This window comes from Centroberyx affinis, unplaced genomic scaffold (assembly GCF_046629955.1).
Source record: "Centroberyx affinis isolate AG114_WGS23_722 - 3 ecotype Tasmania unplaced genomic scaffold, CSIRO-AGI_Caff_v1 ptg003268l_1, whole genome shotgun sequence".
NCBI lineage: Eukaryota > Metazoa > Chordata > Actinopteri > Beryciformes > Berycidae > Centroberyx > Centroberyx affinis.
Window position 1 is genome coordinate 35,279 of NW_027281290.1, and position 60,597 is coordinate 95,875.

The window sequence follows — 60,597 nt, forward strand, 5'->3', positions numbered from 1 at the left end:
CTGGTAATGTCCTGCCGCTGGGGTCAAATGTCTGGTCAGTTGACACTTGGCCACAGAAGATTACTGACAGTCATCATTGTAAACGCAGAATTCATTGATTGATCACCAGTGTTTGCTTGAAACAGGGCACTGATTGAGACAAAAGCAGTGTTTACCCAGCTGATCAACTAATTCTGATTCACAAGTCCTATCAGCCACGGCCAAAGCAGCTGTTTTGCAATAATTTACTTGACAACATCTAATCTCTGATGGGCAAAGAGATGTCTCGTTTCTTTGGGACAGCCAGTCAGGAGCTCTTAGACAAGATAGTGCTGTTTAGATAGCCTAGCTTAACAAAATGAACACTGAACACAGAAGATGGGTACGATATCACAGATGGAAGTGGTGAGTAATGTTTGAGTGTGAGGTCCACTCGTCCTGCCAGCCAGCCCTCCCTCATGGCCCGAGGCCTCTGGCTGTGTTCATTGGTGTCGGTGTAGCCTGGCAGCCCGCATTCCTCTGCCTCTCCCCACACAATGGTGAGTATCTCCAGCATTCCTCTGTCTGTGTCCACTGTCTGAGCTACAGCCTGGCCTTGGCAAACCAGCAGCACCACGTCCTGCACCAGTCCAATCCCCGGTTTTACCAAAAATCCACCTCATTTGTGGGGCTTTAACATTCAAGTGTTTTCACTGAAAAAGGAATATCACCTATTTTTCATAGGCGGTATTCATCTTGTAACAGTATATCACAATTAAGTCTAGAGTGACGATGTACTCTTACGAATCAGTGGGTAATGAAAAATGCCTCTGCAGTAGGGGTTTTGAAATGATTAAGGGGGGTGATGATGCTGCCTCTTTATCCTGCTTTGTTCTGAGCGTCGCTCTTTTCCCTGCAATCATTCCTGCTATCCATCTGGATTTCACTTTGGGTTTTTTTTTTTATGATTTTCCTCCTGCAAACGTGTCTATATTCAACCATTTTCACCACTCTTTATCTTTCTCTCGCTTTCTCTCTTGTTCTGATGGCACAGCCGTGCAGACACCTTTCCCTCCTGCTGACTCAGTAGCCAGCCTCAGGCGCTGTGGGCTCGGGGTGTTGGTGGCAGGGAGGAGGGGGAAGTGCGAGGCTCCCACATCAGGCCCGCCAGCCTATCACATGCGAGGGAAAAGAGCTGGCTAATCGTTTCTACAATGGCACCCTGCATGCTGTCATACAGGACCACAAACTGCTGTCTTCTCCAACATTCGTACTTTATAACGCCAGTGTTGCGTGCGAGTCCACACGTGATGTATGCATGTACACAAACACACAAACATGCACATAGATGTGCACTGTTGGAAGGACCGCACCCACTAAAATGTGCGCAAGTGTGTAAGTAAGTATACACACACACACACACACACACACACGCATAGACACCTTGCACAAACACTCGCAAATATACTCAAATATACACAGTATGTGCAAATAAGCACTTCCATGTTAAGGAGTTTAATCCAAAACACTATATATACATCTATTTGGGAAAATGTTATCTGATGTTCAGCACTCATTATTTAAAATTGCAGTAGTTAGTAGTATATCTAAAATGTTACTGTTTTGTAAGTAAATGTCTTTAATGAACAAATAACTTCAATAATAATTCATAGTGAGTCTTACTTTCCTGACAGCAATAATTTTGTTACAGTAGGGACATTTTTAATTAGGACATTTTACTAGCATATTTTTTTTAAATGGTGGATATCTCATTTTACAATTAAACTCTACCTGTAAATAGATTCTTATGCCATCTACGAGAGAAGATCCTTTACCAATGACACCACAGCATAGAGGAGCATTATTCACTGTCATAATCACCTGGTGTATTTTCTGCTACATCCTTGATGTTCACAAACGCAATCATCTACGTCATACAGTCCCAGGGCAGCGGGCCGACCCTCTGGGATTAGGCCTGTTTTCAGTAGGAAAGTGCTTTTGCACCTGTGGTGTGATTTTGGAGCTGCTTTCATTGAACAGAGGGTGAGGTCAACGCTGTCAGAGGTCACACATGAAAACACAACCTGGTTTCCAGGCTAAAGGATGGCGCCATTAGCGCGGCCACCTGCCCAGCTGAACCCATGCAAAGGGGGATCAGTGAGAAAGTCTTTGAGAAAAACATTTATGATACTCTCAGTACACGACTCTAACGGTTTCTTAACACGAGCCACCGCAGAGGTTATAAACTCAATTTACAATGTGGCCACTTATCGCATATTATCACACTGGCCCTTGGAACTATTACGGTCATCTAAATGTTATTGTAGTCCTGAACTGAGAATGATCTGTGTACAGGAAATTAGCTTGAGGATTTCAAAATGGTACCAGGGAGAAAAAAACATATCAAGTGAAAGAATTCCTCTGGAGCTGGCCGGCGGAGTGCGCAGCAATGTGCTGTGGTTGTTGTTTCTCTTTTCCTCTGTTAATGAATGCAGAGGTGACCTGTTTGTCTGAGGAAGAGAGCAGAGGGGAAGCCTGATTTCCACTCCATTTTATCTGTGGCCCACAGCCCCTGCCAGTCAGCCCTCTGTGCTTTCACATGCCGGGGTCCCTCAGGAAGCAGCACTCCACGAAGGGCAAAGGTCAGGGAAGAAGAGAAAGCCACTCGTCCTTTCATTTACCACCAAACAACAAATACACGGCATGTGCATGTTACTGTGCGTGTTCCCTTGGCCCTCTAATATTGAAATCGAGGTTTGATTGAGCGTTGTGCTCAGAAAGCAAGTTCAGCTCCATTATTTATCTTCAATTGAAGTCGCTTTGACAAAATACTAATACTAATATAGTAATGTTAAACCTTGAACCTCTTGAATCTGGTGTTGCTGGGTTTCTATTCTACAGGATGATTTCAGAATGACTATTTATAGTGATGACGATGCTTTTTTAAATACGTGTACGTTTACATCTAAACTGACAATTCACTTTGAAATTGTTACTATACTCTGTGTATGACATATTTCAAAACCTTAATTTAATGTATATACAGATATTGTGTCAGATGTAGCTTGCATTATGCATTTATGCACTTAAAAAACAATTTGGGATATTTACATATTCAGACTCAAAAGGCTCAAATAGCTTCTATAAGTGTAATGAATCACACTACCATGAAGCAAATTACAAAGAAAAGTGTGCATGTGCATTCAAAGGAAATACTTTACTGTAAGGATAGTTTCTGTTCGAGAGTATACGCCAACTGATGAGACACAATCTTAAAAAGTCACAATGGCTTTATTGATCCATAGTAGATGAAAAACAATTTAAATACAAAACAATGCCAGTCAATATTGAGAAAAAAAAAACTACATTTTTTTCTTACATAATTGTATATTATCTTAGAAAGAAAACAAAATAAGGAACAAATCTGTCCAGCAGAATCAGCTTCATAAAAATAATGGAAATTTAATCTCTAGTATATCATTCTTTTGGGTATGTTATCTATTTTCAGGAAGCGTGAACACAAAATATGGACAACATTTGAGCAAAGAAAACTGAGCAAAGCAAAATCACCATCAGCCATGTAAATTGAGTGGTAACTGAAACAGAAGAAGGCTAAAATCCAAATACATTAATAATAGGAAAGTGGATATTCTCTGATTTCAAGTATTTCCTTTCAGACAAAATACAGATAGGCCTATATAAAATAAAAAAAAAGATCTCACGCATGTCCTGCATGCATGTTTCAATGTAATTTTTCATTCATAACTTGTTGCCTAGTTGTATCAATTACATTTATTTGAGAGATAGACTCGGTATATCCCACATTGATTATGACCTGTAGGTATGATGAATCAATAGGATTATTTGTGAAACAGGTACAGGACCCACTGTCAACATATATGCCTCCCTATAGGGAAAATAACATCAGAGTTCTGCAGGAAATAAAAAAAATCACTCACATTAAATACTCAGGTGAGGAAGGGTTGTCACTGGTAGACCCAGTTTCATGGTAACAGTTTGCACTGGTCAGTTTCTCGCATTTAAGTTTATATGCGTCCCTCTCCCGGGCCAGTCTGTTGAGTTCGTGTTTCAGCTGCTCCACTTGAGAAACCAGGCTGGTCTTCTCGTGCTCCAAAACGTGTTTCTGCTGGACGCGCTTGTAGCGGCACGACTGTGCGTAACCTCTGTTTTTCAGGGTCCGGCGCTTCTGCTTGAGACGCATCACTTCGTCCTTGCCCAGGCCTCTCAGGTGCCGATTCAGCTCCCTGACGGACATGGAAACCAGCTGGTCGTCGGAGAAGTGGATGTCGGCGTTGTTTCGCCTGTCGTGGCGGCTGTGGTGCTGCTGCTGGAGATGGTGGTGCGCACCGAGGACCTGTTGGGCCTCCGGCGACTCTGGAGACCCCAGGTCGTCTTTGTGATACTGGTCTTGGCAGTGGCTGCTCGGGATGCCTTGCATGTCGGGGTGACCCGCGAGTCCCGCGTAGTGCTGGACGGGGTCGTTTAGGTGCCCGTACCCCTCAAATTCAGCTTGGAAAGGTGGCGCGTGGTGGCCGTGGGGCGCAGACGGGTGGCCCTGCTGCGCCGTGGTGCCGATGAGGGCCTCCACCGCGTCCTCGGGTGTCAGACCGAAAGCTTGCGGGTACATCTGCTGCGGGTAACCCCCGTTGTTGGCTATCCAGAACTGGTCGCCTCCGGGGTTATTTCTCTGCTCGTTTGGGTTGAGGTTTGGTGACGAGGGTACCGAGTTGCAGGGCGTGCTGCCCGGGGTGGACGAAACGGAGTCCGGTCTTTGAAGCTGGCTGCACGGCCCGATGAAGGAGCGGTCCATCCCCTGCATCGCCTCTTTCTTGACGCCGAACTTCATCAAGTCGAAGTCACTGACGAAATCCATGGGGGTTTTCTGCAGTCCCAAATGTAAATGCGCCTCGGCGGTCATATTCTTCGGCAAGCTGGTCTCCTCCAAGAGCTCCAAAACGCTCACAGCTTATTTCATACAGTCAGTGAAATGATCGCACTCACTTTGAAAATGACAGTAATTCCGAAATTTGACTAGGATTCAAGCCTAGAAGGAAAACCATGCGTGCGTTAAAAGGCTCCCACCTTATTATAACTGGAGGTGAACTAGTTGTGTACCGCGCAGGATGTAGGCTTCTGGGGCCACAAAACTAAGTCCGCTGAGATGCCAGAGGACTAGATCCACCTCTGCCTGTTCAGGAGAAGCGCACTTTCTTCATAAAGCTGCATTGGCATGATGTCACGCCTTGCAGACTACACCTCCATGCTCCTCTCCAATGAAAAGACGCTGAAGAGGGCAATTTGCATAAAAGCTGATGCGAGTGTGTCTTCAGAAGCTGCTCGTGATGATCATTTCGACCAAATCCTGGGCGAAATAAAGCACAGTGGCACATTCTTCTATTTTTTTCACGTTCGACTTATCCCGCTCGTACAAATGGCTCATTACTGTCTCCATGTTTTTGTTCCATTTATCCTCTAGGCTTGTTTTGGATTCATCACAATATTCATCTGGCCCGGCCAACTGACTACACACCCAGACTTGAGTAGACATTACTTGAATCATTTAAAGAAGATCCAATCTTCACTAAACTCGCAGGACTGACTTTGCTTACTTCAAATTATTGTTGAAGTTGTTTAACTACAATTTTAAATTTGTATTCAGCATTCAGTCAGTGAATAGTCTGTCTTTATAAACTGGTGTTTTAAACATATTGCCATGCCCGTATGATTCCCCTCTAACAACAACAAAAAGGGATATGGAGGTTGCAGGACAATTCATTGTCACTGTTGTGGTTGCTGTGTTCATTTTCTTAGTACACGGGTCAATACTGACACCTTGTGGCCGTTGGCCTTCACTACTGGTGTCAGCATAGAAAAGAAGCGGAGCTCTAACCTGAAGCGAGGAAATGGAAAGGGTTTTCCACCATTGCCAGTAATGTTAAGGGTTAGGTTCCATCACCTCTGACTTAGTCAGCACTTATGTTAACTCTGAATAAACACATACCATAATACAAGTGTTGTCACTGATATGTCTCTCAGGCTCTGCTGTCACACAACTCCACAACCATAGAAATGTAACTTGATTCAGGCGGGTCACCAAATGCTAAAAAGGCCAGGACAATATTTTGCTAGTTGTAGCATCCAAAATACACCCAGAATCATCCTGTGATGCTGCATATTTTGAAAATGACAAAGGGTTGCTGTGCATAGTTATGCACTACAAATAGGCTAACAAAACTCTCCAAAAAAGTGTCAGAAAACAGTTACACAACATGCTTCAGTTGGCCGTAATTAGCCAGGTAGCACTTTATGGTTTAAGACAAGCTTTTTAGAGATCACATTTGTTTCTGGCATTTGTTTTTCAAAAATAACAACAAAATATGTGACAGAAAACATGAATTTTAACATTGTTGTTAATGGACAGTCTTCTTATATGGTGGCTGCCTTCCCCCTCTGTCGCATCCTCAAATAAATGCAGCAGCTTTCATGGTATAGGATGGAATTTGGTCTCAATGACCACGTCTCTCTCTCTCTCACTCTCTCTCTCTGTATACACAACATCTATCCCACATGACAATAGGGTTCTGTTTGCTTCATTGGCTATTTGCTAAACAAAAAGGACCATAAACAGGAGTTAGCTTCGTTAACTTTTCAGCCCATTGCAGATAACAAACATGGAGCAAGTAAGTAGCATTAGGAGAAAAGCCATGGCCAGACAACATAAGGCTGAAGTTATGATTGCTGGAGAACAACTAAGGTATGGAGAGAGAGAGAGAGAGAGAGAGAGAGAGAGAGAGAGAGAGAGAGAGAGAGAGAGAGAGAGAGAAAATGTAAAACAAACTACTTTAAGGTTTAAGGTTAGGTTTATGGCTGATTTAAGCTTTAAGGTTACGCTTATGGCTGATTTCAGCTTTAAGGTTAGGCTTATGGCTGATTTAAGCTTTAAGGTTAGGCTTATGGCTGATTTCAGCTTTAAGGTTAGGCTTATGGCTGATTTCAGCTTTAAGGTTAGGCTTATGACTGATTTAAGCTTTAAGGTTAGGCTTATGGCTGATTTCAGCTTTAAGGTTAGGCTTATGACTGATTTAAGCTTTAAGGTTAGGCTTATGACTGATTTAAGCTTTACGGTTAGGCTTATGGCTGATTTTGACTTCACTCCAAGGTTGAGGCTTCATGATGGAAAGTTGATCAAGGAGCGACGGTACCACTTGCGCACGTACCCCAACTGCTTCGTGGCCCAAGAGCTTATCGACTGGCTTGTGGGCCACAAGGAAGCTCCGGATCGGCCCACAGCTGTCTGCCTCTTGCAGCACCTCATGGACCACGACATTGTTCACCACGGTAAGGAGGAAGCACTTTGCCAAGCCTCAGCTGATGGCAAAGGTCACCCTCTCAAGAGGTCTTTAAAGGGCCAATTGTACCATTGAAAAATGTATTATATCTTTAATAAGAGTCTCATCACTTTGAAGACTCGTTGGGATTATATCTCGCCTTTTCTTAGTCTGTGACAAGCGGCCTGTGTTCAAGGATGCAAAACTGCTGTACCGTTTCCGCAAGGACGATGGCACATTTCCTTTTAATACAGAGGTGAAAATCTTCATGCGAGGACAAAGGCTGTATGAACAGTAAGAGCTGCTTTGTTTGCCCTGAGATTCTCTTGGTCGAGTGGGAACAGTTGACCTTGAAGCATTCTATCATGGCTTTTGAGGGGAATCACAGTCATAGTGCATAACACATGTAGGTGAAAGAATATGATTAATAGGCTGGGCTTCCAATTTCCCACCCTGGAATTTGGTATGCTAAATCTCCTCTCAAATACATAATGGTACTTTTGCTTTCAGTCAATTTGCATGTTATGACACAGGCCCATGTTTGTGTATGTCTTTCTTCAGTCTCATAGCGGGCAAGGACTCTATTCTGCAGCTGAGAGAGGAGCATGGTGTTGCGTATCAGCGCTCCTTTCCCGGCTGCCAGCTGATTGACTGGCTCCTTCAGAATGGAGAGGCAGAGAGCCGGCGCCAGGGACTGGACCTGAGCCGTGCGCTGCAGGAGCATGGTATCATTCAACACGGTGAGGGGTATCATCATTTTCACCTGATTGATCTATGGTATTCGAAATGCGCTGGCTGTCAGTGACCTCTAGCAGTGGGTGGCCAGCTGGGACTTTTACAACCTCAACAAAATAAACTTATCCTCTCTTCACAAAAAAAGTCCCATTAATTCTAACATGTGTCCCAATTCTTCTGTGTGCGCTCTCACTCCTGTCACCAGTGTCAAAGAAGCACAACTTCTTTGACAGTGGGCTACTGTATCAGTTCTGCATCAATTTTCGCCGCCGGCGCCGCCTGTCTGAACTGATAAATGAAAGTGAGCGAGACAATGAGGAAGAAGTGGCAGTGCAGACACAAGAGGACAACCGTCCTGACAGTCCTTTCGTCCTGCGCAAGAACCCACCCCAGGAGGGCAACAATGGATTCCAGTCTGGTAAAAAGAAAAAGTTTCTCTGCACTCTTTACACTTGCGGAGATGTGAATGCCTATGTTTGCTTATTGCTGCATAATTGCATAATTCATTCATTCATTTTTATCACAGTGGGGTCGAGTAAAGACTTGAAACAGGTTGCCAATGGGCGGCGAGGCAGCTTGAATGCCCTTCAGCTTCACTCTGCAGGATTTCCACCCCTTGTACAGCTGTCTTCAACCCCACTGGTGAGATGCAATCCTAAATCAGGCAAGTGGGTAATCTATATTCATTTTACAAATGTTTCAAAATGTCACTAAAATTTAGGTCTTTGGGATTGAACCTTGCTTGACAATCTGTTATTTTTCAGTTTTTTCTGGGCATAGTGTTTTAATTTCCAAATCTTCAGACAAGATGAATAAATATTTTAATGATTTTGCAGTGCTTACAAGAAATTTTACATGTGAAGAGCTGCTGGCACCTGGTGCACCCTTCATCAAAAGAGTGCTGACGGTGAGCTGTAATGATTCAACCTGCTTTCTTTAAGATTATAAAAATCAGCAAGAACAGAATTAACATTTGCACATCATTGCTAGGATTTCAAAGCATTAGTTGGCATCATAAAGAAAGCCAATGCTCTCTTGTTTCTAGCTCTTGGAGAGACTTTTTCATGTTAACAAACCAAGACTAAACTGCCAGAAACCAAAGCAATAGAAATTCTGTTTTGGGGCGGATTTTCCCTTTCATCTCTACTGAGCGTGGAATAACAATTTATCAAACAGAGTTCTCACCCTCCTGTCTTCCATGACATATCCCAGGTGATGGGGGATGCATTAGGCTGGGGCTTCGTTGTCAGAGGCATGGCTCCCTGTTATGTCCAGGCTGTTGACCCTGGAAGCCCTGCAGCAGCTGCTGGAGTTAAGGTAACATACTATATCAGCCACATTAAAAATGTATACACATGGCACTAATATTCCCTGTGGTTGTTAGTAAATGAGCACCCATCCACCACAGGGAATATATATTATTAACTTCAAATGATTTTCATACATAAAATAATTTGACTTGCACCCTGAGACAAAAATAATATCTTCCTGGCACTCTCTTTTTTAAGGTTCGTCAGTTTGTGTGCCAGGTGAATGGACAGAGCGTTATGTACCTGGACTACCGGACTGTCTCAAGGCTGGTGATGACAGGATCTCGCACCGTTGTGTTGGAAGTGCTGGAACCACTGGAATGACCACATTATATCAAAGTGTCTTAACTTTTGATTTGAACACAACCATTTATCCATTTGCTGGAATAAAATGTTATATCATTAACTGTCTTTCTCTAATAGACAACAGGGGTGAAGGTCAGCTCTTACACATTAGGGTGCAACAAAATATAAATCACTGAAAATGTTTATCAATGTTGCAACAACAATATGGAAACTGTATAAACTCTGGGACTCTGTGATTCATGTGCCTGGATCCCAGGACAATTATTGTTGTTATCAAGTAATATATTCTATTATTATCATCAATCACAACAATGGATAAAAAACTTGAAACTTCAGCCACCCACCCCCTCCCCAGCTCCCTTGCATGACTTCCGTCTTTTTGTCGTCGCCATTTTGGATTGAGTGTTGACTTACTTGGAATAGATATCGTTAGCTAGTAGGCTGGCTTCATCGCTAGTACAAGTAGGAGAAACATCCAGAGGACAGAGGGTGGTGCTGCTAGTTATCTCATTCCATTATTGATGGACAATATGCTGTTTTCTTGAGATGTGCACTACTTTGTTCCACCTTTCGTTCCTCCAGTTAGCTAGCTGCAGCACAGCAAATGTGATAGCTAGCTAGTTTGCTAACTCTGGAGCTGAGCATCAGCACCGGCTTTGAGGAGAGCGAACATCATCATTCAACTGAGTTTGACCATCCCGATTGGCTAGCTAGCGCCTTTGTTAGCCATTTATCTAGCTAGGCAACCTATTTAATCTTCAAACGTGTCCTAAGGTGAGTAAAAATTGTGTATCAGTAAGTGATTTTTGTCAATGAGGGGGAGAATTGTATAACGTTACCCGGCTATGCAACGCTAGCTTCAATGCTAGGTTAGTGGCCAAGCCGACAAGAGCGGGCGACCCATCTAATGCTGGCTAACACGTTAGCCACTCCAGCTAACCGCATATCCTGCAATATACCGACTCCCCAATTTCAGAGCTAATTGAGCAGGCGGGGTCACATGATAGCAAGCCCCAGCAAGATAGCAAGATTCGGTTATTTTGATCCCAACCAAGAGTCCATCAATTAACGTTAGCTAACCTGAAGCATTGCCCCTGAAATCTTAGGATGTTGGGCCCCTGTGGAAATTGGAGCCTTGAACCTAGCAATAACGTTAACTTGTCAACATAAGTAAATATGCTGACAGTGATTTACTGCAAGGAAGCAAGTGTTGAAGTGGGCCTCTGGCCTATTGAGGAATTGCATTTCTGTGGATGTAGGTAATGATTATCTGCAGTATCAATTTAAAAACATCCAAGTTCGACAATTAGCCTGATGAAATGTGGCTTGAGACTAGGATCCACGTTGTAACAAGGTAAGTTAGATTAAGCCAACACCAAACTAATCAGCGGTTTTTCGTCTGTCTTATTTTTCAGGAGAGATGTATCAACTCCCAGTGAACAACCTTACAAGGATAAGGAGAGCCAGAAAGCAGGTGAAAAAAGCACTTGGAGACATTGGGCTGGAATACTGCAAGGAGGCAGCAGAGGTGAGTGTATAAAATTTCAGTTTAACCAAGGTCCATGACGTGAAAATAGGCCTAAGGAAGTTCAAGTTTGATTATTTATATAGGACTTTACAGAGAATGAGCCCAACTAGATCTAACTAATCAACCATAGAACAGAATGATACAGGGCAAACACAAGGAAGAGAACAAAGCACAAGACACACTATAGCAGATTTTAGCATAACATAACAGACATAACAGCCTACCTATTCTACATAACCTAGCCTACCTGGCACCACCAGCCTTAGACCCTCGAATCATACAAGGAAAAACTTCCAAGAAAACCTTATTTGGGGAAAAAAATGGAAGAAACTTTTAGCGGGCCAAGTCAAGAGGGATCCCCACCAGGACGACAGAGAATCCAATAGGAGCTGGGACAAACAGTTACAATAACATGCACAATGACATGAGAAAAACAGATGAGGCAGAGAGTGGCAAAAGGAAGATTATTATTATTTTTAAATGTAGCTGTAAGTGTAGTCTGTTGTTTATTCACTGTCGTTGTCTTTGCTCTTTAGAATTCAGCAGTGGATGGAAAGTCTTGCATTCATTTTCAATTAAAGCAGTTGGTAAATTCTGATAATGTTCACTGCAGGAAAAACTGAAATACTCACTATACTTTTTGCTGTCCTTACAAATTTCATGACATACAATTTGCAGGAATAGTTAAATATGATTGTCCTCTATCTTCCTAAGAAGCTTTAGGATCACAAATGCCCAAATTGAATTTAGAAAATACAATGTTTTTTTTGTTGTTGTTAGACAAGTCAGTGTAAATTATGTAAAAGTGTGGCTTAGCAAGGCTCACCATGCTGTTCAACTGATGATTATTAATGTTATACCTGTTATACCTGTTTTTTAAAGAAATTATCTAATGTAACTAATTTATTCCACGATTCATGCGAGTGATGCAGTTAATGAGGTAACAGGCTTTTGGGAAAGACAATGTGGCCAGTATTCATAAAGACATGTAGCCTGTCAAAAATGACAAATTGGATGTATGCTAAGATTTATTCAGAATAACATGTTTGCCTTCATTTTCTTTTCTTTACACAGGACTTCAAAGAGTTTTGCCCCAATGAGCAATATGTAAAGGGCACTCTTTGCCTTGAGATTTGCTCATGGGATCCATCATACTCTAAGACACAGGTAAACCACATTCCCATGTTCTAGGCTTTATTAAATTTCTATAACTCACAAATTACCATTTCTGTCTTCATGGTCTTGAGTTATTTATTTTTTCCTTTATGTCTTTTAGGACTATCGATCTAAGCCATTTTGCTGCACAGAGTGTCCATTTTCTTCCAAATACTACTCAGGCTACAAGAATCACTTCCGCAATGTTCACAGACAAAACTTTGAGAACAGCATTCTGCTCAACTGTCCATACTGTACATTCACTGCAAGCAAGAGAACTATGGAGACGCATGTTAAAATATTCCATATACCCAGTTCAGCACGGCAGAGTTATGGGACCTTCCAGGGAACTGCGGTGGGACAGAAGGACAAAACATTGCTTGACAGAGCCAGACAGGGAGATAATGTAGAAAGAGCAATGTACTTTTGCAAAAAATGCACATACCGAGACCCTCTCTACAATGTTGTGAGGAGGCACATCTACAGGGAACATTTTCAACATGTTGTCTCACCCTATCTGGGCATGGTTTCTGAATCATCAGTCAAAAATGGTGCTAATTCTGTCAATGGCAACAACATCCTCTGTAAGCGCTGCCAGTTTTCTACCCGAAGCTATGAGGCACTAGTACAGCATGTTGTTGAGTACCACGAGCGCATTGGTGCTCAAGTAACAACCATGATTGGACATGCCAACGTCATGGTGTCCAGGTCTCAGACCTTCCCGGGGGTGTCACAGAAAGCTTCTCTGATGATGGCTAGGGGCCGCAACCTTGCGTCCGAGCCACTAGGTCATGCAGTGGGTGGTCATTTAAAGCAAGGGGCCTCTGTTCTTAAAAATCAGTCCTCCATTGCTGGCCATCAGGTGCGTGTCGCAGTTCCTGGCAACAACGCTTTGGCCGAAAGTACTACTATTGGTGTAAACACAGCCCAAACACAGAAGTGGAAGATATGCACTGTTTGCAATGAGCTTTTTCCTGAAAACCTCTACAGTGCTCATTTTGAAAAGGCGCACAAGGCAAAGAAAGTATGGGCAATGGCCAAGTATATAATGAAGATCCACAACTTCACCAGCAAGTGTTTGCTTTGCAACCGCTATTTGCCCAGTGATACGTTGCTGAACCACATGTTAATCCACGGGCTTACCTGCCCACAGTGCCACTCCGCTTTCCACAATGTAGAGAAAATGATTGAGCATGTTGGACAGGCCCACCCAGACGACTTTGCCGGCCCACCTGGTGCATCCCCGCTAACCTTTGATCTCACCATCAAACAAGATAAGTCCAATAACATACAGCTTGTTGTTATCACCTTTAACATGAAGGAATCTGTCAATGGTCAAGATCAGTCTGCACCTGCTCAGAATAGCCTCCCACCTGCAGTCAAGTTAACAGCTCCCAAAATGATTGAGAAGAAGAGTGATGCACCTGCCAGAAGTTTGCCTTCAGCAACTCTGTCTGGCAAGAGTGAGGTGGGGAAAACTCTGTGTCCACTGTGTTTCACCATCCTCAAAGGTCCCATCTCCGATGCTCTGGCTCTGCACCTGAGGGAGCGACACCAAGTGCTCCAAACAATGCATCCTGTTGAAAAAAAGATGACATACAAGTGCATTCACTGCTTGGGAGTGTACACAAGTAACATGGTGGCCTCCACGATCACGCTGCATCTTGTGCAATGCAGGGCTGTGGGCAGGTCCCAGGCAGGCCAAGGCATCAAGTCTGCCTTGACTCTCAACTCTTCTGGGGCTGGGTTCCTCAAGCGGCAGCTACCCACTCAGACCATGTCCAACCCCAAGAGGATGAAACTGAACAAGGAGTCAAAGATTCCGTCTACCACAGTGGGGAATCGGGGAGAATCTGATGATCTTGTACTGGACCCTAGAAGCTATGAACACAAGACATATGAGGCCCGAAAAGCTTTCCTCACGGCGTACTTCAACAAGCGACCGTACCTTTCTTCTCCCGAAGAGGAGAAGCTGTCTGCGAGTCTGTGGCTGTGGAAATCGGACATTGCCAGCCACTTTGCAAACAAGCGTAGGGTTTGTGAGAGAGAATGCGAAACCAAGAAAGTGGCTGTGCTACTTGGCTTTGACATGCAGGCTCTCAAGAAACTTAAGCACGACATGACCTTTGAGGACACTAAGTTGGCTGGTACCTCAGCGGGGAGATCAGGTTCTGGAGGCCTCAAGTCTGGTACTCCATCCACAGACCAAAACAAACAATGTGAGACAATTAACTGTACCCTAAAACTCAGTACATACACAGAGACCATATCCATTGACTCTGATAGTGAACCAGAAAAAGAGGATGGCTTTACTGAGAATGGAAATGTTGACAGAAACCAACATGAAGATGTGAGATCTCAAGAGCCAGCAAACCTGACAGAAGAGATTCCCTCTATGGACACGGATGGGCCTTCTAGAGGGGAGAGGAGCACTTTGCAAGATGGGATGCAAGATGCTTGGGTGGCTTTCTGTTAGTGTCCCTGCTTAGCTGTGTGCCTTGGTTGAGTAACGGTTTAGTTGTAAAGGAGTACTGAAATCAGACACATGGAAGATCTTTATCATTGGCATATGAGATGGCCTCAGAGAGAGTGTTACGGGACTACAGGCAATTATAAATCACAAATATTTGGTCTAATGGCATGGTTCACTAAAAATACTGTAATTCCAAATATTGACCTCAACACCAGTGTTGAAAGGAAAAAAATAAATTAAGCTACATTATAGTGCAAAAGTGTATGGCTTCTGTAATTGACATCATTTGTGACATTGTATATACTTTAGCCATTGTACTTTGTTAGTTTACGCATACAATCTGTGTTACTTATTGGTTAACTGTCACAAAGATTTCTGAAATGAACATGACAATTTCCCCACTTTCATATTGACTTTTTTTCTCAACTGTGAGATGAAACTGTATTATATTGTCATTTCACATTTAGAAAGCGTAGGATATGCTAATTGCCTATGTACACGTTGTTTTAATAAATAAGTTTGTTTAATAAAAACTATTGAGGGGATATGTTTTGTAACACCACCAATCCATAGGCATTATCAATGACAATGTTGTCTTTTGTGCCAAATCACCCCTTTCCTACACAGATGTTCAATAATACACAGTTGAGTATGAACGTGTGTCTTACCTACTGTACCGTTAGAATATTAAAACTTTTAAGCATAGAGCTGAAATGGGATTTCAACTTTAAAATGAATTGGAGAGCAACAAAAATGTCTGTGTGGTTAATGAAATGCTCACTATCATCAGGCACGTAACAGAGGGTAGACCCACTGAAACTTTTCCCACCTTCATGGGCAGACACATGTCCTTATGAGGTAAATTTAGAGAGCACATCAATAGTAAGTAATATGAAAATGATATGGGTTATAATAATATGGGGATAATGCTTTTCTGAAAGTATATTTTTTTTATTTAGATAAGTTGTTTGCCTTATGAAGATCAGCGACTGGAGGCCACAGTTTACTCACCTTTCCATTTACCACCACATCACTATGATATTGTTTAAGTCAATATGTTAACTCATACATAGAACTGTAATGATTTTTCTCTTACTCTTCGGACGCCTTAACTTCCGTTATGCTAAATCGTCGATTGGCGCAGTAACAGAAGAAGGCGGGACTTCCGCTGGTACAGTAGCAAATTTGGCCAATCGCCAGCGTGCATCACTGTCCAGGCCACAGAGTCTGCAGCTGCAAAAATGTCCATATTGTGTGTAATTGTATGCACAACTACAGCTTTTAGTAATTCCATAGCTGTACTCTGAAAGGAAATACACTCTTTTAGCAGTTGTAAGTATAACTGTCAACAATGATTATATCAAAACATTCCCATGGATACAGTATCTAGTTTTTGTTGCGTTTCCAGTGTAATGTTTACATGAAAACAGCTAACGTTAGTTAGCATCTTTAGCTAGAATTAACAGGATGTTGGTGAATTGTAGCCAGAGCTGTCAATGGTAGTAGGTGGGCATCTAAAAAACACACGTTTTTGTTGATTTGCATCGTAATGATGATTTGATGGAATTGTGTTTCACAATGCTAATCTAGCAATGTAGCTACTAGGCTAACGTTACTTGATATGTGACGGTACTACTACTAGTCACGATAACGTTAATGAACCTAAGTTACACTAGACAGTAAAAGTGACGTTGTTGGTTTATGGCATGAGTAAACGTTGACCGAGCTGATATAGCTACAGCTCAAACCAGTGCGGTTTCCATCGAGTTGTGGATTTGTCTGCATTGGGTCTACTGTACTGCTGACCACCGTGGAAATGAACTGTACACATGGCTAGATGCGTTGTAATTATTAGGCTACATTTATACGAAAGCTACACTTCTGCTGGTCCACGTTGTAGTGCATGTCTTTTTTTAAAAGTCTGAACTTATCTAGTCCCCTCGATTGATTTCACAGACATCCTTCTGAGCCACAGCGACAGTTCAGCCTCCCCGCCCCTTTCCAAACACTGACCATTTGAAGTAGTATTGCCAAACTGATCCCAGCTCAGGGTATATAGGGAATTGTTTTTAAAGTACTTTTCAATTCAAAATACAAATAATGGTTAAATAGTGATTGGATTTCATGGGGAAAAAAACAGCAGCCAGTTCGTTTTTACATGGTGAATTGTGAACTCATCTTTGCTAAATGCTTAATTAGTTCAGGATTCTCCTTAACTGTTAGACAAGAATATGACTGTTCTCCCATCTTCATATGTTTCCAGGTTGCCATTGCCAGCTGCAGCGGAAGGTGAACAACCTCAAATGTGACATCTGACGCACTGTGAGGCACAGCAGGAGAAACCATGAGGTCTGTGTAGGCTGGCTGTGTGTTGGGGCTTTACAGTGTGGACATTATGTCAAACAGTAACAGAGAACTGGTGGCGTTCTTCATAAGCTATAAACTGTCTCAGAGGAACTACCCGGATTGCCAGCTGGGGCCGGAGGATGCCAGTGACAGGGCGGAGGGAGACAAGGCTAACGCAGCTATTACTAATGGCTTGTCGGCCAACAGCAGGAACGGCAGCGGCCGGTCGGGGACGCCGTCATCTCCGCGCGGCGGCATGGAGGCGGTGAAGGCCGCGCTTCGGGACTCGGCCGATGAGTTTGAACTGCGCTACACGCAAGCATTTAGTGACCTCTCCTCCCAGCTCCACATCACCCCCGCCACAGCCTACCACAGCTTCGAGAGTGTGATGGACGAGGTGTTCAGGGACGGAGTCAACTGGGGACGGGTGGTGGGCCTGTTCGCCTTTGGGGGCGCCCTTTGTGTGGAGTGCGTGGAGAAGGATATGAACCACCTGGTGTCCCGCATCGCAGACTGGATGACCACGTACCTGGATAACCACATCGAGCCGTGGATCCAGAGCCAAGGAGGCTGGGTGAGTATCCAGGGGGAACAAACAAAAGATTAATTTACAGTACCTTAGTCGAGGCCTGGGCATGCACAACTAACACAGTTCCTCAAATTGTACATCACAGGATCGCTTTGCTGAGATTTTTGGCAGAGACGCAGCCGCAGAAGCGAGGAGATCTCAGGAGAGTCTAAGAAGATGGCTGCTAGTGGGAGTGGTGCTGCTTACAGGAGTGCTGGTCGGCGCTCTCATCGCAAAGAAACATCAATGATGAAGTGGAGGGCTAGGAGTGGCATCCTGTTTACCCCTGCACATCTTGTATAACACTACGTCAACAAAAACACAGCTAAATAGTTAATGTTTACAAAAGCCCAGTCTGCTTGTGCACTGACAGGATCTCGATTGGCTATGGCAGTGTGTGGGAGTGTCCATATGTAGCTTGGTGAGCTGTTTGACTTCTCACCCTGCTTGTCCTGTGTCTTTTGTTGGGATTTTTTTGGTTGTTTATTTTTTTTATTTACACACAGCAAAGCTTTTCTGTTTGTGTAAAGGGTGTCACACCCAAGACTGGAAGTGCTTTAAATGGATCTGATAAGCTAAGAGCGAATGGGAAAGATTCAGCTGGTTTGATAAGAATTCTTACTTTTATTTTTTCCTTTGTGTATTATCCAATGACCAATTTTAATTGTTTCCAAACGGACAATAGACAGATAATATAAGTTATATTTCCTTTTAAACTTTGTAATGCTCAGTTCCCTTTGTTGGCTGTACTGGAGTTTTAGGCATGCTTCAAAAAATAAATATATTTATGTTTTTTCTTGTGTCTTTGTTTTGCTTTATGTAGTTTGTGAAGAAGTACAATACACAGAGGGCGTATATAGAATCTCCATTTTGTGAGATGCACCGTGTGAAATGACATTTAAGATCAGTATAAATCATTCAGAGGTTTATAAATACATAAACAATATACATGAATTCATTAATTTGAACTATTATGAAATGGATGCACATACATATATACATGTATCTCAACTGCAGTGGACAGGGTTTACATCCTGTGCACTGTGTCAGTTGGGAAAACACTTGTTGACTGGTGCTGCAGTCTTATGTTTTCCCATTGGGGGGTGCTTGTGTACCACACACGCCTGTTTCTAAAGAATATTTCAATACATCAAGCAATACTACCTACATACTGTTCTATTTTCATACCCACTGTAGATATTGACATGCTGTACTGTCAAGGCTACTCTAGTCATTAATGCTTCTCTTTCATCACTCCGGGAGGCTGTTCTTTGAAATAGAAAACATGCTACAGGGTAAAGCGTTAGTTTATCAAAGGGTGGGTATAGTCTACCTTCGATAGAGTGCCTCAAACTGTCATAGATGAAACAACTAATTATCAAATGGCATGTTTCTCATTTATTCTAGGTTATACGACAACCAAGGGCAGTATAAAACTCCTGAGAATAAAACAGGGTGAATGGGAAAAGATAAAACTGAATAGGAGAAATAAGGCCACCAACGGATGGCCTTGCGAGTGAGCTGGAGCAGGCCTGTGGTTGCTAATCTATCCCTGTCATTTGTTGCCATTTCCCCAGAGCATAGCTGGCGGCAGCAGCAGATAAAGCCAGTCGAGGAAAAGAGAATAAATTATGGACTCACTACTCAATCTTAACAAAATTACATCAAGGGTTTTTTTATATATATCTTTCTCTTTCTGGTTGTGCTCTTACTTTGCAGGGTGAAATGCATGACTTTTTTCTAGGGTTCTCTAGCTTTAGTGTGACTTAGGGTAAATATTAGATAGATATGGTAAATACATTCTGCTAGAAAGCCCCTAGTCTCACTCTGTGATTTCACACAGCATGAGTGCATTAAATTCCCATCATCAAGGGCCTGGGGGAATCACATGGTTGAACACTGACTGACTGCTAATTAAATAGTTGCACTAAGAAAGAAATTATAGAATATTTTCCTCGTTTTTTTTTGTGTATGTTTGATTAGATGATCATGTAATCAGCATTTGTGCTGAAGACTTGGTTTGTCACGATACACTCCGAGGTGTAAGAGTGTGTGTGCCATGTCATGAGTGGGTGGCGTGCCCAGATGTTCACACGGCTGTGCTCGCTAAGCTGAGACAAAATATTGCATAAATGAAAGTGCTGTTTCTCCTTGAACTCTTCACTCAAGCATATACACTTGGGCTATGAAAACACACACCGCAGTGCATGTGATTTATCTGCTCTAGTGAATCCATTTGTGTGTGTCAACAGGTTGTGAAGCTTGATAGCATGTGACCAAAACTACCAATTATTGGGTTTGAATACTAAGCTGAAAATCGTGTCTATAAAGATATTGATCTACTCAGTACTTTATTTGCCTTCAAATAAAGTATCAGTTTGACATAACACATGTAAGACTAAGTGCAGTGTCTAAAGGCTAAATACCTGAAGTGTATATGGTGCCCCTTCCCCTGAGTCAGTAACTGACAGGGAGTGTGAGAGTGGCGATGCCAGCAGCAGGTGGATGGTTTGGGGTCTGTGGCTTCAGTGATAACTTATCAGTCATCCCCCAGTCCCAAGTTTGCAACCCCAGCCCTACTCCTCAGCATTAACAAAAAAGACACACACTACTTCTGTACCCTACTGTTTGTAGCTTTACAATTAAATGAAATGCCGTTGCTCCTGAAATGCCATTTGGAGTAAGATGACAGGGCCTTTAATATATTTCTTTGCTTTTAAGCCTCATCAACTAACTGTCTTTTGCTGCAAGATTCTGTAAAGGAACTTTTCTTAAATAGTCCAGTCTGATTTAATTGATTATTAGTTACAAAGAGATGGCCAGAAGTTTGAGTTTGATTTAAAGATGCAAAACAATGTTCAATATAAACCAGTTATACCTGCTCACTGGAAGTGACAAGATGTGTGGGATGACCTGCATGTAAACGACCACAACAGCCCAGCGTGCCTTGATCTTAAATGTCTGATCTATACAACAAAAGTATTTCTGATATCGAACAGCTTAACTGATACATTGTGACAAATATTCTTAAAGTCAGTTTTTAGTATCAATATCATTATCTATTACAGTCTGATGAGGGTTGATCTAAACATTGACATAAATGTAGTCCTTATTGACTGTGTATTTGGCCTCATTGGGAAGGAATAAAAGGCCTGTGAAGTGTTGTGATCTCCTTCTGAAACACGCCATCATTCATCATTAGTAAACAAGTTTTGTGAAGCCTCTGACATTCAAGCATGATATGAGAGTGGGAACTTTTATGCATGAAAAATCCCCTTTATGGGCATACAACCAGTGATGAGTAATAACATTGTGTTTGTTGTCCCTACACAGAGGAATCAAATACAAACATTGCCTTGTGTGTGCGTGTGTGTGTGTGTGTGCACGTTTGAAGTCTAGTTTTTGTTCATCAACTGACAACGTCACTCTAAATATAGAACCAGGCACAAGTGCTGCACTTTAGTTGAATGTTTAGTCACCTCTGTGTGCGGGAGAATTTGCATACCCGGTGAAGCCAATACAATTACACTGTCAAGTCAAACGCTACCTTCACAAAGAGAGCATTATACCTGAGCATGAGAGGACAATGCCACTACAGAGGAACCCTCACCACGGTAGCTTCAAATGTACTGAGAATTCAAATCTCATTTGCACATCGAAAACAACAGCCTTCATGACTCAAACAGGATAAGTCATACATTTTATTCTTTTTCTCTGTGGAGTTTCAAAGTCGATACTAAATAGCAATTTTGCGAATACAAAACAGATCCTATTGTACAAAACCAAAACACGTTTTCACATTTTGAATAATAGAAGACAATTTAAGAGGCTGCTATCGCAATAGAAACACAATTTTGTTTGTATTTACAGCTGAAACATTTCTCATATCAGTGACAAGTGCCACAAACAATTTGACTTCAAACAAGTGCTTCATGAAGATAATATCTACAAAATTGGCTTTTTTTCCCTCAAATACAGTGAAAAGAAACAGAAAAGCAACACTTCTGTAAAAAAAAAATGCACCTCGTCCATATTACATCCAACGCAGAGATATGGGCAAATCCACACAAATAACTGGCAAGCAAGCGAGTATTGATTCCTAAATATACAAAGCGCTCATTAGACAAGGTTTGTGTCCCCCTGTGGTCTGGTGTATCCTATACTCTGTAGTGCAGAATAAGCTACGGTTTGTCGTTTCACACCAGCGTGGACACCATGCTGGCGTTGGGGTGGTGTGAGTAGGGTAAGGTGGCAGAGGGGTGCAGGGGGGACGGGGCAGGGATCAGATGCGGCGTGTGGCTATAGGTCAGAAGAGACCCGTGGCCGAGGGAGAAGGGTCCGCCGGTCTCGTCCAGGGGGGGCACCTGGGTCATGTCGGGGTACCCCTCCAACATGGCGTTCTTCTTGCTCTTCTTGTTCTTGCTGGACACTTTCCTGTTCCGCGTCTGAATGCCGTCCTTTTTCATGGTAAGAGGCCTGTTGACCTGTGAAAAGAAAGGGATCAGAACTAGGGCTGTTGAACACTTCAGTGTGGTTTTGTTTTTTCTGTAGTTGTGAACTATAAACTTGAGGACTCACATTGTGCAGCTTGAAGTAGAGTCCACAGGCGTTACACACAGGCTCTCCACTGGCATTGCGTCTCCACAGCGTTGTTGTGCTTGTGTGACAGTTGGCACATAGTGTACCGGCCCGCTTGCTGACGATCTGAAACACAAATATGAAACTGTCAGGATTTCTTTTCCCAATCAACTGAGTTGCTCTGGCAACGATAAAGCATAGTTCCAATTATTATATTATTGAATAGGTTACAAAGCTAAATATCTTCATAGTCCTCCAGTTCATATGCATGACACATATTACAACCTCAACACACCAACAAAGGGGCGTCTCACCAGTCTTTTCTTGGGCCGGATTAGAGGTCTGTTTTGGCCGTTCATCTTGTGGTACAGTCCACAGGCGTTACACAGGTAGTGGCCTGTACCATCCCGACGCCATAGAGGGGTAGCTGTGGCTCCACAGTTCACACACTCTCTGGCCTCTGTCCAAAATAAAAAACAGTCACTCATCAGTTTATGCATTAGTATATTTAGATTAGATTAGATTAGACTTAGATTTTGTTATTGATACCCATTATATAACTCAAATTATAAACCTGACAAAATATGATTACAGGATATGACACAGCTCAGTGTATTTTCACCTGGCGGGGATAGCCTCATCTTGTTGCGAAGTTTGGGGGAGTAGGAGGGGCTTATCCACGCCCCCGGGCTGGAGTAGAGGGTGGCCGTGCTGTAGTCCTGTGGAGAGGTCATGTACGAGCTGTAGGGGCTCAGCATGTGCGGGTGGGAGTGTGGCGACGGCGCGTAAACGCCCCCGGCGGCCGGGGTCAGATTCAGAAAGCTGCTTCCGCCCCCCGCCCCCCCCAGCGGACTCAAGCGCTCGGCCTTCAGGGCCTCCTGGAGCCGGGGGCTCTCCTTGCCCTCCCTGCCGGGCGAGGGGTATCCGTCTCTGGAGGTGGTGAAGGAGGATGTGGCGCTGGAGGTGTAGAGGGATGTCGGGGTGTGCGAGTGCAGGGGAGCCTTGGTGAGAGGGCTGCTGCCCCAGGTGGAGACCGGAGGGTTGTAGGGTGAATTCAGGGAGTGGCTGCCCGGCCCATCCAGCCACTGCAGGTTGCTCAGGAGAGAGGGCGAGCTGTACACCTGACGGACTATAGGAGAGAGGGACAGAACAGAGGCACCATTTTAGATTATATAAATAATTTTCGGAGGGTATTCTTGATGAGGTGCGTGGAGTGGATGGGTGATAGTGGATGGTAGCGCTGACCTGAGCTGTGTCTGTAGGCGGACGGGGCCCGGCTGTGGCTGGGGTTGGAGAAGAAGGAGGGCAGGCTGGTGTAGTCGGTGTCTGGGCCGGAGAAGAAGGCCTCTCCCTCTTCCCCTGGAGGCAGGAGGCTGGGCTCAGAGGAGAAGCTGCCCAGCGGATCAGAGCTGATCAGAGCTGGGGAAACCCAGTGGGACTGTTCTGAGGAATCCTCCATGTTGAAAACCACAACCTGTGGGAGGACAACAGCATGGATGTGGAGAAATCTACAGTCCGATTTCAGGCTCATATCAGAGATATCATAAGATAAAAAAGTGCTGAAGTCAGATGAAGTCATGTTGTGCAGTATATTTTTATATTATTGGTCAGTGGCAGTGCTGACCTGTGTCCAGTGATATTGTGCCATCTCAGCAGTGTGATTACTATAACTTTGATTGAGGCAGCTATGTTATCAAGCTATGCAGTTTAGAACAACCCATGTACCTTGAAGTTATCAGGGACAAGATCTCTCGACAGCAGGCTTCTTTAAACTTCCTTTTCTAGGATCCTCATTTGACTGTGGCTGAAAGTAACGACTAAAAATAAATGGGCCTATAAATGTAGTGGTGCAGCCAGTGGCCAAAAGGTTAGCAGTGGCCTTTATTCAATAGGTGTGCCAGTAAAGAAAATGCCTCTTGGGACACTCTGTTTAGGTGGACAGACACCACAGAACTCCAACTAAATAAACACCTGCATTTGCAGTCAAAAGTCACAGAGACAACCTCTGTGATACTGCTTAGAAAATCATATTGGATTTTTTGTAGTGTTTATCTAAAGACTTCAAACAAGTGCTTCATGAAGATAATATCACAAAACTATGGATAAAGTTGAAGTTGTAAAAAATTTTTTCAGCTCGGATAAATTAAATCATAAAGAGCACCTTCTTTATCCTTTTTTTATTTATTTATTTTAATAAATCAGTATAAAATCTCCACCTTATTGAAAAAGTAACTGAAACTAAATGCAACTGAAACAAAAAATGATGCCACAGAGCGTGTTAAAACAATACTCTGTGAATTACAAGCGCAGACAATGCTACTCTTGCTCCATATCTTTAGAGGAAAGAGAAGAGGAAAGAGAAGAGGCTGATAGCGTCTGATAAAGTCTGAGAAAATCAGATAGACAACATTATTATAATGCTAAATATATCCAGCTCGACTGATAGAACATAACCCTAATCTCATCTGATTAATAGAAATCTGTTAGACTAGAAACATAATAATAATAAAAACACTGCTGAGGGAGAAACAGCATGTTACAGGGAGCTACAAATGACAAAGCTCTCTGAAAATAAGAAATAGATATAGTCAGTAATAATCATTTTGTCTAGATTCAGTAATTTTAAACTAATTGCCTCTCAAATAAGCTTCAAGCCAGAGCATGGTTTACTTAACTTGGGACTTATTTTTTGTAGTTCTAATTGAAAGCTTCATATGGGGGAACATTTTGTGCAATTATTTGATACTTACTTACTGGAACATTCATTTATATACATACACATACATATATACATATAACACTATGAAATTGTGAAGAGTAATTGAGTAATTAATTCTAATGTATCTAAAAGCAAGATAGGCAATGATAATAAAAAATATTATAGCATAGTTACAGTTACAGTTACATAGATGCACACATGTACCAAAGGTTTGGAGCAAAAATGGAAATTAAGAAAAAAAATGATGCTAAATGAAGAGAAAATGTGTATTTGGTTCAGAAGACAGCAGAACCTCAGCCGTCCTAAAGCAGGTCCTCACCACTCATATCTCTACAAGTCACAGTCAATCTAGCAATAAATGGCCCGGGGTGATATAAACCCCTCACCGGCACAGGTTTCAATTTACACATTTACACTTACAATTTGCCTTAATAACCCGCTGATCCCTTACCAGATCAAAAAGAAGGTGCAGTCATGTGTACAGCAGGGTAACACCAATAGGAGACAGAGAGAGAGCGGGGGCACCTACCTGAGATCAGCGAGGTTTGACCTGGGGCAGATGGTACGCAGCCAGGTGGAAGGTGACACAGCTTCACCAAAGCTATCTCAGTATGGGCCGAGGGCTGGATGAGTAACTTCTGCCTGGTACCCCACCAACAACCAACCAAGTTTAGGGCTAGGAGCAAGTCCGTGGGAGGGGTTGGGGACAACATTTTGAAAGACACACCTCTTTGGTCCAGACAGAGAGAAATTGTGTTAGGGCAGATGTAGTACATATGCAGTTCTACATGGAAAAGAGTGTAACTTAGATGTACTCACAGATACTCTGAAAATGTTTGAATGTTCATCTATTTGAGGTTTTTTTTTTTTTTTTTTTTGCAAGCGTGAGGTGAAGATCTCAGCTTCAAGGCATTGTTCCCCTGCTCTTCCTTTATGTGTGTGTTAGTGTAGTAATGATAAGACATTGATATCTCCTATATGATTTCTAGAGAGGAAGCACCACATATTAAAAGGATATCATCATCAAACCAACACCATTATCTATAATAACTAGATATAGGCGATAGATAGAAATAAACACAATTAATTAATTAGATGTTATGTAAGATCTTTATTAATGAGATTTAAGGTTTGATATGGGTAGAATTGGAATATAAAACATGTTATACAGATTCTACTGGGAGTGCAGTCAGCATGCAGGATGGATGCTTTTTGTCTGTTGATGACTGTGCATACAGCCCCTGATAAGGCCAAGCCCACATGGAAAAGAGTTAGACAGACATTTGAACAAAGCAAATATAAAATGCAAAGACTCAATTTCTTTGTGGTCCGGCAAAGCTTAGAATGGAGGACAGTAATGCAAATCGGCAGAGGTGCTGCAATCATGGAGAGAGATATGGTCTGGCCACGGCCGGGCTCTGCACAAGCCCGACTCTGTCCTGGTCATTTGATAGTCAAAGCAGTTCCCCAACTTTCCTCTCTCTTTGTTCATTTACAGTTTTCAGGGAAATCAGGAAAGAAAAACAGTCGGGAGAAGTGAGGCCTTTTATTTTCAGCAGAGGCGTGTAATAGTTCATTTGGAATGATGAACTCCATAAGGGAGACAGGGAATGATAAACAGCATCGGTTAGGCCTGATGCAAACCATCAAAGTGTAAGTCATGGGAACTGCTGCATAAATACTTGATCTCAATGCCTATCTCCCCTGATTGAGGCAGTTGTTGCCTTTTCTAGAGTTGCTTAGTATGAAAATCTGTCTCTGCCAACACAAACACACTGCACAATATAGTTAAGGTGGCTGGCAAGATCAAAGATCGGTGTCAGGCGGACACAGCTACCTGCATCTTTGAGCGGTGGGGTGTCAGGACAGACAGAGCCATGCTGGAGTTTCCCCTTCATTCCCTTTATGGGGAATTTGGGTTCCTTCCCTCTGGCAGAAGGTTTAGACTGCTGAAGGACAAGTCTAACCGGGTGAGGAACTCCTTACTGACTGACTGATTAATTTATTTATGACAGCATGGCCAGGAGGCCGCCAGTAATTATTTTAATGCTGTTCTATGGATGACAATGCTGTTCATTTATAACTCTTATGACTTATGTACTTTTGTGTAGTTATCTTTACATGTTGTTTATGGTTGTTTTTATGCATCTGACAGCAAGAAGACTTTGAATTGAATTGAATTGAATTGAATTGAATTGAATTGAATTGAATTGAATTGAATTGAATTGAATTGAACTGAACTGAACTGAACTGAACTGAACTGAACTGAATTGAACTGAACTGAACTGAATTGAACTGAACTATATTGAATTGATTGAACTGAATTGTATTGAAATGAATTGAATTGAATTGAATTGAACTGAACTGAACTGAACTGAACTGAACTGAACTGAACTGAACTGAATTGAACTGAACTATATTGAATTGATTGAACTGAATTGTATTGAAATGAATTGAATTGAATTGAACTAAACTAAACTAAACTAAACTAAACTAAACTAAACTAAACTAAACTAAACTAAACTAAACTACTGAACTGAACTGAACTGAACTGAATTCAGTTCTGTCCTGAACTGTTGATTGTACAGTGTGTCCACAGCAGCAGCACAGGACTCCAGTGTGAGTGAATTAGAGTTAAGGCTGGCAGACAAACAGAGATGTGAAGCCGGCGGGCGGCTGCTCTGCTCTGCTCTGCTCTGCTCTGCTCTGCTCTGCTCTGCTCTGCTCTGCTCTGCTCTCTGGCTGCGTGGACAGGACAGCTGGGCAGGGATGTGGCTGCTGCCGCTGTGCAAGCGAGCTGCTCTGCTCTGATAAGACCATATCAAGATGAAAGGAGGAGGCCAGGAATTACAGGCTCGCCGCTGACTGTCACACAGCGCCACAGACGCACACACAGAAGCACAAGACATTGCTGCAAGTCCGTGGTCGTCTGTGTGTGTGTGTGTGTGTGTGTGTGTCTGCTCGGGGACGACGCTGTGCAGCTCACACACAAATGCGTAGCCTACACACCCAGTGACAGACACATGCTTCTTCACACACACTCTCCTGTTGTGTTAACTGTGAGCAGAAGCAGGTCAAGCAGACAGCGGAGCGTCACGCTGCACAGTGTCACTTGGTGGTGGACAGTGGACTTTGGGGACTGCGCTCTAATTCCCAAGAAACAGGCTTCTGTGTAGGCGGTGGTCTTATCTCTGCCACGCAGGGCCTGCAGAGACAGTGGTATACACCCGGGAGTGTATACTCTCTCTCTCTCTCTCTCTCCCTCTCTCTCTCTCTCTCTCTCTCTCTCTCTCCCTCTCTACCCCTCTTCCTTCAGCTACATCTTCAGTCAGTCAACAAAGCGTAACTAGTTAGTATACTTGTGGTTTTTGTTTGCACATGACTGTGACCCACACAAGATGTGGTGTAGCAGGCAGTGTGTGTTATGAGTGTGTGCTGGTATAATGACTAATAAAGTTAGGTGACTGAGTGGCCAAAGCCGGGCACTCTTGTGCCAGGATCATTGAGATATATCATTGCGTTTTGTTTTGTGTTCAGTAGTCTTAACATGCTGCACCTATAGCACAGCACACACACCTACATGTCTATAGGCTTCTCATTTGTTTGACTTTAATATTGAGTTATTGGACTTTGGTCTGTTTTGTTGATTATTTTTGGTCAATGAATTGTTCTTCCAGCTTTGATGGTCACTCACATATAAAATCATTCTAATTCTATTAGCCTATATTCTTATAGGGACTTACAGTGGGGTACTCAATAGTCAGTTTATTGTGAGCTTATCATACTTTAGAGTATTTTTTTTATCTCCTATAGTACGGCTATGGGATTTTATGTGGTATAATCTTTGACCTATAGTAGCTGCATGATATTTTACTTGCATGGTATCATTCTAAATGTATTAAGGGATTACTGTAGTTCTTTTTAATGAGGGCGATTCATTTGATCCATAGTTCCTCCCTCATTTTAACACCTCATCTCACCTGAAAAACTGCAATGTAAATGTGAATGAATATCAGTATTTGAACCCTTGAACAATGAATTCTTTGTGCATTTATTTCAAATATTGAACATGTTTTGAGTATTTTTAAAATGATGTAGCCTTACATTCAACTGAACAATGCAGTGGTCACTGAATTAACTGACATGACTCATGCTGTACAGATGATGCCACCTGACAGACCCAGTGTCAAGGAAACCCTAAAAGAAAGGTGAAACACCTTAAGCCTGCTGCCCTCTAGTGGCCAATAAAGGTATTTCCCAAATGACTGTGTTATTCTGTGGGATTTGGATCTGATCATCCGGTTGTCTTGATCTAATTTATTCTGAGTGTAACAAAGAAAATTATCACTATTTTATGAAGCCGTTTAGGCTATCAGATGCTTTTTTTTTTTTTTTTTGTTAATTTGTAGGTCAGTGTTTCTCAAACTTTTTGGAGTCACTGACTCCACTTTTTATCTTAGAACTTTTCTGTGGACTCCCTTTGCATGAAACGCACTATGTGCCAAAAGAGTTGGAAAATATGGCCTGCCTATAGGCTATTATTTATCGACATATGATAAAATAAGAGAGAACTAGGTTATACTTAAGAATATGTTTCAAAATATACCATAATTGGCGAACAAAATGTAGCCTATTGTATGTATGAAATATATTTTGTACATTTTGGACAGTTTTTGGATGCCCATGCCTAAGCTACATGTTTGGCTAAATATAGTTTTGCAGCACGAGTGTTTCATTTTTAATGTTTATCTTATTTTTTCATACCTATTTCCACTTTTAACCAATAAATCAATTCAGTTTACGGTTTGTGATTCATACACTGTGCGTCTTAAACAGGCGACGCTGCTATCAGGCGCTATCATATGCTGCCTTCAAATGCTGCTAGGTTATCATATGCTGCCTTCAAAGGCTGCCCAAAATATTGTAATTTCGATCTGAGAGATGCTGAGAGAGCATGGAAGTCATGTCAACAACTGATGATAATAGTGATGCATTTTATTATTATATTTAATAAATTGGCATCTTGTGTAAATAATCTATAGGGCCTATTGTATGTTTCTATTTCCAATCTTTGTTTAACGTTTAGTTGTCACCTATTCTTGTTAATTAAAACAGGCTATCAATTTACATGCCTGATGTGCATTGTCTCCTCTTACTGCCACACATAGAAGCTTGTGCCGCTTCTGAAATAAAACATCAGCCACCAAAAGACTGCTTTTGTTATAGGGTGTATTGTGTTGTTATTCCCGACAAAAAGCAGTTGAACGTGCCACGAGTCGAATTAAGGACTTCTGAGCTCGGACATACAAGTTTACGAGAAGCACTTGAAGGCAGCAGTAGCCCGAGAGAGAAGCAGACCTCTGAAATTCTCATCATGATCGAATGGAAAAGCCCGATTTGCCTGAAAGTCATCCTCATCGGGAACTCCGGGTAAAGAAATCAAGCTTTTTATCTCTAGAAAACACCACGAATTGTTTTGCCTGACTGCTTCGACGACAGTTCTTTCACTTTCATTTGCAGTGGCTTTCCTTGATTTCAGCGAATCTGAACTCATGACTTGATTGATGACTTAATTGTTGACTTGCTGTCTCTAAAAGTCGAGGGGAACATTAGGTTACTCTTGTTCTTTATTGGTGAATAGAATTTGGAGAATTACGTAGATTAGTCAGTCTCTCTCCCTCTCTCCCTCTCTCCCTCCCTCTCTCTCTCTCTCTCTCTCTCTCTCTCTGTGGAGTGTGTTGTCCCTTTACACGGTGCGTGATGTTGACACAGGGTGGGAAAGTCCTCCTTCATGAACAGATATGTAAACCACCGCTTCACCAACATGTACCGGGCCACTATTGGGACTGACTTTCTCACCAAAGAAGTAAACATAGACGGCAGCACAGTCGCCCTGCAGGTAACTCAAGGTTTTATATTGACTCCTCAATCCATGGTGGTGCGTTTAATCTGTCCAGCCAGTGAAACTCCCTATACCATAGCAGATAAAAATAGTAAAAAGTAAAGTGTGATGAGGTCACTGTAAACTTATATTCAGTACCACAGACACATTTCAAGCCCTAATAGGAATGTATAGAGTTTGACATGTGGGAATGGGAATCAACAGGCGCCCCCAACATCACTGTTCTGTTGTCAGATCTGGGACACGGCGGGCACGGAGAGGTTCCAGTCCCTGGGCACCCCGCTGTACAGAGGCTCCCACTGCTGCTTGCTGGTGTTCGACGTCACGTCCCGGGCCTCCTTCACCGCCCTGGAGGTCTGGAGGAAGGAGTTCCTGGTCCAGGGAGAGCCCCTGGACCCAGAGGGCTTCCCCTTCATCGTGCTGGGGAACAAAACTGACCTGAGCAACCGTGAGGTCAGTTGAAGACTGAAGAGTTGAAGAGTTTTTTATTTTTTATTTTAATCTGACCATTTTCATGCCAAAATATTACAAAGATTCAGTGTTTCCCCCTGAATTATATTTATGACAGGGTGAAAAGCCTCTGAAGCAGAAATTTAGACTATCATGGGACACTAAAACTCCACTGAAACCCAGACTAATGACATTCTTTTAAGGATAGCAGCTCTTTAAGGCAGGGTGAGCTAATTTACTCATTCAGTTGCAATGGAAACTCTGGGATACATTACTAACTTTACATGTAGAATTAATTTACACAAAAAACCCCATTATTGAACAATTAAATGAATAAATGAAATTATTGCAGGTTTTACAGACTGTTTTTATCTAGCTGTGGTCAGAAAGGAGCCTGCATCATATCGGCACTGGTTGACCTTGACTGGTCAATATTCCATACTTAATAAAGGGCCCAATATATGTCGGTCTAACCCTATAATGAATACACCCATCCATACATCCAAACATACATCCATGTGTGTTTCCTCAATAATTATGTGTATATTGAACCTGAGATAAGTCAGATATTTGGGTGTACAGAGGTTGCACTGCCTGTTCTGCAGCTGTCCTACACTTGAAAATACACTGTTGTATAGTTTATGAGCATGATAGTATTAAAAGTATGAAAGAGTGAGGTGACAAGTGCTCCATACAGGTGACAGTGCAATAGAGAGTGCTGTCTATCTGATGCCATGTCAGTGTTTTACTGTAATATGTGAAGAATCTGCTGCAAACCATTCCCCCCCTTGAGGGCTAATCTAGTTTTTTACTATAACAAGAGTGCTGGCTTTCCTTGCAGGTGTCTCGCAGGCAGGCGTTGCAGTGGTGTGAGCAGATAGGAGCGCAGTACTTTGAAGGAAGTGCCAAAGACGATGTTGACGTGGAAAAGCCATTCATGACATCGGCCCAGGCCGGCTTACAACAGGTGAGTCAGTCAAATGTAACTCTGTACCCAAGAGAAGCAAGACGCAAAATCCCTCTATGTTTAACATGTTTATTTTTTGATGATAAAAGATACATTACTCCCTACAGTACAAAAAACACACATTGGAAAATACAGGACATTTCCAGATAACCTGCAAACAGCCGAGAGAAACTCGCAACAACTGTCAGTGCTGAGACCAGCACCTGTCCCAGTGTGGGAGGAAAAGTTCAGAGAGACCTCGGCACTGCTGATGATGACCTATCTAACAAGGGTGCAAAAATAGTGACCCAGCAAAGGTACTGTGGAAGGAAAGGACACAATTGTATACCACATGGAGAGAGGAACAAACTCATTAAATGTTTTTTTTTTTTTTGAGAACCTTCAGCTTATGGTCTAACTTAAGGCATCACTACTAAAATACACTGCTTTTGCATGCATGTCTAGTTTTGTTCAACAGACACACTGACACGCACAAAATTATGAATGCATATGAAGAGAAAGTTCATTAGAGAAATAAATCAGGAGAAACCACTAACGGAAACCAAGGTGCGACACCTGCGAGCCGGAGAATGGCGGCAAGTTGGGCCTTGGCTGTTCTCCCTGGCCATTACCATCACAACTGAATCTGTCCTTAGAAAGTACTGATATACAGTCACGTCCAATCAGAAACCTCCTCCTCCTCCCTATACAAGTTTTGTATTGTAATGAACCTAGCAGTGATTCAGACTCCTACAGTGAATCAGCTTGACAGAAGCAAATTAGAACAATCAGGGAGACTGTATATATTTATATATATATTTCTGTTTCTTTTATAAGTAAAGACACAAAAGGCAATCAAGAGATGACCAACATGTAAAAACAGTTTGTTACAGGTAATTATATAAAAGGCCAAGATGTTCTTTTTTTTTTATTCTTGCTATATGAACGAACTAATTTACAAGTGAGTACACTCTGGCTATGTAAGCTTTCTTCCCAAGACATTCCCATTCAAAACATACGGGTATACACGTCACAGTTAGCTTGCACACCATCTGTAATCTGAAATACAGAGCCGTGGAAGAAAAAAAAATTAAAATTTATTAAATGGATTCACATACATCAATAGGATGGGGAAAATAAGTCTACTAATATAATTTGCCATTCTAAAACTTAAAGAAGGGGTGGGACACGACATTCATGAGCATAAAAAGCATAGGACAATTGAGTGGGATATATGGGGAAGGGTATGAAAGAACTGATCTTATTTTCCTCATTACACTCCTTAGATTTCCATGTTTGGCAAACACAAAGCAACACAAGCATTGAGTAAGTTGTAGTAAACAAAGTAAAAGCTCTCCTCTCCCTGGGTCCATTTCAAAGTTCCCTTCAGTCCTATAACCTCTGCGGTTCTACTTGGAACAAATACAAAAGTCTTTCTCTCTTTCATTGCCCTCTGTTACAACAAGAACATACAACCAACTGAATGAAGATTTAAAAATATAGTGGCTACCTCAACACAGCCACCCCTCTTCCCACAAACACAAACTATGGGGATGAACAATAGTTAAAAAAAGTGATGTTTTAAAAATGCACACTTGACATACACACAGGAAAAAAAGCTTAAAAAATACAAAAATAAACTACACAAAAGATCTTCTGCATCATTGCTTGCTAATTTTTTGGGAAGATTTTGCAAGATTTTTTTGTGTGTGCTGCAAGTCTCAGTCCTAGCAAAGTCTATGTCATTCATTCTCTACAAATCTCTTCCTTCGCCATTCTTTTTGTCCACTTCATTGTGTCAGCCACCAGTCCTCATCTTGGGGTAAAAAGCGCACAGTGATGACATTACCAGGAGACTGGAGTCCAGTAAGATGTCTGTACAGACTTAGTTCTCGATGAAGCAAATTTGTTTTGAGCGAGAAAGAAAAAAAAAAAAAAAGATGTCCCCTTTTCGTTGAGGACAAGTGCTTTATTTGTTTCCATACTGATTTTTCCTCTCATCTAAACTAATGCCTCCACTGCTTTTTCAGCACTGTACATCATCTCATGTAGTCTCTTCTCTACATCCCCCAAGTTTCACAAAAACAAAACAAAAACAAAAAACCAACAAAAGTAACATTACGCTCAGGCTGGCTCCCAGTTTGTGAAAGATGTAAATGCTTCTCTACACTGCTCAACTACTGAAACAAGCCAAAAATATATATTAAAGGATGGGAGGGGATGTGACTGAAAAAGGTATAATGTGCTTCTAAGTTTGTGTTGCTCTAAAAATAGTACGATCAACAGAAGGAGGAGGGAGGAGGGTTTTATCTACAGAAACATCTCAGATTGACTTTCATCTTGGCTTCATACTGTTGTTCTGCCTCCATTGCTGGCTTGATCTGAGTCAAACTTGAGGATGAAGGATGAGATTAGGATGAGGATGAAGAGGTGGAGGGGTCAGTCTTCCTGGTAAAAGGACAGCGAGTGGAAAGGGGACAAGAGACTGGGGGGGGGGGGGGGGGACTCTGGGCAACCTCACTGGTCCGTCCTTGCTTTCTTTGGACCAGTAGCCTTACTGTAAAGAGCAGACAGAAACCAGAATAAGTTTTGCAGGGATTATTCATTCGTGCTAATCTCTAGCCTGTGCATGCAATGTGAAACATGAAGAAGGTACTTACGTATCAGGGGAGGTGCCTGGTCTTTTGGGGGCAGGTTTTGCAGAAGCGGCATCTTTGCCAGACTCTATGGAGCAGAAAGATGATTACACAAATTGAAATGCATTTTATCATCCATTAATGAATTGCCCATTACAAATAACAATAAACTAGTATGAACTGGTGCGCTCACCTTGCAGCCATCGGACTTGGGTGGCGGGACCATAGCCTTTCTCGTTGCGGGCAGCAATGCGGAAGATGATGGCTGGCTTGGTGGTGTAGTCGATGTGGGCGTTGGAGAGGCTGGACGACTGCACCAGGCAGGAGGGGTTGGGCCCGCAGTATACGCGCATAAAGGCTAGCTGGGCCGGGGTGGAGGCCTTGGCTTCGGCCGTCTGGTTGCTCTGGATGGCCAGGTACACAGAGTACTCGATGATCTTCCCCGACGTCACTGAGGGCGGCTCCCAGGTCAGGTGGGCACCATCTGGGCTCTGTGGAGGGAGAGTAGGGAAATACCATTCAGTGCCAGAAACGAAGGGTGGGGCCACAAGGAAATCATCAGAATAGTAGCCATTGTGGTTAGTAGGTTTTCCACACCGCATGTATACATCAAGACGTAAAGAAAACAAAAGGCTTTACAAGCTTGTTTACCTTGCTGATTTTGATGGCGCAAGGTGCCCCTGGGAAGCCTGGTAGGCAAGTCTTGAAAGCAGAGATTTCGGAGAAAGCCCCACGACCACAAGCGTTGATTCCAGCAACACGGAACTTGTAAGCCGTTCCAGGCTGTAGTTCCATTTTCTTCATCTGGCTGTAGTCTGGCATGATGCCAGAGTCATCCTACCATACAAAAGATAGATAGGGTTAGAGATACACTGAGCTCACTGAGTTTCAGTCATAAAAGCATCAGAGCAGAAGCAAGCCGTGACACTCACATCTCCTTGCAAGTCATCTGCTGGCACATAGAAGTGGGTGACCACCATATTTGTCACTTTGACAATTCCAACATCGAACCACTGGTTCTCTTTCTTTACAATGGGCTTCACTGGTGTTGGCTGAGGGTTTTGTTTCTGTAAAAAAAAAAAAGAAAAAAGAAAAAGGTCAGTTAAAATGTTGTGCCACTTAACTTCTTTTGAATTGAATTTACCAGCCAGAGGGTCAGAGATACTACTATGACTCACCCCTCCCTCAATGCCATTGGCCACCTCCGCTAGAGCAGCTGCAGCCTGCAGCTTGGCTGGACTTGCGACTGCTACAGAGGGCGCAAATGTGCTCGATGGGGCTAGTGCTGTGTAGTTTAGAGGGCAAGAAGAAGGGGTCATTCTAGGATCTGTACAAACAAAAATCCACTGTACATAATTCAGAACAGGCAAAAAGTCTTACTCTCAGCGGTGGTACGTGGCAGAAGTGATGCCACAGCACTAGTGACTGCAGCGGCCATCTCGTTGTGTCCGTTGCTCTCGACAGAAGGGTCATTGAGGCTGTCGGCAGGGGCAAGGCCCTCGGTGGGCAAGCTTGCATCAACGGTGCCTTGCTGGGCAGCGGCCTGAGCCTCCTGGAGCTGCTGCTGCTGTTGGACCAGCGCTGCCAGCTCCTGCTGGGTCAACATGATGGGGATACTGGCGGGCTGCTGGCTCTCTCCAGTGGAATCGCCCTCATCTGTAGGGGTAGATAACACAGAATCTGTGAGATTCATACACACCACCAACAAGAACTTCATGAAAAAAATGCACATTTCTTGGTGAGGTTGCTGTAGTCTGACTCAGTGGATGTTTCATGGGGAGATGCCCAATATTTTCCACCAGAGCTAGCAGACAGTAAACTTCCAACTGCCAGCCTGTCTTAACCAATACAGTTCAGTGTCTTGCACAGGTGCAACAGAAAGCACTATGTGACATACACATAAGCAATCACCCTGTCTAGTTTTCAGTACCACCCTGATTTTTCTCTACTTGACAAATTCAGCGAGACCTTGCTCCCATGCCGGCAGTATTCTAAACACAATTTGAAACCAAGTGTGGAGAGATCTGGCTACACAAGACTACAGTGGGTGTAACAACTCACTCATGACAGCTTGCTGTGCTGCCTGGAGGACAGCCTGGATAGCCAGGGCCTGGGCTTCTTCAGTGGCTGCTGCCTGAGCTGCTGCCTCTGCTGCTGCAGTCACGGCCAGCTCCTCATCCGACAGCCCCGTCACCATGAGGGTGGCTCCCTGACCCTCAGACATCAGCTCTGAGGGCAGGTTCAAGGCGGTTGCTGCGGCCGCTTCTCCCTGAAGCAACAAATAACAGCAGTTCCATCATTTGGCTGCAAAAAGCTGCACATTTTACATTACGGGTTAAGAGCTTCACTGTTTTTGTTGGCTCTGAAAGAGTTGTTCATTTCATAAATAGGAAAAAAGAATTCTTAAATTGAGTAGACTTTTCCTTTAACATGCCAAGTTGAAACTGGCTTCCTGTGATATTCTGTTTACCTCTGCTTGTGTCTCCATAGCAGTGGCCCCCTCCTCTGCAGCTGCAGCTTCTGCTGATGTCTCATCAGTTTGCATGGGCTCGTCTGTGGAGCTGGCTGCAGCACTCGCCCGCTCTGTGATTGACGAGATAGACTAAGAAAAAAGGGAGAAAGAAAGATAAAACATATGGGCATGGGCTGTGGACCAAAGCAGAAATATTCTCAAAGCTACATGTTTCTCTTGCATTATGCCATCAGTTTATATATGCAACCTTAAGACAGCCCTGTGAAGTATCACTTATTTGTTTTGTGATGAGTGGAATTTCCACACCAAATAATCATGTTTTATATCTGCAAAATTAGCAACAGTGTTTAGATCATGTGCTACTGCTATCAGTATACGAGTGCTGATCTTACAGGTACAGAGGGTCCAGGGGCTGGCGTAGACTGAGTGACAGTAGTGATGGCCCTGCCCTGGGTGGTGGTAGCTACGCCGGTTCCTGCAGTGGTAGAGGCCACTTCTGCGCTGCTGGAACCTTCTGCTCCCTCCTCAGTCTGCTGGGCTGCAGGTGGATGCAAACACATAATTTACGTTCACTTCTAACAATAAAATCATCTTAGGAACTGGATGCATCACAGGCATCTAATATGTGGCAAATCAGCAGTTGTGGATGCAAAAGGGCTTTTCGGCTTTTCTGTTCATTGAAGAGCAGGATCAGATGTATGAAATGATACACCTTGCAATTACATCAGAAAAAAAGTCAGAGAAATTGAGAAAAAACAAGAGAAATTGTCCTTCAAAGTGTTGGCAAGGTTTGCCACATCGTTTCAATGGACCTCAATTGAAGCCATGCATTTAGAACAGCATCAGTGCTACATTACTACAGTTACTTCATGCTTATCATCAGGTTAATTAGCTTAGTTACAAAATATTAATGATTAGATAAAACAACTGAAATCACATTAAAAGACCATAGCCAAAAATGGCGGCAGTGATAGCACCTTGGTGAGCTGAGTGTTATGTCCTGCAAAACTCCATGACTGTGGGTTTACCTGTGCCCTCGCCAGTCTCCATATTGCAGGTGGCAGTGGTGGCTGTGTTGGTGGTCCCAGTCTCGTGGGTTTCACAGGGTGGGTTGGAGCAGACCCTTTGGACCATTCCTGTCCCTGCGCTGGTCTGGTTGCCTCCCATGCTGGAGGTGGCCGTGGATGGGGTGTTGGTGGTCCCCGTCTCATGGGTTTCGCAAGGCGGGTTGGAGCACACCCTCTGCACAGTGCTCGTCTGGCCCGTACTCATGTTGGATGACGCCTGGGTGGAAGTGTTGGTGGTGCCCGTCACGTGGGTCTCGCAGGGTGGGTTGGAGCAGACCTGCTGGACCCCTCCTATGTTGGCTGAGGCGGTGGTAGCTGTGTTGGTTGTCCCAGTTTCATGGGTCTCACATGGTGGGTTGGAACACACACGCAGCGCAGACATGTCTGATGATGCAGTCGTAGCGGTGTTGGTGGTGCCTGTTTCATGTGTTTCACAGGGGGGGTTGGAACAGACCTGCCCTGCTCCAATGGTGGCAGAGGAGGTGGTGGCCGTGTTGGTGGTTCCCGTCTCGTGGGTCTCGCAGGGCGGGTTAGAGCAGACCAGGGTGACGGTACCGGAGCCCTCCCCAGCTCCTCCTGCCTCAGTGGAGCTGGGCTGCTCAGAGGTTGGCGAAGCCAGGATGGAGACTGGCAGATCCTGTACTGGCTGGGCCTCTACCCCACTGGGGGTCGTGATCAGAGTCACCTGGGTGGGCTGGTTCTGGCGGGAGGGAGGGCAGGAAAACAGTATAAACAGTTTTTAAAACACACAACACATTCCATACTCAAAGAAAATTAAATCCCCTTTATCTCTCTCCCCATCTCTTATTCTATTTCTTCTCCCTGCAGTTGCTCTTACATGACTGCTCTGTGGTCACAGGAATACTGAGAGGGCAACAAGGCCCTGACCTTTTCAGTCCTAGGAACTGAGGCTTATTGTACTGTTGCACTCATAAATCCCCCTGGAGTGTCAACTAAATGACTAAAATGTAAAAGTCATGAACTGAGGGAGGACAAGAGCAGCTCGGTCTTACCTGCACGGTGATGGTGGAGGAGGGCAGTGTGGAGGCAGCAGTCAGGCTGGTCTGGGCTGCTGACACTGTGATGGCAGTAGGGTTGATGACCTGACTGGACAGGGTGGCAATGGTGCCCAGTGTGGTGATGGGGGTAGCCAGAGAGGCATTGGCACTGGCCACACTGCCTCCAGCCAGGCTAGTGGAGACTGTACCAGTGACTGTCCCCAGTGTGGTGACACCTAGAGGGGATGGAAATGGTGTTAAGACGGACAAAGCAAATGATCCAGAATATATGTGGGACACAAGTAATCTTAACATTATCCTAATAACGAATCACAAGAACATTTTTATTCTTACCAGTGGTTCCCTTGACGACCAGGGTGGTGACAGCGGGCTTGACGGCGGACACCGTCACTGGTGTAACGAGTCGAACGCCACCCACAGTGCTCATGGGCACAGTGCGCAAAATGGTGCCTGGCTGTCCAGGAGCACCCTTCAAAACCACCTAGAGACACACAGTCAAAGATAAGTCTCTCAGCAGCTACATGAATGAGGAGCATAAACGTTCTATGCAGGATCTACCAACAAAGATAATAATATCTAATCTACAAAGACTAGTGCACCACTGGAGTAAGTTTTCCAGCTTTAAAGGGCATTGGTACCTGTGTCAGTCCCTGCTGGCCAGCTGCAGTGCCAAGTTTAGGCACAGCAGTGATGATTTTGCCAGGGGTTCCAGTCGTCATCATCTTTGTGGTAAGGATTGTGATAGGCGTCTTCATGCCTGCGCTGCTTGTAACACCTGCATGGAGATCAACAGTCAGCATGTGTGGCTAAAATCAACTGTGTTCTCTTGACTGTGTCACCATCAACATCAGCCATAAGACACACAGTTACAAGCCCTAATACCAGACCTGGGATAAATAGCATTTGCAAATAATTCTTCTTCAATTTACCTTACACCACATCATCAGAATTCATATAGTGACATGTAAACAGTACCCACCTGGTATTCCAAGCAGGTTAAAACAAAGAATAATTTGTAAATGCCGTTTGGCCAAGGTCTTGTTAATACTCATAGAATTGTACTGACACTGCTAAATTTCTTTACATATTAAAACTTGTTGGGCTGCTCTGTGATGTTGTAGTTGTTAAAGTGGTTAACTTAGAGTGAGTTCAGACCTGTAGCTCCAGGCTGGGTCATGATGGCCGACATGGGGATGGTCTTAATGATGGTGGTGCCCTGCTTAGTAGTGGTAGGAGACATGCCGCTGATGTTGAGGATAGTAGGCTTGTTTCCTGTGCCTCCTGCCTGGGAAGTGGTGATGATGGTAGTGGGCTTGCCATCTGCGGAGGTCACCAGCTTCAGAATGGTGCCAGCTGGGAGGGGACCCTTTGTCTGGGGAGAGAGGTGCAGGTTATGGGAACCATCAGGTGAAAGGCATCTGGTGCCTGTCTCAGGAGTTTTAAGCTACCTCCTGTTTTTTCCGGCACTCATGCAGATAGCTGACCTGTATGATCTGTGTGAGAGGGTTAGTGGAAGCCTGGCCTGTGACAGCTGATGTCTGCACTGGCTTGGTTTGTACCACAGACATCATCTTGCCAAGGTTGGAGATCTGCCGACATATGAGAGAGACTTAAGTTCATGAGTCACCAGAGAACATCGGACAGCATAGGGAGTTCAGTGAGGCAGGCGGACCACTGAACTGGTGGGTCTATGCAATATTCTAGCCCTAACTGACTGACAGTCATGCAGACCAATGAACTCATGCTGCTTGTTTTCTTAGTAGAGTTCTCCAACAGTCGCTGTTGGCCAACTTTTACTCCCCCACCCCCATTGGTTCAAGCTCACAATCATTTTGTCACTGTCTTGTGACAAGACAGAAAAAAACAAAATCACACACTTAAGTGTGCAAAAGCAATTTTACAGACCCCGTGATTTACAGCATGCATGTGAGAGCATCAAAGGGTGCTCTCAGTATAATGCTCCAGTGCTATTATGTGCCACAGCATTTCCCCCAGAGTCCTGTTCTCTTACCAGAGTGCCGCTGCCGCCCATGGTGAGGGGGCTCTTGACAAGGGTGATGGTCTTGGTGACTCCTCCCACCACAGTGGTTACCACCTGGGCCTGCTGGGCCACTGTGACTGTACCAGACTTATGAACTGTGATAATGGGTCTGGTGGGAGTGGTGGGAGAGGATGCAGCGGCTGTGCCCACCTGGGCTGCAGCAGTCTTCAGCATCCGGGTGGCTGGGTTACTCACCTATAAGCACAACATTATTTTAATAACTGACCTGTGACAGACAGCATGGCACACAACATTCAAAATTAGAACATTTAATGAGATCTGTACCATAACTGGAGAGGCCACTTTGACTGTCGTTGTGCCAGGAGAAACTGCTACTGTTTTAAGAATGGTGGCACCCGCGGGAACATTGAGCACAGTGCCAGCAGAGGAGGGCGGGATCTTCTGTGTTGCCGCTGCTGCTGCGGCTAAAGCTGCCATGCCACTCATCTGAGGGCTACTGCCGATTGGCTGAACGAAGGAAAAGTAAACAATTATTGAGCACCTTTGGTTTTATGTATAATGTTACATCCTAATCAAAATAAAAAGGAGTGCTCTATTGCTCATACCGATCCTTGGGTGGTCTGGGCAGGCACTACCATGCGAACACCTGGAGGAAGGGATGTCACGGTGACAGGGGATTTCCCAGGCTGGTTGGGGCGGACAGTGACAATAGAGGTACCAGTGGCAGACTGGGGAGCTGCAACCTTCAAGATAGCTGCAAAACGACAGACGACCCAAATGTTAGACTCTCTGTGCTGAATGCCTGGAAAATATTTGGCCTTCCCCGTGCGGTGACCAGGATGAACAGGAAAAGGTCGGGGGAGGGAGGTGGGCGGCTGGGTCACCAGTGTAATACCTGTCTGTGGTAGGTTCTGAGCAGAGGGCGCTGCAGCGGCAGGTGCAGGACTCTTAGGAGAGTTCCCAGGCAGCGAGGGGGTGGCGCTCAGGGCTGGTGAGGTTGCCGCTGTAGCTGCTGGGATGTCATATTTCTGCAGCTGCAGCAGGTAGGTGTCAGCAGTGGAGACAGCACCCCAGCTCACCTCCAACGAGTTGGTGTTGGCACGGACTAACTGCACCCTGGCAGGGGCATGTGGCCGCTCTGAGCAGACAAGACATGTAACATTAGTTGTAGAAACACCACTTGAAACCTGACCTACTGGAGTAACTCCCAGTGACTGGCCAACCATGTTACAGCACACCTACCAGTTTCCAGGTACCAGAGGTCTTTACAGCAGACTTGGTTGTTCCAAGCTTTACGATAACCGTCACGGCCACTCCAAACATAGAGTCTGGAGTTGATGGCCACAGAGCAATGGCCAGCGCGGGCCCTGGGGATGTTATCCTCAAGAGTATCCATCAACACGGTCTCCCAACACATGGTGTCTGAAGACAAAGAAATAAGAACACACAACACAAAAATGATCATCAGTGAATAAAACCTGGTTTACCCCAACTTTATCAAGTTGCAATCAACTGAAATGAATACAGAGTTAAAAACAAACCAAGATTTAGGCAGGCAAGAGTGTTTGTGCACTTCCACTCCTTCTCATGTGTGGCCACCTTCACATCATCCATTACCAGAGGAACCCATCCTCCAAAAACGTACATCCTGCAAGGTGGGAGATTGAAATCACAGTAAGGTGTTGCTACCAAGCACAGCTTGTTCTAAAAGCAACTGAAACAACAACACAACATTCAATAGAATATTTGTCCAAGTTGCAGCAGTTTTCTCACTTGTTTGTGATGGTGGTAGCAGAGTGAAGACTTCTGGGGAGTGGTGCTGTGCCACTTACTGACGGTTTGTTCCAGGTTAGGGTGTCTGGAGACAAAGAGAGTAGGAAATACATCATCCAAAAGTACCAATGTATTCTGACATGCTACAGAATAAATTAAACCACAAAAAGCAAATTCACACAAATCACTGTCAATGTTATTTCATGGACACGTTAGAAACCTACCAATGTCAAGTGTCCATAGATCTCCAAGACGACAGCCACTCATCCCCCCATAGATAATGAGGCGGGATTTCCTGCTCGTCTTCTCTGTGTAGACCACAGCAGTGTGGCTCTCGCGGGGAGGAGGCAGAACTCCATATGTGATTGGTATATCCCATCCAACCACGCTGGAGCCCGCACGAAGCTCGAGAGTGTACAGATCATTCAGGTATCTGAGAACCAAAACAACTCAGATGTTAGCAATACTCATTTTGCAGTTTCATCTCTTTGAGTCCATTAGGCGCAATAGAATCTCCAGCAGTGATGCATCCGAGAGCCCTATCGACTCCTGCTGGGAAAACATCTGTACCTGGGAATGTTGTTTTTGGGGTCCTCGCTGTCATTGGCTAGTCCACCAAACAAGTAGCATTTGTTGCCCACCAGGGAAAAACTATGGCCAAGACGAGGACAAGGAGGGGGCCCATTCTTCGGGTTCTTTGCTTTCAACTTTTTCCATTCCCATCTGCTCGCCTAAAACAGATACCAAAGTCAAAAACAAGACATATCCAAGGAATTAGGCCATAGCAGATGCTGTAAAACAAGTCAACACAATTTGACCACATTCCATATTCTTTGACAACCATTAAGTTAGAATCCTTTGTAAAACTGTGACTACATCTTAGAACTAAAATATACATACATCATTATTTCTATGGTATTTACAGCTTATTTTATATTGCATTTGTGTGCTTTTCTTTTTTCCTGCTGAATCAATTACTTTTGCTGATGCAAAAATATAATTACCCGACAGGGATCAATAACTTGAGTCATAACATGCAACACACTGAGGATGGATTTCAAAATATAACGTTCAGAAATAATGTCCACTAGAAGTTGCTATGGCTGTGGTTACTGTTATGCAATTACAGTCAGACCAAAACACATCCAACCAGTTCAGGTGTGCGGTGAGCTACTTTTTATGTGAACTCAATATGACTGTCACATGCAACTCAAAAAACATGTAATTATTTTAAGGCTAACAGAGACAGGCAAGCCATTACCTGTAGTTCATAGAGATCGTTGCTGTACTTTCCATACTCCACCATTCCACCGAACACCAACAGCCGTGTGCCATCACAAACAAAACCGTATGCAGCGCAGCCAGGGGGAATATCACCACGGACCGCTGGGATAAACCACTGGTTTGTTGCTAAAAAATTAAAACACAGTGGAGACAGTGAAGGTATCAGCAGATGTTTAGCCATTGAGAGTTAACAGCAGAGGTTTATGTTATGAACCAAGCAGGAAGGCCATGAACTTCTGACCACACTCTGGTCAATATAGCTGGAGAGCATAAACTCAATGCTGCATTCTGAGATGGGACACATACATGCATACACATCAAAGGTAAACACAATTAATGCTTTCATGCTGATTTATTTGTAAGAAATGAGGACATATGGCATGCCTAAAAACACACACATCATCCATTTTATTTTAGCGCGCCATTTTTAACGTGTATTGATCGCTTGCGTCCAGCAGAGGGGGCCAAATTCAATTTCACATTGGTCTGGCCTGCTGAGGCCCGTTCACTCAGTTTCTGTACAATACGAATCAATTTAAGTAAATAAGTTCATATTCCTCTTACTCAAGGTTTGACGCGTAAAAACTGCGTCATATACTATATCATACTTGCAGAAACACGCCGTGCATTTTAATAATGTGGTTGCTAATGAAGGCAATCCGTGAAGTTCTACATACAAAGTAATCTTACCTGTGTTATATACGTGTAATTCATCGACAATCCCTTCGTTTCCCCCGCCAAAGACGACCATAAGCTCCTTTATAGCCACAGCTCTGTGTCCATGTCTGGGTCGAGGAACCGGACCGGACCATCCGAGGACCCGCTTCCACCGCGGCTGCAGAACCGACCCTGTGGTCCCAGATACCGCGGAACCAGGAGTAGACATGTCTTCTACAAGGTGGAAACAATGGACAGTCGTCTTAAAACAATGACGAGATTGCCAAGTTAACAATTACACTTGTCTAAATACTAGTATCGGGCCCTACAATGTAACTTTTAAAACTGTTCTTGTGGTCATACCAAATTAAAAGCTTAGCAGTTGGCCTTAATTAACAGGAAAAAAAAACACAAAAGCTCAATAAATGACTTCTAGCAACCTGTTGTTTATATCGGTTGTGGTAATGATTGACATTCGATTCATGCCACGAAAAGAAAATAAATAAAATCTTTCCAGCATCCAAGTTTTGTTATGTAGCCCGTAGTTGCTTCCAACCATTGAATTCAATCCATGGAAGCAGCCATCTTGCAACCAAACAAACCCCCGCTACTGCCAGTCTGAAAAATGGCGGAAGCGAATGAAAAAGACAAATACATGATATCTACACTAGCTAAGAAGGGTGATACAACAAGACCATGTCCAAAATATACATACTGTTATCAGGGCCACCAAAAAGTGAACGATAACTATCCAAACTAACAGACTCCATTCGTGATTACAACCGTTTGCAGTAGACAGCTATTTTCATGCTTCTCTGGGAGTCGCCATATTGTAGCTAGCAAGCTTAGCATTCGGTGTACCCCGTCTTAACAATTAATAACAATAGAAAACACGTTTCAAGCTTATTTTTTGCAGTTATACACTGAAGGAAAACCACACTTAATAATTCCTGTCGAACATGTTAGTGATAAATAGAAACACTTGCGTGCAATCGCAGTAATTTCAAATGGGATTTAGCTACACTTCGTTAGTGCTAGCGGCTAGTCGGTCAACCTAATTTGCCCATGCTAACAATGTTAGCTGTATAGCTAGCATCTGTCAAAGCGTCGCCAGATTTTACAATTAAATGCAATACAATTTCCTTGTATTTTGACATGCAATGTATACCTGGTACAAGTATATCTGCAACACTACTCTCAAAACGTAGCTAAACAGAGTTAAACTGCACAAACAGGGTGTTATTATGTTTCATGCCGTCTCTGGAAGCAGCCATCTTTTCGACAATCGGCCTACTTCTAAAGCTCCCACAAGAAAAATGGCCGGGCGGTTTGCCACAACAAAACGTAACAATTCAGAAAACGCGCCATTATTTAAGCATTTTACTTACTTATTTCGATACAGTGATTGCAAAAATACGAGTAGGTGGTTTTATCTCGAGGCAATAATCCAAATTCATTCGGTTTTTGAAGAAGTATTTCCTCTCATGCCTGCCTGGAAGCTGCCATCTTCTTGACAACCAGAGGCGGAGGAAAATGGCAGAAACTTGGCGTCACCCAAAGTAAACATGGCGACGGACGCAGACCGAGGCAGCTTCGCAAACCATTTCGGACATTATCGTATATTTTTATGTTCTTTCTCATCATTAATCGGCATTGCGTAGTGAAATGATTCAATAGACTCTCGCAATGTGAATAAGGTAAACATATTCTAAGTTCCAGCACATTACAACAAGTTGTCTTATAACGCTACATTGTCCCTTAGTAAAGATGGCGACATCCATGAAGGAAACACTATATTTCAATATTTTAAGTAAGCCTGAGTTTGTTCCGTTCTAAACTTACTTAGATATGCCCACGCGTATCCAAATGTCGCTTAGAAGCATTAATTTAGATTTAGCGCTCACTCATATTAAAGTTGCCACGCCCACAGTCCAATCACTGCGCCCTCTAACGGTGCAATTACTAGGTCGCAAATCAAACCGCTAGGTGGTCAAAATCAGCTATCATGAAAATGCGACACAAAACACAAATGGTTCATCTGTAACATGATTGATTTGGAGAGTCAAATTCTCAAGTGCTGGTTGGAAGACAAACCTTTCCGTTATGACTAGGCCCATCTATCATGCAGACTATCTGCATCTGTGAGACAAAAGTTGACATGAACAAATTAAAGTAAAATAATCCATCCACAGTAACTAATTTATTTAGAAGTAGCCTATGCTAAATAGGTCTAATAGGCAATGTGAGGAAATTGCAGCACTGTTCTTTATATGAACAATAATATTATTTATAGGCTAGGTAGGAGCACAATCACTGCTAAGACTATCAAGCAAGCCCAGTTGTTATGTCTGGATTGAAGGCAAAATCTACACTGAAATAGAATTCACATAGTGTTATTTCAATGATCCTGGACATATTAATTAATGTTTCTGCCAGAAAACTGACTACCACTGCACCAAGTGCTTGATGCAAACACAGACACACATTCAAAGGCTACTGTACATGCACTCACAGTGGCAAATGACAATATCTGATGGTGATATATTTGATGTAGTTTTTGTGTGTATTCTGTTGAGTATGTGTTTTCATGTTTCTTTGATTCCCCCTCTGTAGGAGCAATTAAGTAGGCCAATATCCCATTTTGTCATCTCATAACCAAGACCCTAATCTGTGAAGTAATCAAGAGACGGTCTTTAAACCTGGAAATAGAGACTGACTTACTGATTTACTGTATGCCTGGGCTTTACAAGTGAAGCAGCTTTAATACCTAGTTGTGCTAACAGCTCTATAACAGAAAATCTACCCATATCACTAGAAAACTGTCCTGGATACAGTCACAGTGTAAGTAAAAATGTCTGTCATAACCAGTAACATTTTTGTTATAGTAAAATTTCTTAACAAAATAATGCCCATAGTATACAAGACCACAAAAGCAACTTTTTGAAGGAGACTTCAGAAGAAGTCAGAAGCATATTGCAATTGCTATTCACATAACAACCATCCACCCATAAAACTGAATTAATTGAATTCATCTATATTTGTAATGGCATGTGTTTTTCCCTGCACTTTATAGTAGAGCCATCATCTAATTTAGTTGAGTTTTCCATAATTTGGTGGGTGAATACATGTTTTATTAACTAGCTAGTGCTGAGATTTGACTGTTAAATGTGTAATGTGTATCTAGCCTGGTTACTGCACCAACACAGTTTCATTGCTGAGGAATATTGAATTTGGCTCTGTGAATTATTATTTATTGGTTTAATGGTAAACTATTGCCATTTAATGATAATGCCATGAGATGAATCTGTTTTCAGTATACTTTGTATCTCATTCAGGTGTTTTATTTGGTTAGGGAGTTAGTAGTTGTCCATTTGTTGCAGTACACCTTTTGTCCATCAGATGACAGAAGTGCTCTTACCTTAAACAGCCATGAATGATTCACTTCATGTTTCTAAATATGTTTTCAATGTAGTCTACAGCTTACAATAAACTAGTTATGTAGCTATAAATATCTCAAGGGGAAAACAATGAAAGTGTTGGTGTTGCAATTTCAATTTCGATAATTTTGCATATTTTTATTGTATTGTAAAATGAACATAAAATATTTATCAACAAAGATTTCATTTAAACTGTGTCAGTATCTCAAATTAAAGCACTTTTCAAATTGCGTACATTATTTTAAGCCTAGCTGATAAGAACAAACAAGAAAAAAAGCCAAAAATGGCCAAGTATGGAGTTATTTAGCATATCAAAACAACTTTGGCTAAAATATTTAATGTGTATTTTGAACTGGTCAGGTTTCATTCAGATGGAAGAAAAGGATAAATTCCTTTTTTTCAGCTGAAAATCAACATATTTGCCAATGCTACTGTAAATTCATTAATCAAGCTCAAGATGTTGCCATTACTCTGCACATAGAACTAGAATAAATATATCACAGTTCGCTGCTCCCTCTTGTGGTTCATGGATGTAATTAATTAGTATGCAGATAATGAATAGGTATGGGAGTTAGTAGGGACTTTATGTTCTGGCTAAACCAAAAAGTAAAAAATTGCTATAGCCTATGTTTGAAAATCGATTATCACAAATAATCAGGTTAGGGTTAGGCATAAGTTCTTCCAAAATGGCAAAAGGGGCAGAATATCCAAACCTTTTTATCTCTATACATTTTAAAAGGGTAAAACTAGTTGCCAAACCCACTGTAATAAAGTAACCTTGGACAACCTTGATTTACTGACTCCTTATCAATGATGGAAGGAAAACAAGCTTTTGCTTTTTGCTTATGCCACTTAGGTTTTAAGTGAAGTGCAAGGAGTCTGTTGGTCTGCTGAAAGCACATCATTATTCCACCAGTGGGCAGTAATGAAGCCAATTCACAAACGGCATGAGGATTTCTCCAGATTCAGTGCCTGTATGTGCAGTCAGGCAGGGGCAAAACTCTGACAAGGGAACTAAATTATAGGATTAGAAACAATTTCAAGTCTTGATTTTCTGAACTTCTGATAAAGTAATGGTAGTGGGCCATGTGGCAACAAACATTAATTCTAGATATATTCAGATATATTCAGGTCTTAGACCAGACACTTAGATTTTGTCTGTTACATTTTGCTAAAAGTGCAGCTGCTCCTGGCACCTATAGCACCCATCGCACAAAGTCATTAAAAGATCTCACCCCCTTCACTTTTTGCACCTTATGTTATGCTACAGCCTCAGCTATTAGACTCAAATATCATCACTTAGTCCTATACTGCCAATTAGGTAAGGCAGACAGAATGAAAACAATTTTGAAATGGAACTATTGTTTTAAATCCCAACAACAACATAAATAGTAACACAAAATATTAAACATTGATTGTTTTGCCTTAAATGGAAGAAGAGAGTGAATACTTTTACAGACTACATCTTTTTTGTACTTTTAGTTTTATTCTTTCACACAGTTTTTTTTTTAATTTATACTCTTATCAATCAGCAATGAAAATAGCATTTCAAATGAAGTACATCATGTCTATATTGGGTGATATATTGAGAAGAACCTCCAAAATTAGGTCATAAATAAAAAAATTGTAAATAAAAACTTTTCTGACATGTAATCATATGTAATGTAATGTAATCATTTTATCCAAATCTCTACTTTCCTTTATTCCCATCTGGGTCGTCGCTTTACCATTGCACCTTAAAGACCAGCATTTAAGATGTATGTCTGTCTCCTGGCAGCACTTGGGTACCTTCAGCAAAAAGGAGAGGAGAGGAGAGCAGAGGGAAGAGAGGAGCAGGACAAAGCAACAAACCTCAATATCATTTGTCAGACAAATGCAGCAACTATATTCTCACGTAAATGAAACTTGCTGTGTATTCCAAACATTCAGACTAGAAGAATGCAACATATTCAGGGTTTTAATTAATATTCTTTAAAAGCTGAACATTTCTCAAAGTTTGTCCTGAAGTCATAATGTCTGTTTCAAGGTTTCTGGTGACACTATCAGTTTGTTTTTTCTTCTATCCTCTATATCTCAGTCTTGCAAGTGGTGGGTTTGGAGCCAAAACTGGGTCACAAGATGTACTGACAGGGTCAATGTCAAGATACTGAGTTCTCACATTCATTGGATTGTGATTTAAGAAATTAAAATTAAGGTCTTGGCACCAGTTGAGAACCTTCACTTAGTCCTCCTTGGTGATAAGAAGTGATATCATTTACTTGGGATAATATGCAAGTTGTTTTCATTTAAGTTCAGAAAAGCAAACCAAGTGAGTCGGTGGAAAACAAATGCTGGCTACAAGTCAATGTGCTTCTCAGGTGTTGAAGGAGAGGGATTTAACCAGATGTTTTGGATAACTGGATCAAACAGATGGAGACAGATTCTAATTAGGCCAGAAATTAAGATAAGTGATTGGATAAAAAGATGCAAAATTCTGAGAAACTTCAAAGGACTCCTCTCTCTATAAAAGAATAGTGGGAATGTCTGGCACTCAGTGAAAACAAATGGAGATTAGCAGTCCATATTTGCCTTTTGATTCGGGAAGAAGTCTGTACAGTTAAAATATGCTATACCCCTAAATTATCTTTTTCAAAATAATTTTCACGTCACAGCTCCCATTTGCAGCCATTTTCAATGCCCCTTTTGCTTCCCTCTTTTAAAGTATTGGGTTTAATTCAGTTTGGGGACACAAAAGCAAGCAATCCACAGTCATTTAAGCTCTTCTGTCTTATCCTGAGTTGTCCTCATAACACCATGTAAGTACACTATATATTCACCTTAAACCTTTGAATGACCTTTGAATGAAGAATATACTTTTTTTTTTCCTTTTCTCACCTGTAATACTGCCAAGCCTTTTCATTTGTCTCATAATCGGTAATACATTGTGTAATGTAAGGCACTGAATAGTTGATGATATTGTCCATACACATGTATACAAGTCAGTGGAGTTCAGACAAGGCTGCGTGATGAAAGTCTGGAGTCTTCACCCTCTGTACTGCTCTTAGACCACACACATTAAGAGCCTTAGGAAACGTCTAGAGATACACTTAGAGCATAAAGAGATCATGATGCAAGGCCACACAAGTGACAGGGATCAAGGATTGCGGCAGCAGGAGGTGGAGAAGACATAGGAGACATCAGTTTGTCTGGATTCAGGAACCCATATTTTATTGCCATATGTAGTTAAATGTTTCTAGAGGGTTTGTTTCTAGGGGTTTGCCACAGTGCAGCTCATTAAAGCAGACAACATAACACAGGTAGTAAAAGGAGAAAGTCTAATCAGCTTCATCACTATGATACAGCTGTCATCACATCGCAGATATCACAGTCATATCCAAAATCCCAATCGCCCTCCACTTAAACATACACAATCAATTGTTTCAGTCCAGTCATGGTAAGAATCGCTGACAGTCTAGTTCACAGTCTCATAAACTATGGATGGGGCCACAGTTTGGGGGACATTTCTGTTTTTACCACTTATTTGAAGCAAAATTACCAGCTCCTCACCTCTCCAGTGGTTACTGGTGTCATTGTGTAGACTGAACATACACTGCGCTCTGGTGTTTTGCCTGGCTGTAAGTGGCTGTAAGATTTGAAACTCAGAAAGCTTGATGTTTAATGCCTTTGTTGCAACTGCATAAGCACTGAATGTAACATGAGCTCAGTGAGAAGGTGATTAAGGCGGAAGTACAAAGTCACATCCTAATGCTCCTGTAAGCCTTTGTTTTCTTACTCTTAATTATCCTAATTGCATTTATGTTCCTTGAACCCTCAAGCTATTTGTGATGCCGTCATACCAGCAACGCCTCATTAACCAGCCTAAAGATTTAAGACCTTCATTAAGAATGATGTACAATCTATATTTATTCATTTATTTTATTTGTTATGTTAAATAATTAATGGATGGTCCATTGAAATGCGTTACTTGTTTCTTTGACTTTGCTCATATATTCCAATTACAGGCCCATTTGTTTTGATTTAAATCTTTATTACTGATTTATATTATAGCTACTGTTTCTTGCTTGTTTATTTTAGAATTCCTCTGGGGTTTTTTTGCCTTCCTCCCTTGCTGATTTTATGCACTTAATCCCTCATAGGCCACAGTATCCCGTATGCCTAGGCCCCAGGCATTATGCATATTTTGGTTGCTGTGAGAATTCAACATAAAACCCCATTTCTTAGTCTAGGCTACTATGCTTTTGAAATTGGCAAATACCTCTTTGGCATTCTGTAGAGGATTACAACTGGGTAAACAGTTAGAGCTACCACAAAATAAATCTAATTTGGGTTTATAAATAATATTCTATTAGTCCACAAAGACAGTCTCTATATATTAAATGTAACCTTAAACTTTTGATGCCTTTATTTCTTAATTAGAGGGTCATGACCTGAATATGTTCTTGTTTGATTGCGGACACATCCCACTGGGCATATAGACATCAACAAGTACTTTTTTTTTCTGGAAATTTGTGACAACTATTATGCATACTTGCTCCCATTTTCACCTCATCCATCTATTCTCTCCTAAACATTATGGTAAGTGTCCCCCAGAAACCATATATATCTCCAAGAAGGCAGTTTGTGGACTGAGGAAAAGTATGTCATTTTGTAATTGAACAGCATGTATTACTGACATAGGAGACAAACTGTCAATTACAGCAAAACAAATTAGGAGATAGAAAACTTCTACAGGACACTGCACTGAAATATTTTTTTCTGGGTTTACTGTGACTGAGCCCCAACCCCACCTCACACCCTCAAACTTTCTCTCTCTCTCTCTCTCTTTACCTACATGCAGTAATAATGCCCTACAATATCTACTGTATGCAATAAAAATGCTCTACTTTGTGCTGAGATTCACTCTCAAGACAGGTAATCCTTTCATGAACCTGATAAGATAATGCACAAGGAAGGAAGAGATCATCCAGTGTCTACTAAGAGAAAGCAGGTTACCAGAGGACAAACTGAATGTGATTAGTAGTCTTATAGCACTGATGAGTAGATTAGCTGATCCCAAAACAATGTCCTTCCTTGCAGATTGGATCCCTTTGAACCAGCTTTGGCAATGAGAAACTAGATTAAGCTCAGAGATTGGATAATGTCTTGTGCTGTTTATCAGTGTGTGCACGCAAGTGTGTGTGCATGTGTGTGTGTGTGTGTCAGTATGTGTGTGCGTGTGCATGTATGTGTGTGTGAATGTATGTCCTTTTGGACATACATCAAAAGTTGTCAGACACATATAGGCTACATGCTATAGTTTTATGGATACGGTGTGTAAAAAGACAATCCTGATGAGATAAGGAAATGACTGATGATTTGTGTTGTTTTATGTTGGTTTATGTCTGTTAAATCTTCCATTACGCATCATGTCCATCACTTCCTCAGCAAATATATCCAGGATGCGTTGGTGTTGAGCCTTCTTCTCCTCAGGAAAAAAAATTTGTCCAGATCAAGGGATACATGATTATCTTAATTTTGTTGTTATACAAGTGCATGTTGCATTTGATGTAAAGTCTTTTATTCTACATACTATTCAACACTGTCAATATTTTGATATTTGGTAATAGTATATTTGCAGAGTTAACGTAGGTCTTTTGTATCTCAGTTTCAGATTCATCCTCTGACCTGTCACATATTAAAATGGCCCCATTTATCATTACCGTAATATTAATCACCAACTTCCGAATCTGACAGTTCAGTTTCCTGCAGTGACAAAGTTACAATAAGCAGTGCAACATCTGCAGTAATTTTCTCAACTTCTAATGTGTCCTTTTAAGCACAGGGAAGGAGACAAAATGCCAGGACACTTAACATAAATCTTGAGTTAAACCAGTAGAGTGGATTAGAAAAGGCTGAAATGCCTGGGATTAACAGCCTTAATGATATTGGAAACCAGATTAGCAGGAAAAGACCTGCTGTGCTCTTCCTTAAAACTCTGGGATTAACCTTTTTAACCAGGTTTTGATGTTGAGAGCAGGTGTTGTATAGGAACACATGGTATGTACCTGTGCACATACACATGTAGGCTATGTATGTACATACATGCTTGTGTGTAATGTTTCTAAAAAGGACCTAAAGCATTAACTGATTGATCATTAACAACAACCTCTTTTTCCGCATTTGTTAACAATGACCAAATTCATTTTCAGAGAGTCACATGTAAACCCTTCCATTTACTTCCATATGTTGAAGGGTAACAATGAATAAAAACGCTGTTTGGGGGTGGTGTTGCTAACTAATGTTAACTAGCACACTGGCATCTCTTTGGAAGGGCAGAGACAAGAACTGAAAAGGGTTTTGGTTAATACATCAGGTCAACGCTGATGATGGCTTATTGCTGAAACGCGTCCGTTGTTTGTGCTCTATAGCTGCCCATTTAATTAAAAGACGAAAGGACATTATGACTGCTGGCTTTTCTTTCTTCATATATTAATCTTTGGCCATGCATCTAAGGAGGATTTTTGATCGAGTTGTGCTCGCACTTGGCGGAGTTTGGACATTTTAATACATCAGGTAGACAATCCCCTTAACAGTCAGGTCAGAGCTAATTCTTGGGAAAAGGCCAAGAGGTACCAGAATGTACCTCTTAGGCAGTGATTGACTTGGCAAAAGCACAAGTACTAACACACACTTCCCAACTGTTTCCTACATGTCACATGTTACAACTGCACTATGCAGCAAATGACTGGGCTTTCTAAGATGGTTGCCATGAACCATCTTTGCTAGCTGTGGCTTAAGAGCAGTGTGCCTCTCAAATAATTTGTGTTGTCACCCCTTTGGCAACAGAGACTGGCTTCTATTATGGGTGTAAGAGGAACTGATAAATACATTAAACCAATTAAGGAATAAACCAAGTAATCAAACAATCAACCAATGAGGATAAGTGGTATTCTGTGGCCCTATAAAACTGTAACTCCTCCATAAGAGCTTGAGGAAGACCTTAGGCACTGACAGGCACCATTAATTTCCTGTCATTTAAAACTTCTTTTCTTGATCTTCATTACATGATATATGTGAGACGTAGGTGGATCAAGGAGCAACAGCAAACACAAGATAAATTCAACAGCGTAACCACTTTGTGTGAGGTGTATCAATTTTGACCGACACAAATTTAAACGGAGCAAAATGAGGCCAAATAATGCTTTGGAGTTCCCAGATGACTTCTGGATTCCTGTCTCTCTGGACACCAACAACATCACATCACTCAGCCCTTTCTTGGTTCCCCAGGACCACTTGGGGGCCACAAGTGTCTACTATGCAATGGCAGCATTCATGTTCTTCTTATTTGTGATGGGCACGAGCATCAATGTCCTCACCATCGCATGTACTGTCCAATATAAGAAGCTCCGGTCCCACCTCAACTACATCCTGGTGAACTTGGCCGTGGCAAACCTTCTTGTCTCCTGTGTGGGTTCCTTCACTGCCCTCTGCTCCTTCTCCGTTAGATACTTTATCTTTGGACCACTAGCATGCAAGATTGAGGGATTTTTGGCTACTCTTGGCGGTAAGAGATAACCTGTTGTTTAGAAATAGTGAACAAATTCTATTGTGCATGGATTTGATTTTACTGGTCTGATCAACACCATCCATGTAGGGTACAGTGAAGCCGCACAACTGTTCATGAGTGTTATGCTTTCATATGATCAAATTGATCATGTTAACACAATGCAAACTGTATTTACTTGACAAAAGGGTTTAGCTTGTCCTTCTATGTCATTACAGGTATGGTAAGCCTATGGTCTCTAGCAGTGATAGCTTTTGAAAGATGGCTGGTCATCTGCAAACCACTTGGCAATTTTGCCTTCAAGCCGGACCATGCTTTGGCCTGCTGCGCAGTCACCTGGGTCTGTGCTTTGGCTGCTGCAGTTCCTCCACTGGTCGGATGGAGTCGGTCAGTATTATTCATCAAACCACATGATCACACACTTCATCTTCAATCTTCATCTTCCGCTTCACACATAACACATAATAAACACACCTTAGTTTCTCTTTACTTCTGAGAGCGTTCTACTGTCTGACTCCTAAGTGACTAACTCCTAACTCTAACCACTAAATCGGTAAACTTGAACAAATCCCACCTGTGAGGAGCACACATTTTATGGTTTTACTCTTCTATACCATTGTGAGCACTCTTAGACTTGTATGTATATGATGTACTTGATGTCACTGTGATTGTCTGTCCTCTCCAGGTATATCCCAGAAGGCCTGCAGTGCTCCTGTGGACCAGACTGGTACACCACAGGCAACAAGTTCAACAACGAATCCTATGTGATGTTCCTCTTCTGCTTCTGCTTTGCTGTTCCCTTCTCCACCATTGTCTTCTGCTACTCCCAACTGCTCATTACACTGAAAATGGTGAGGAAAAATAAGACCATATAATGAATAGGCTATATCAGTTTTTGCTTGTGGTGCACAAGTGGTCTTCTCAGATTGAGCATAATTTCTAAGGGAATGTGCACTCATCTGAAGTGAAAGCAAAAGGGGATCAAGGGCAATCAAGCATTTAGCTTCAATGGTACTTCTTTATTGAGTAGTTGCACCTACATTGTTTTTTCAGTACTGAATGGGTTCCCTTTCAGAGTAACAGACAAAATGAGAGAGCTGACTGGTCTTGCTACTCACTGGACTCATTTCATCCTTCACTTGGCAGCTCCAGAAAGTGTTTGCTTGAATAAAATATGTTGTGAAGGGTGTGAAACAGCACTTACAAGGATAAAAATACTGTAGACTGGCAACACTGTAAAACTTTGCAGATGCTAGAAGTATTACTTGGGGTCATCAGAAAAGTAATAGTTACCTGGTCATCCATTTTACATATGAAATTCCTGATTGTACAAACGTAATCATTACAATCACCAGTGATACTGCTGATGTCCAGATACTACTTAGTAAAACCTAATGAGTCTTTGAATGCTCAGGGAAAACCTCTCCTCCACATGATGTGACCCAACTCTCTTCTCCCTCCACAGGCAGCGAAGGCCCAAGCTGACTCTGCCTCCACCCAGAAGGCAGAGAGGGAGGTGACCAGGATGGTGGTGGTCATGGTCCTGGGCTTCCTGGTGTGCTGGATGCCCTACGCCTCCTTCGCTCTTTGGATCGTCAACAACCGTGGGCAGTCCTTCGACCTGAGACTGGCCACCATACCCTCCTGCCTCTCCAAGGCTTCCACAGTCTACAACCCAGTTATCTACATCCTGCTCAACAAACAGGTTGGTTCACTGTAGCTCTGAACAACTACTTTGAGAATGATCTGTGTTAAGAATGCCCTTTTTACTTAGCTACAAGGAAGTATTTAGTAGGTCAATTAAGAAAGACTGTTATGTTTTTAAACGGCTACACTGACTTTTTGGGAGTTTGGCTCGTTGGTCATCTTACCCAGTATGTGATGAGAGGATTGGCACCAAAATCATCTCTGTGTCTCTGATAGATAGTTCTGCCTGGTGCACATGCTAATGCTTTAGCATACAGTATGTTAAGTAATCGTAGGCGACTAGCATTATCTTAAAAGTGAAGAAATTTGAAGTTGTAGCAGCTCTAAGGCTGGATGGTTAGTTAAATTTAATAAGGTGCTATAGACAAAATAGTGTAACACGATGAACACCTTGTAAAACTGTCAAAACTGCAGCTTCTCAGCTACTGCCCTGATCCAGCAGCCAGGCCTCCACGCCTCCTCCCTGAATCTTTGACAGGTACAACTCCACCTGCACCTGCTGGACGGGGACCCTGGGGAATGAGACTATAATCAGGGCTGAGACAAACATCACTCTGCAAAGCTGTGATAAGCTCTCTCTGAAGTTGTGAGCATGAATCCAGTTGTGGCTTAAGCCGGACGCCAGGCTTAGCTAGGCAAAGCGTGGCAGTGCAGTGGGCTTTGGTGTGACACTTCAAACCCATGAAGGATTCCCATGGAAGAATCCTAAGAAGAACCTCGACCTCTTAGCTGATAATGGGCCATTTGGACCATAACTTGATGAAGACTATATCTGTCAAAATGCTATTTTTTAACAGCCTAAAAACAAACAATTCTTACATCAAGGCTGGAAGTGTGCAGATTTAAGATTCTGTTGCACCATGGTAAACACCTCATCAATGCAGACCACAGTGTATAGCAAGGAAGAGCCAAAGGCCAGTTATAGCACCAAATTGTGGGACAACCTAACCAGCATTGTGGCCCCACTTCAAGCCCAAGGATCCAGGCTCAAATATGAACTGCTCTTATTAGCCTACTACAGTGTATCAGTGAATCCATCCAGGCTCAGAAATAACAACTTGAGTTAAGGGCACTGCAGGTGTTTTATTACATGAGTACCTCTCAAGGCAGGTTCATTTGAGAGGCGTTTTCGTTTGCTTTAGCCTGACTTCAACATATTACACTGTAAACTCTCATATGAAACCTAAGAGAAATGTTTATTTCAGTGCTTTGAGTTCTTCACTTCTGCAAAGTCTTTGTATCACAGTCAAATCACTCACTGTATCCACTTTGGTAGCGCTGTGATGTACATTAATACTGTAATGTGCTTCTTTCTTTCAGTTCCGTTCATGCATGATGAAGATGTTGGGAATGAGTGGAGGGGAAGAGGAGGAGTCATCAAGTCAATCAGTGACTGAAGTCTCCAAAGTCGGCCCAGCTTAGACGGCACATCCCTATTTCATCATTACTCCAGCACTAATGATTTGTGAATTGTAAATAACATTTAATGTACATGAGAGTGTTTTGTCATATCATAAAAATATATATGGAATGTTGTAATTCTACTAAGAAAACATAAACTTTCTGCAAGATTAAAAATAATAAAAAAATAAATATAAATATATTGTTGGCGATATTAAGAGATGACTTGGACTTTCACAGTTCCTTATATATTTCTTTTATTATGTAAGGCACATATTACAGTTGCTGTTATTCACTACAACAATCCAGAGGCTGTTACACAAGCTCTGTGGTGAAAATAAGTCATTATTAATTGAGACATTCAAAAATGCAGTAAATGCAGTTTTGACAGTAAAGCTAATTTTTTTGACAATACTAATCATTCTAAACTCATACTTACAGAGTGATTTGTGCATACTATTAATACAATTGATTCTAATTAAAATCTAGTTTCACTGAGTATTTTAAGTGGAAGGAAAAAAAAAGTTCAGTGAAACTTGATGACCAACCTGATATATTGTGATTTTTAGTTCTAAATTTTGGCTTTTAGTTTCACCAAGATAAAACGTTTTACATACAAACATATATATTTGTTACATTTTAGTGAAATCATCACATTATTTTGAACTTATTTCCTGTAATCTACTCTCATGTTGCACAAGGAGCATGAATATATTTCCTTATCAAATTTTTTCCTTTTGGCTTATGTAAATGCCTGCTGTTTGCCATTGCAGGCAGTTTATCATGACAAATCTGCCTGCAGTCATGTTCAAAACTGCATCTACAATATATCATATGCACTGTCAAGTCTTCAGTTTATAGGTATGTTGTATTCCATGATAGCAAAACTTAATATGGTGATTTATGCTGCTTACAATGAAAGATCGGCTTCTGCTCACATGCATTTTCTATGGAAAAACTGATCGTTTATCTTCCTTATATCAGACGTGGGTTTGATGGTAGGCATCTTGAGGCAGTGAGTAGAAGTAAAATTCTAAAGACTATCCTTTAAGCTGCTATAGCATTTTCCAGCATACATTTGTCACTCATCTCCTCTAATATACAGGTTGCTTCTCAAGAAACAATACTGTTTCCTTTGAGAAACAGGGAAGGGGGAAAAGTGCCAAGAGATATAACTTAAAGCTCCAGTTAAACCGGTACAGAGAGGATTACTAAAGGTCAAATGCATGTGATTAGCTGCCTCAACAGCACTGATGAGCATATTAACTGGATCAC

The 60,597-nt window shown here is 42.4% G+C and overlaps 8 protein-coding genes across 10 annotated transcripts; 5 read left to right on the forward strand and 3 right to left on the reverse strand.

Annotated features, from left to right (window-relative positions):
• Window positions 1-3,298: 3,298 nt before the first annotated feature.
• Window positions 3,299-5,152, reverse strand: mafbb (v-maf avian musculoaponeurotic fibrosarcoma oncogene homolog Bb). Its single transcript, XM_071538396.1, has one exon. It carries the CDS (start codon window positions 4,895-4,897, stop codon window positions 3,914-3,916), a length of 984 nt encoding a protein of 327 aa, XP_071394497.1. The 5' UTR covers window positions 4,898-5,152; the 3' UTR covers window positions 3,299-3,913.
• Window positions 5,153-6,583: 1,431 nt separating this feature from the next.
• Window positions 6,584-9,723, forward strand: LOC139660303 (DEP domain-containing mTOR-interacting protein). 2 transcript variants are annotated; one of them, XM_071538404.1, is made up of 9 exons: window positions 6,584-6,659; window positions 7,139-7,317; window positions 7,478-7,601; window positions 7,869-8,047; window positions 8,248-8,460; window positions 8,569-8,706; window positions 8,879-8,949; window positions 9,255-9,359; window positions 9,551-9,723. In XM_071538404.1, exons 2-9 carry the CDS (start codon window positions 7,293-7,295, stop codon window positions 9,674-9,676), a joined length of 981 nt encoding a protein of 326 aa, XP_071394505.1. In that variant the 5' UTR covers window positions 6,584-6,659; window positions 7,139-7,292; the 3' UTR covers window positions 9,677-9,723. The 2 variants fall into 2 exon arrangements, with proteins under 2 accessions (XP_071394505.1, XP_071394504.1); XM_071538403.1 differs by having other exon boundaries at window positions 6,648-6,733.
• A 345-nt stretch (window positions 9,724-10,068) lies between these two features.
• adnpa (activity-dependent neuroprotector homeobox a) lies at window positions 10,069-15,419 on the forward strand. The gene is made up of 4 exons (XM_071538397.1): window positions 10,069-10,432; window positions 11,074-11,186; window positions 12,261-12,353; window positions 12,463-15,419. Exons 2-4 carry the CDS (start codon window positions 11,079-11,081, stop codon window positions 14,815-14,817), a joined length of 2,556 nt encoding a protein of 851 aa, XP_071394498.1. The 5' UTR covers window positions 10,069-10,432; window positions 11,074-11,078; the 3' UTR covers window positions 14,818-15,419.
• Window positions 15,420-16,017: 598 nt separating this feature from the next.
• LOC139660297 (bcl-2-like protein 1) lies at window positions 16,018-18,488 on the forward strand. The gene is made up of 3 exons (XM_071538398.1): window positions 16,018-16,146; window positions 17,078-17,734; window positions 17,835-18,488. The coding sequence occupies exons 2-3, from the start codon at window positions 17,210-17,212 to the stop codon at window positions 17,976-17,978; spliced, it is 669 nt and encodes a 222-aa protein (XP_071394499.1). The 5' UTR covers window positions 16,018-16,146; window positions 17,078-17,209; the 3' UTR covers window positions 17,979-18,488.
• A 2,473-nt stretch (window positions 18,489-20,961) lies between these two features.
• gata1a (GATA binding protein 1a) lies at window positions 20,962-25,680 on the reverse strand. Its single transcript, XM_071538399.1, has 6 exons — window positions 25,555-25,680; window positions 23,552-23,780; window positions 22,929-23,435; window positions 22,621-22,766; window positions 22,307-22,432; window positions 20,962-22,212 (listed from the first exon to the last, which is right to left on the reverse strand). The coding sequence occupies exons 2-6, from the start codon at window positions 23,763-23,765 to the stop codon at window positions 21,925-21,927; spliced, it is 1,281 nt and encodes a 426-aa protein (XP_071394500.1). The 5' UTR covers window positions 23,766-23,780; window positions 25,555-25,680; the 3' UTR covers window positions 20,962-21,924.
• A 4,682-nt stretch (window positions 25,681-30,362) lies between these two features.
• Window positions 30,363-32,587, forward strand: LOC139660287 (ras-related protein rab7). Its single transcript, XM_071538384.1, has 5 exons — window positions 30,363-30,455; window positions 30,798-30,924; window positions 31,162-31,380; window positions 32,219-32,344; window positions 32,452-32,587. Exons 1-5 carry the CDS (start codon window positions 30,400-30,402, stop codon window positions 32,536-32,538), a joined length of 615 nt encoding a protein of 204 aa, XP_071394485.1. The 5' UTR covers window positions 30,363-30,399; the 3' UTR covers window positions 32,539-32,587.
• An 813-nt stretch (window positions 32,588-33,400) lies between these two features.
• Window positions 33,401-46,758, reverse strand: hcfc1a (host cell factor C1a). Of its 2 annotated transcripts, XM_071538383.1 has the most exons (28): window positions 46,623-46,758; window positions 45,268-45,468; window positions 44,555-44,703; window positions 43,864-44,024; window positions 43,518-43,726; window positions 43,294-43,378; window positions 43,062-43,168; window positions 42,763-42,942; window positions 42,416-42,658; window positions 42,126-42,274; window positions 41,845-42,027; window positions 41,530-41,754; window positions 41,003-41,107; window positions 40,674-40,890; window positions 40,157-40,293; window positions 39,852-39,999; window positions 39,513-39,733; window positions 38,461-39,199; window positions 37,825-37,970; window positions 37,430-37,561; window positions 37,021-37,228; window positions 36,340-36,615; window positions 36,138-36,244; window positions 35,892-36,026; window positions 35,611-35,796; window positions 35,153-35,450; window positions 34,984-35,047; window positions 33,401-34,880 (listed from the first exon to the last, which is right to left on the reverse strand). In XM_071538383.1, exons 2-28 carry the CDS (start codon window positions 45,461-45,463, stop codon window positions 34,841-34,843), a joined length of 5,046 nt encoding a protein of 1,681 aa, XP_071394484.1. In that variant the 5' UTR covers window positions 45,464-45,468; window positions 46,623-46,758; the 3' UTR covers window positions 33,401-34,840. The 2 variants fall into 2 exon arrangements, with proteins under 2 accessions (XP_071394484.1, XP_071394483.1); XM_071538382.1 differs by having other exon boundaries at window positions 42,126-42,658.
• A 9,077-nt stretch (window positions 46,759-55,835) lies between these two features.
• Window positions 55,836-59,369, forward strand: opn1sw2 (opsin 1 (cone pigments), short-wave-sensitive 2). Its single transcript, XM_071538386.1, has 5 exons — window positions 55,836-56,214; window positions 56,433-56,601; window positions 56,900-57,065; window positions 57,680-57,919; window positions 59,242-59,369. Exons 1-5 carry the CDS (start codon window positions 55,836-55,838, stop codon window positions 59,341-59,343), a joined length of 1,056 nt encoding a protein of 351 aa, XP_071394487.1. The 3' UTR covers window positions 59,344-59,369.
• The last annotated feature ends 1,228 nt before the right edge of the window (window positions 59,370-60,597 follow it).

Coding starts and splice junctions, on each gene's coding strand:
- LOC139660297 (XM_071538398.1), top strand. CDS start 17,210: ATGTCAAACAGTAACAGAGAACTGGTGGCGTTCTTCATAAGCTATAAA. Junction 17,735..17,834: donor TCCAGAGCCAAGGAGGCTGG/GTGAGTATCCAG, acceptor TGTACATCACAG/GATCGCTTTGCTGAGATTTT.
- opn1sw2 (XM_071538386.1), top strand. CDS start 55,836: ATGAGGCCAAATAATGCTTTGGAGTTCCCAGATGACTTCTGGATTCCT. Junction 56,602..56,899: donor CCACTGGTCGGATGGAGTCG/GTCAGTATTATT, acceptor TGTCCTCTCCAG/GTATATCCCAGAAGGCCTGC. Junction 57,920..59,241: donor ACATCCTGCTCAACAAACAG/GTTGGTTCACTG, acceptor TCTTTCTTTCAG/TTCCGTTCATGCATGATGAA.
- mafbb (XM_071538396.1), bottom strand. CDS start 4,897: ATGACCGCCGAGGCGCATTTACATTTGGGACTGCAGAAAACCCCCATG.
- hcfc1a (XM_071538382.1), bottom strand. CDS start 45,463: ATGTCTACTCCTGGTTCCGCGGTATCTGGGACCACAGGGTCGGTTCTG. Junction 42,943..43,061: donor TCTTGCCTGCCTAAATCTTG/GTTTGTTTTTAA, acceptor CTTTGTCTTCAG/ACACCATGTGTTGGGAGACC. Junction 42,028..42,125: donor CCCAGACCACCCAAGGATCG/GTATGAGCAATA, acceptor TCCTTCGTTCAG/CCAATCGGCAGTAGCCCTCA.
- gata1a (XM_071538399.1), bottom strand. CDS start 23,765: ATGGAGGATTCCTCAGAACAGTCCCACTGGGTTTCCCCAGCTCTGATC. Junction 23,436..23,551: donor CGCCTACAGACACAGCTCAG/GTCAGCGCTACC, acceptor TCTCTCCTATAG/TCCGTCAGGTGTACAGCTCG. Junction 22,767..22,928: donor GATGAGGCTATCCCCGCCAG/GTGAAAATACAC, acceptor TATTTTGGACAG/AGGCCAGAGAGTGTGTGAAC.
- LOC139660287 (XM_071538384.1), top strand. CDS start 30,400: ATGATCGAATGGAAAAGCCCGATTTGCCTGAAAGTCATCCTCATCGGG. Junction 30,925..31,161: donor GCAGCACAGTCGCCCTGCAG/GTAACTCAAGGT, acceptor TTCTGTTGTCAG/ATCTGGGACACGGCGGGCAC. Junction 32,345..32,451: donor CCCAGGCCGGCTTACAACAG/GTGAGTCAGTCA, acceptor TACTCCCTACAG/TACAAAAAACACACATTGGA.
- adnpa (XM_071538397.1), top strand. CDS start 11,079: ATGTATCAACTCCCAGTGAACAACCTTACAAGGATAAGGAGAGCCAGA. Junction 11,187..12,260: donor ACTGCAAGGAGGCAGCAGAG/GTGAGTGTATAA, acceptor TTCTTTACACAG/GACTTCAAAGAGTTTTGCCC. Junction 12,354..12,462: donor CATCATACTCTAAGACACAG/GTAAACCACATT, acceptor TATGTCTTTTAG/GACTATCGATCTAAGCCATT.
- LOC139660303 (XM_071538403.1), top strand. CDS start 6,651: ATGGAGCAAGTAAGTAGCATTAGGAGAAAAGCCATGGCCAGACAACAT. Junction 7,602..7,868: donor GGACAAAGGCTGTATGAACA/GTAAGAGCTGCT, acceptor GTCTTTCTTCAG/TCTCATAGCGGGCAAGGACT. Junction 8,950..9,254: donor TCATCAAAAGAGTGCTGACG/GTGAGCTGTAAT, acceptor GACATATCCCAG/GTGATGGGGGATGCATTAGG.